The following is a 60,948-nucleotide window of genomic DNA, read 5'->3' on the forward strand; positions in this document are numbered from 1 at the left end:
CACCCAAAGGAAGTTGTTCCAACCATAAAAAATGAAGTGGCAGAGGAAGAGAATAATGATTAGTTACTGCATTTTGATCATATTTATTTTCACTTATAAATATGTATTTATCATGCATCTCATATGTTTTTTTTGCGAACATGCATCTCATATGTTGTGAGTTACTAATTGTGAGAATTAAGAACTAGCTAATGTTTGGGTTGTGTATGCTTGTTTAATTTTATGAATACTATGTTATTAATTTGTCACCATTCATGTGAGAACTATATATGTATTGAATTATTGTATAGCAGTTTTTTTTGTATATTGATTGCAACATGTTACATGTAGTACAAAAATACCTAATTCATATGGTAATGTCTAGTCATCGTCCAGACCACCTAGCTGGTCACTAGTGGGAGGATGACTGTTTAGCATCTAACAAAACAATGCTTGAAGCAAAGGCAAGATCTAGTAGCCATTAATTAATCCTATACTACAAACATATAATTTGTGTACATCCGAAAAACTCAGATATACATAGGAGCTCATTTGGCACAACTCTAGCTCTAAGATCTAAGTTGGATTTGTAGTTTGTATATTAAATTGAAGTGGTTTAAATATTTGTTATCTAAAATATATATATGAAATGAGTCTTGTAAGTGTACTTAACATGTCTAGAGCTCTAAATCCCGGTTTTTCTAAAGCCACATGTGATCAACTCTAGGAAATCCATATATTTTGTAAAGCTAGAGCTATGCCAAACAATGCTATAATAATCTTGGACAAATTTTAGAAAAAAACACAAATACATTATACTTGACAGATTACATACTTATTTAAATATCCATATATTACACTTGACTATATAACTGAGATACTCTGTGTATATCTATGCAGTGCATGGCCCAAGGGAACAAAAGTAATGGAATATTATAAGATAAGACATATCATTAACTAAGCATACCCCACGCATTGCTGCAAAATTATGGATGAGTTAAAATAAAATCAAACTAAATTACTTATATATATACATGAAAGAATAAACTTATACATTAATGGTAGTGGATGGTGTGGCATACTAAAGACAAACAATTAAATGCATGTGATAGTGGATTGATGAGGTGGACTGCTTGCATGGTGACATAGAATGGCTAGTGGTTTTTAGAATTATAGATATAGATATAGATATAGATATAGATATAGATATAGATATAGATATAGATATAGATATAGATATAAATTGGCTATTAGTGGCATTACAAGACTCATGACCGTCACCTATAACTTTGTAATATTTAGTTTCAAATGCACTAAGATGATATGCATAGATTAGTCTTAAAAGTACCAAATAAATTTATATACTCCGGTGGGTAGTGAGATATAGTATTTATTGTTTTTTATATGGTATATTATAAAAAATGTTTTAGAGAGACGTATCATTATCCAAAACGTCACCAATTGTGAAACTTGAAAGGGGGTAAGGTGTGTATGCAGCCTTGTGCGACTGAAGGCGATTCACGGGCGGATGGCCATTAGAATCTGTCCGCACTTCGTATCGTCCTTACAACTATTACAATGAATCGCCGACACTGTGACACACTGGTTTTGCACGACAACCTAACCCTAAGAGGAGCACGGCTGCCCGATGTATGTATGCATCTATTCATGCACCAGCGAACACTGCATGTGCCCAACGATGGTCAGTGAGCTGTGCCTCCAACTCCAACAATAGGTTTCGCTGTACAGAGTTTAACGCCTTCAGTGACTCACTGACTTCATCTACAGTCATCGATCATCACTGAAAAAGAAAGCCGAGAAAGTTTCTCCAACTTTCTGTGCTTATAAAAGCATTGAACCGTACAGTTTTATGGTTCCTGAACATCTGTCCTTGTTGCAGTTGACTGGCTTTCAAGTACTACGAACTAGACACATCACAATATCTAGTCTGTCAGCCAACTGAGAATTGACATCAGGATTAATTAGCCCAAATCCCAACGAGGTGGTCGATCAACTTCTTCCTCCCTGGCTCGCAGGCTCGGGGCTCCATCGGAGGAAAGCTAGCTGCAGCCATCAGCTGGACCAAACCCACCGGAATCGATCGACATCCAAGCCGATGCCATCTCTTATCGATTACAGCCCGGCCGCGCTGAGGTCGCTGCTCCGGCCGTCCAGCGATGAGCGTCGGGCGAAGCTGTCTGGGGCGGCGGCGGGGGCAGGGGCCGGGGCCGGGGCCGGCGGCGTCTTGGGGCTCTTCAAGATGTTCAAGCTCCTGCCCGTGCTCACCACGGGCTGCAAGATGGCGGCGATGCTGGGGCGGCACAACAACCACCGGGCCCTCCTGGCCGACCACGCGCCGACGGTGACGCTGTTCGGGCACCGGCGCGGGCGGCTGAGCCTGGCCATCCACGAGGACACGCGGTCCCCGCCGGCGTTCCTCATCGAGCTGCCCATGCTGGCGCCCGCGCTGCACCGCGAGATGGCCACGGGCACCGTGCGCCTGGCGCTCGAGAGCGACACCCGCGGCGTCGCCGTCGCATCAAGGCGGCGGCGCCCGCTGCTGGAGGAGTATGTGTGGGCGGTCTACTGCAACGGGCGCAGCGCCGGCTACGCCATCCGCCGGAAGGACGCGTCCGACGACGAGCGCCACGTCCTGCGCCTGCTCCGCGGCGTGTCCATGGGCGCCGGGGTGCTGCCGCCGCCGCCCGACGAGAGGAGGGCGGGAGCGGCAGCACGCGCCACGCCTGGCGCTTGCGGCGATGGCGAGCTCACCTACATGCGCGCCCGCGTCGAACGCGTCGTCGGGTCCAAGGACTCTGAGGCGTTCTACATGATCAACCCCGACGATGGCAGCGCCAACGCCGCCGCCCGTGGCGGCGACTGCGCGCCGGAGCTGAGCGTTTTCTTTGTGAGGAACAAGTGAGAATATGAATTCACGCTTGTACGTACGTATCCATAAACACACACTCTTTTTTGTTTTTGCGATTCACTCTTCTTTTCTTTGTGAATAATATAATGCGTGTACATGTACATATGCTGTGTTCAAACAGCCATGATGCCAATAAATTAATTTCGCATGTACATCGGTGGTTAATTGCATCGACTACCGCGCGAGTGATCAATATCCGGCAAAAGGTTCTTTTTTTTTTAAACTCCGGCAAAAGGTTCTTACGATAATGTAGCTGGCAGGCACGGTGAAACATCACTGTTTCTGAATTCTGATCAAACAGACCTTTCGTACGCAAGTTACTGTTGTGTGATGGCTTGCGCCTTGCTTAGTTCAACCAAAAACCAAAAACTTTTCAAAATTCCCTGTAACATCGAATCTTACGGCACATATATTGAGCATTAAATATAATAAAAAACAAAAACTAACTATACAGTTTATCTGTAAATCGCGAGGTGAATCTTTTGAGCCTAGTTAGTCCATAATTGGACAATATTTGTCACAAACAAACGAAAGTGCTACAGTGTTCGAAAACTTTTCATTTTGTCAACTAAACAAGGCCTTTAGTTCTCTCGAAAATCAAAAAACTTTTTAAGATTTCCTATCATATTGAATCTTTCGGCACATACATAGAGCATTAAATTAAATTAAATATAAATAATAACTAATCGTACAGTTTGTTTTAAATTTACGAGATAATTTTTTTGAGTCTAATTTATCTATAGTTGGACAATAATTACCATATACAAACGAAAGTGCTAGTGTTTCAAAAAAATTTCGAAATGGAACTAAACAAGGCCTTGGTCGGTCAGTTATTTAGCATCTTCCTGCACTGTTCCACATTGCAAGTATTGCATGACACAAAATCGTGATGTGATCTGTGCTTGCCCCTGATTATTTTCTCAGTAAAATGTCGAATGCACGTGCGCACTGCGCAACACTTACTTAGTATTTATTAGAGACTACAGTCTAATATCGTAAAACTTGTTAAAAAAATAAATCTCGACATACATCTAGCAAGCAAATAACCAGAATAAAATCATCGCTGAGTATAATAATAGACATTGGATCATACAAAATCGAAGCATTTAAGAGGGTTATAGTAACTCCAATAGAAGAGCTATTTACGTTATGTAATCTATATTTAGCTATTTTAAGAAAAAGGAGAGAATCCAACAATTATTATATCTTAATTCCTAAAATAGTAAGTCATGCATTTTGAAATTCTCGTATATTAAATATAGCTTGCATACCGCTAGCCATTTGCCTCACCCTATTGAAAAGGCTGTTGGAGTTTTGTGTTTTTATTTTGCTAAGATTTCTATTTTAAAGGTTGGCTAAATCATGAGTTTAGCCATTTATTTTTACCAACTCTGATGGAGTTGCTCTTATGAAGTCACACAATATTGTTTGATGCTAGTAGTTCCTTCAACCATCAGTCAACTATTTTTGAACATTATTTATGTCCTTGTATTCGAGCTTAAAGAACAATCCGAGCATGCCAACTTTGTTGGGTCCTATTTGGAGGACATTGTCTATGTCAAATTTTGGCTCCTTGTTGGATATGAATTTTAACTTCCAGCTTGAATATGTCTTATTTTGGAATTTTCTTTATGCTCCATATCATGATTGTGCTTAGTGTCTCATTGAGATGTCCAGTAGTCACTGACTTTGGTCATTTGAGTCATCAGGAGTCAAGTCACAGCCTTCAGCCATTTCGGACAAGCGTCAGTGTGTGTGTGTGTGTGTGTGTGTGTTCAGCGAGGCATGTAGTAGTGGCTATTCTAGGCAACGAAGACAATTTTTTGGCCTTCAATCTAAACAGCTTATTCCAAGGGAAAATATATACAATTGTATTCTTGTGCACTAGAAATTACACCTGTAAACCAATTACGTGTCAATAAAAATATCATTCTGCCAAACAGGACCTAAGTATAATAATAGACATTAGATCTAATTTACCTATAAATTATTCACCTCTACCGTTACGAAAAATAACCTAAAAGAATTTCCTAAATTTGCATTTAAAATATGCACCTGTACAATTAGAAAGATATTATAAGGTGCTAGTTAAATTTATATCTAACCTACCTCTACCACTCACAACCAAAAATTTCAACTTCTCTTAGTGATGTGGGCTTCTCCTAGTGTTTTAGCATTCAAAATTTAGTACAAACTTTTCCTAGTAAATATCTCTTAGTGAGGATTCCCTAGTGCTATAACTAATGATAGTATTTTACTACTAATTAAAAACACTAGGAGAACTTTACCAAACTGGTAGTGACTATGAAAGATAAGTACTAGTTACTCAGAATGGTGTAAGGATTTCTTCATTTTCACAACAAAAGTCACTTGTGGTCTATTTTTGGATTCTTCTGTACAAAATAGTGTCTCCAATTGACAAGCAAAGTTGTTTCCACACCAGGATAGATAACAACCACAAAAGAGCCGAGTATAAACTATGTACTCCCTCTATCCATAAATAAATAAATTCCTAAAATCTGTGCCGATCAAATTTTTCTAAATTTAACTAACTTTATAGAAAAAATAACAATATATATGATATAAAATGAGTATTTTATGAAAAATACATTTTTAGTAAATCTAATGATTCTAATTTGATACATAAATCTTAACATTTTTTCTAGATTAAAGTTAATTTTTTTGACTTAAGACAACTTGTTGGGTACCATAATAAGGGATACCCAAATCAGAGCAATAAAAAACGCAAAGAAACATACTAACCACAATCATCAGGGCCTCGGACGCAAGTTCCGACTCGCCCGACCCCTCAGGGCATCGGACGCAAGTTCCGACTCGCCCGACCCCTCAGGGCCTCGGACGCAAGTTCCGACCCGCCCGACCCCGTCCAGGCTCGGGCGCCGGACCCCACTCCGCCTGGGCAGCAAGACTTCCACCGCACGGCGCCCGTACCCACGACATGACAGACGCGACGGCTTCCATACCGCGGCAGGGCAAGGCGATAACTATTCCAACCACCCTGGTCACTGTGCCCTTACCTCTTTCACTGTAACGTACTGCCTCACAGTAGGAAGGGAATGGGGGAGGTTAATCAGCACCACTATTTGAGGTCACTTCCCACTATTGACAGCATGTGCAGCAATGCCGGCGACCCGACCCCCGCGACTCCTACAGGGCTCGGTAACACTCTACAGGAACAGCCATACTGCCGACCATCCCCCAAGGACGAGATGGACCAGCTTCAACAGGGTCGGGACTGAGGTTTCACCATTCAACAGAAGAAATCTACTCTTGTAAAAACCTGTCTTCCCCTTGAGACTATAAAAGAGGAGCCAGGGTTCACAACTAAGGATAGGTCCAGAAGAAACACACACACGCACAACACTCTTTCATAGAGCAGCAATCCGCACTCTGTCCATCACCAAGCCGAGACCTGGGACTCACCCCTCTCTCGCAATCTGCTTGTACCCCCTACTGCAAGCACCTTTGGGTGCAAGGTTATACAGGACCCCGATCGCACTGGACGTAGGGCATTCTTGGCCCGAACCAGTATAAACCCCCTGTGTCTCACCTGCATCACCATCCAAGCTTGGTCAGTCACGTAGACTCATACTTGTTAGTGCCTAGACCACGAATCTAGACGCCGACACAACTCTAGGAATATACCGGGACAAAGGGGGTATGATGAGTGAAAAGGGGACAAAAAGATTAGTACACCAATTGCATATTTTAATATTGGTCCAATAACAAGCCATTCTGATCGGGTATATTTTTCTTGCTGAAAAGAAGGCTTTCAATGGGTACACTATTGTTGCTCAAAATAAAGCGTTCAATGGATCGGCTACTCCAAATTCGTAGCACCAATTGCTTCAAGGAAGAGTATTCACGGTCTATCATCCCAACAACATTAGCAACTTTCTGGGTGATGCCATCAGAGTCGCATCAACCAAAAATAACTGTTCAGGGGAAAGTTGGCTGGGCTTGCTTAGAATTGAAAGAAGCGAGCTGCTCAAGAAGGGGATTCATATGCTTTTTAGTAGTACAGTTTTAAAATCACCTTAGACCTTGCTTAATCGGTGAAAATAAAGAGCTCTTTCATAGTTGTTTTAAGGGAGATAGAGAGATGCGGTAAGTTTTATACTTATTTTAACTAAAAGTTCCATAATTTTTTCAAAGCAGAATTTTCATAGCTGATAGTTCACAACAGCTTTTCGAAGAGATAGATATAAAAACCCACAGGCCAGCTCAACTATTAGAAAACACACTATTAATATATGTATTCGATGGAGATTTTAGTAACATTATTTAGTAACACAACTATTGGTTTTTTTATAAATTTAATTTAATTAAATTTATGATATTTTGGCTTGTTATACCGTACTAAAATTGTTTTCTTGTTTTGACAGAGAGTATCACATTACATGGCCGCAGCAATATTAGCAAGAGAGAATTTTGTGTGTGCCATCGAATGATTCAACAATGCCGGAGAAGCCCTTGAAAAAAAAATAGTTTGGACACATGAGTGCCATCAAATTTATTTTTACGTTCTATGAGTGCCACTACATTCAACATTAGAAACCACATGATTGTCCCCCTCATCACTGCCAGTATGATTGTTGCGGTTCAAAAAATATAAGAATTTCTTAGATTTTTCGGATGCATTGACAGATTAACTACAAACAGAATACGTTTTTCTGGGGCACAAACATTCCTTATATTTGTGGGTAAAATTTGAATGCTTAACAGTGGTACAAACATTTTTTTGAGAGATCTAACAGTGGTACAAAACATTTACGTGCAAGTGTTTTTTTTTTGCAAGTACTAACCAACGTGTGGACAAAGAACATGAATAAGGAATGAATTATATATATAGGGACCATGCATGCTCACATATGCAATATGCATGCTATCATGTAATAATCTATATCCTACACAAATATTTGACACAAAAAGAGTATCCTAGCCCATCCATTTTACACCAGTACTGTGCTGTTGCCCTTCTTCTGAAGCCTCGCACGTCGCTCATCTACCAGCATCTGAGCGAAATGGACGAGCTCCTCCTCATTGGTGCCCCTATGTCCATCCGGCTCGTTCCTGCCAGTCTCAATGTTCACCTTGCACGCCGGCTTCTTCAGCAGCGCCTTGCCGACGCCGACGAGGCGGTTCAGGTTCTCCCTGGTGGACACGTCGACGGACGCCGTCTCGCCCTTGAGCTCGTCGTCCTGGATCCGGAGGTAGCTCTTGCTGCTGCAGTGCAGCGCCTGGAAGAGCACGGAGGCGTGGATGTCGACGAGGTCGGAGCTGGCCTGGCTGAAGCTGTCGATGATCGGCGTGGCTCCCTTGTTGTAGAGCCACCCCAGGATTCCCCACCTGCTGCTCTCCACGGCGTCGAACTTCTCCTCCACCTTGGCGGAGCCCGTGCCCAGCGACAGCACCAAGAACTTGCCGTAGTCCGCTGGCTTGATCGGGAAGAAGTCCTGGTTTCCCAGCAGGATCTGCTTGCTCACGTGCGTCATCGCCAGCAGCGTCTGCAAAATTTGTCAAGTTTCGTCAGCGTCACGTACGATTATTCATAGAAGTCAACAAGTATACACGTAGTACTAGCATATATGGATGTTCGGTAGATCACACACCGGATTGTTTGCGGCGACGCCACCGTCGATGAGGTTGAAGGCCCGGGGCTTGCCGTCCTTGTCTGTCGTCTGGAACTGGTGGCCTGGAAGGTAGGTCGGCGCGGCGGACGTGCTGATGCAGACGTCGGAGAGCAGAGCGTCCTTGGAGACATCGCTCATGGCCTGCATGAATAATCACCGGAGCATTAGCACGGTGAAATTAACATGATGCATGCATCGACGATCGTGCATGCATGCACCTATCTTATCACAGATGTACTTTGTGCATATATGGACGCGTACATCGTATCTGGAGAAGACAGTGGGCTGGAGGAGTTTGATGTCGAAGGTGGGGATGACGATGTTCTGGAGCGCCTGGCTGACCCTCGTCTCGCCGAGGAGCTCCCGGACGATGGAGTGGAGGTACTTGCCGTCGTACTTGGGCCCTGCCATGCTCTTGAACAACCCCAGAGGACCGCCGCTGCACAACACACAAGACGATTGATCCAGTCAAACATTTGCACCACGTACGCCTTCCTCATGAAGGCTAGTGAGTAGTATGACTCGTTGACTCGTGTAGGTTCGTCGTGCGTGCATGCAAAGTTTTGGATATATGGATCATCCTCACCTGCCGGATGGGAAGATCTTGGGGCAGTGCTCGAGGTAGAAGTCGTTGATGTCCTTGGCAGCAAAGAGCGGACGGCCGTCCTTGTTCGGCGCCGTGAGCATGGCCGTCACCAGCCCGCCGGTGCTGGTCCCGGCGATCACGTCGAAGTAGTCCGCCAGCCTCGCGTCCGGCCCGTCGAGCTCCTGCAGTCACGAAATCCATGCATGGTCAGAGCTGGCCGGTACGGTGCATCGGAGAGAGAACAGAGTTGTGTATGAATCATCATGAACCTGCAGCTTTTCCTCGAGGAAGCCGAGGATGGTGCCCGGGATGATCCCGCGCACGCCACCGCCGTCGATGCTCAGCACGGTGACGATGCTCCCGTAGGCCGGCGGAGGCGACTTGGGCGTGCCCAGCGTCGACGTCGACGCGCCGCGGCTGAGCGCCCGCCGCGCCACCGGGTTCAGCGTCAGGCCGGAGCCGGAGCCGCTGGTGCCGGCGAGCTCCCCAGCATACACCGGCGCCATGGAAGACACGTACGATCTACGACCTACGTACTTCGTTCACTCGATCACCGAGTAATCAACAATCAGACAGACCAGACCTCAGTCACCTCACTAGCTCGGAGAAAGGAGATGCTCGTTTGTGCTGTTGGCTATTGAGCGAGTGTATTCGTGCTATGTAGCAGTAGCTGGGTCGATGCAGGAGAATTTATAACCGATGGAGATCGAGCAGGGTTAAACGATAACGAACGGGGCAACACGGGGGGTTTACTGAATCAAAACTGGAGATTTCGTCAGCAGATACTAGCTAGGAGATCGAGGTCGAAGTTCGTGAGTCCCCAAAGGAAAATGGATGATGACGAGTCCGAAAGCTGCATATTTTGAACAAATCAAAGAGTGAACACAGGGGAGGCAGCCGATCAGCCGAGCACGTACTACGTACGCGGGGCCCTTTGAGAAGATCCAGTCCGGTCGCCGTCGCGGTGTTGGCCTGGCGTGACGACGATAGCTAGATCGCAGGAAGGAAGGATCGGGTCAAGGTCGCGCACGAGTGGAGTAGTGGAAACCGCGATATTTTTTTCTGGGCTTGCTCGGTGGAAAAGTCCAGTCCCGCTCCGCACTTCCGCTTCGGCGTGATGGGCAGCATGCATGGGCCGGAAAACCTACTGTTTTCCGCGGCAGGCAGCCCATCCATTCGATCGGTGCCACTTGCCAGGTTTGGCTGGCTTTTTCGCTTGCGCGAATTGCGATCGCGACTCCGACGTAGCTGATTGCCACCACGTCGCCGGCCGGTGTAGAAGGACGGACGTATGCGGGCGTGCGTACGTACGCGTATCGAGGAATTTCTACGCTGGGGAAGCGGCCGGATCGGAAGTCTCGCTCGTACGTGCCTTGTTTCGCAGCGCGTTGTTGGGACGACGAAATACTAGTTGATTGTTGGTTCAGATCGATGACGCATGACTCGTGTAAGTGTGTGACTGTTTGGCAGGAAGAGATTCAAGCTTGGCAGGCACCGCCCTACGTAACGTACTCCACACATTTGTGTTCTGACCGTTGATTTTTCACTTGTCACACATAGGTACTGGACCAAGGAACAGGAGACCAACTTAGGGAAGAAAGGACGACCGGGACAGAAATGACAAGTGTCAAGTGCGGTTTCTACACTCAATTGGCCGTGCACTATTCTATCTTATCTCTTTACTCTTTCTAATTGGGTAAAGGACCATTGGAAGAAAGCACCGTACGTGTTGATCTTTCCAATTTTCTAGTCCAAACACTCTCAAAAAAAAAAAATCTAGTTCAAACGAGAGAAACCTCAAAGTTTTATTTTTTCTAAATTCACTGCCTCTCTGTTATAATAAAAATAAATAATATCCTATGATTTAATTTCCCAATTTTTTTATTATGAAATACAATATATATCAACTCTCGACATTTGGTACTGTATTTTGACATTTTTAGATATACGTTTTTTACTATATATATATAATGTATAAATAAAGTATGTAGTACAATCTATATCTACAAAAGCTAAAACATTATATATATATATATATATATATATATATATATATATATATATATATATATATATATATATATATATATATATATATATATATATATATATATATATGTATATATATATAGTAGAAGTAATATATTTAAAAAACAAAACATCTTACCAGTATCAGTGGGGGTTTTATGTTGCTGTTTTCAAGTCTCTCATATGCTAGAAACAGTCTAGACAAGTTTCTTCCACATGAAACTTTCATCATATCTCTCTTCATCTATTACTATACCATATTATCTTATTTAATGTACTATTCTCACAAAACCTCCACTAAGACTGACTTTATAATTTGAATCGGAGAAATGCACTACGGTTTGAAGGCACCCAATTGTCAACGTCGTTAGCCCCCTTGTTTTGCTTTATTCAGCTGTGTCGTGCATGGTTCATGCATGCCTTGCCACTTGACTGCTTCATTTTTATATATATGGGGAGGCTTGTGATTAGCACTAGCTAGTCGCCTGCTCGCTTAGCCGAAAGTCTGTCCGTGAGCATTGCATTGTTTTATACAGAGAACCCGGCCCCTTTTGCTACTATAATTTATCTCAGCAGTTCGCAGAACATTCCATCGTGTTTTGCCAAGCCTAACATTCTACGCACGTCCCACATGTTTCTATTTTTCGAAACATAAAAAAAAAACTCGATCTACGCACATCGATCACATCCAGCTCCATCACGTGAAAGTTCAACGGGATGCTGCAGTGCAGCTGGTGCAGAGAGAAAATTAAAAAGGTAGCCATCATGTACAGCTAACGATGATGTTGAGTACGTAATTAAGTTTAGTACGTAGTATATATCAATCGATCGTGCCATCAGTAGGGTATCAAATTCAAAGACAAACATGGACCAGCACTATTAAACGTTGCATCGTTGTGACAAGTCAGATGTACGCAGCTAGCTTTGCTTTCTTAAACAAAAGGATATACGCATACAGGTTCAGAACAAGATATGATCATTGTAGAAATATAATCTCTCTTCAAATACTCTTCCTCCCGGTGCTTTTAATTAAATCCCTCCGTTTCTGAATAGGGTAGAACATTTGTGACTTCACTATACGCATTTCCTAGACCGGAAACTATGCGTGTGGGCGACTTGGATAATTGTCACGTTGTCGTTTTACATATACCACCACGTACACTTCAAGATAAGAATGGATATATATATAAATATTTTTCACAAATCAAACAGGACCAAGGTTTGCATAGTCCATAATCAATAGCGTGGACATGTGTTAAAAACGACTAGTAGTATATAAAAATTAAAGAGTACGCCACCTTTAATTTTCCAGCATATGACACGGTTATTATGCTAAGTTGATTCCGTGGACTACCTTTAGATTTGTGATGACTAATCGGTGGTTTGAAAGTTTCTGATGATATGCATCACTGTCGTTCGGCAAGTAACATTTTACTCTGCAGCAATTTTAATATGGTACCGAGACTTTATTTTTAGGACCTAGTCACTAAAATACCAAATACCTCCCTCTAAAAGAGTCACTAAAGTTTAGTGGCTTTAGTAGATAAGGGGCTACTAAAAGTGACTAAAGTGCAAACATGGCCTGTTTGGTTTACCCCCACTAAAGTTTAGTGCTTGCATTAATTAAGGGTAATATGGTCTTTGTTTAGTGCTTTAGTGGTCTTTAGTGAATAGAACCAAACAGGGTGCTATTAAACTTTAGTGGGGTCACTAAACTTTAGTTTGATCACTTTAGTTATACGATGTTTGGCAAACTATGCTGATAGACACCGCACAAATATCTAATATGTTGATGGACATCACTAACTCTAAAATATACTTAGTACCATTATAAAATTATAATTCTTTGCTATTAGACACCGCACCTATTAAAATATTTATTTTTGTCATTCCCAAGATAGCAAGGACAATTAATAGACCAAATTTCCCCTTGATTCATCGTCCACCTCTGTCCGTTATCCAATAATGGCTGAGGGCTGTCCGTGTGGAGGGTTTGGGGTAAAGTTGAGCATGCAGCCCGCGGACCAAAGGCACGGCCTAAAGCACGGTGATTTGGCCCGGCCCGAGCATTGCACGGCCTGATCCTAACTAGGCTCGGGCCGACCCGAAACACGTAGCGGGCTATGCTTAGGCCGACCCCTCGGCCCGCTGGGCGGCACGACACGGCCCGCTTATAACAATAGGCACGGAAATGGCCCGGTATCAGGGAATTTGTGAAACTTGAAGTATCAGGTTCTGTGACTTATGAAACTTGTGACTTTTGGTAAGTGAAATATGATCTGAGAGTATATTGTGTTATGTGAATTGTGAAGTATTAATATATGTGACTTGAATGCAATGTACTTATGCTTTGTTAAATTCTGTATTAAATTTGGTGTTTTCATATAGCATGGCTCATGGGCCGACCCGAAGGACTATTGGGCCTCGTGCTTTTCGGCCCGGTCCGATCGGCCCATAGGCCGTGCCTGGGCCGTCAGGCAGGCAAGGTGGCCTGTGGAGGCACGCGGGCCTTACGGGGCCGGGCTGGGCCGGCCCGTTGCTCATATTTAGTTTGGGCGGCTCCGATTAGGCTGAGCCGGCAACACGATAGCGTCGGGTGCTCGCTAGCCTACAGAGCTACCAGTCGTCGTGCACAACCGCTTCCTCCATTTCTGTTGCGTTGCCTGACATGTAGTCGTAAATGCTTCAAACAATGTACACGACAAGAGTGGATGCAACAATAGTGGTAGCAATAGGAGCAAATGCGAGGCAAAGCACTGATGCGAGGTAAAGTACACAGTGTACTATGTGGCTCGTTGCGCAGGAGCCAATGCTCGATGGGTTGGTGAAGCTCACCAGAAATGGTGGAATTTTTCTAGTATTTTTAAGTAGTAATAAAATACTATCATTAGTCATTAGTCATAGCACATGAGAATCCTTATTAGAAGGCATTTGGTAGTGAATATTTGTACTAAACGTTGAATGCTAAAACATTAGGACAACCCTAAATCCCTAAAAGAAGTGGAGATTTTTGTTTGTGCTAGTGTGATATGATGAGTCAATGTGTGTGTGATGTGTTAGGTATCGACATGTCATACGTTGAGACTCTGTATACAACTGTTGCAGTATATATATATCAGAACAGCTAGCGCCCGGATGTCCGACGCCCGCAACGCGTCTGGACGCTGAGCCCCCAACCTGCGCCACACGGAGAAAAAAAAGAAAAGTAAACCCCATCCATCTGTAATCAACTCGTCCCTGCCCCACTTGCCCCACACGGAAGACTATCCTTTGTCCGCTCCATCCTAACCAACTTGCCTCTGCCCACTCACCCTGCACAGAGGACCGCCCTACGTCTGTTCCCCGCGCAAGGAACCCGCCCCCACCCCCATGAGCATGGGATCCGCCCTGCCCCTCGCCTTGTGAAAGGTCCTAATATGGCTAGAGGGGGGAGGTGAATAGCCTATTTAAAAATTCTACAAACTCACTAGATTAAGAGGTTAGTAAATAACAAAGTGAAGCTTTTTGCTCTAGCTCTAATGGGGTGTTTGCAAGCCACCTATCTAACAATTCTAGTTGATATAAATACTAGGCACACAAGAGCTATGTCACCACAAGCTACACTAGTGAACTATGCTACACAAGGCAAGACTAGCAACTAGACTAGTTACACTACTTTGCGGTAAGTAAATGGAAAGGAAGAGATATTTATACCGCCTTGTAGGGAATGAACCAATCACCAATATATGAACAATCAAGCACTGTGAGAATACCAATCAAACACAATTGAGACACCGATTTTTTCTCCCGAGGTTCACGTGCTTGCCGGCACGCTACGTCCCTGTTGTGTCGACCAACACTTGGTGGTTCGGCGGCTAAGAGGTGTAGCATGAACCTCATCCTTACTAGGACACCACAAGAACCTACCCACAAGTGAGGTAGCTCAATGACATGAGCAATCCTATAATGTTGCCTTTGGCTCTCCGCCGGGGTAGGCACAAAACCCCTCAGAATCACCGGGACATGGCCACGAACAATCACCAACTCGTGCCAATGCTCCTCCGCTACTCCAAGCCATCTAGGTGGCGGCAACCACCAAGAGTAACAAGAAAACCGCAGTCAAATCGATCCCCAAGTGCCACTAGATGCAATCACTCAAGCAAATGCACTTGAAATCACTCCCAATCTCACAAAGATGTTTGATCTATGAAGGAGATGAGTGGAAGGTGTTTGCTTAGGCTCAAAAGGATGTCAAGTATGCTAGAATGCCAAGAGAGTGAGCCCCAAGCCGACCAACAACTATTTATAAGCTCCTCAAACAAATAGAGTCATTGGCTCTTTTACTAGGCTGAAAACAGGACCACCAGACTCGCTGCAAGTGAGGCACCAGACTCTAGAACAGAGCATCCGGTGCTCCAGAAATAGCCACGTGTTAGCTCTTTGAATCTCACGTGTCGAACTCTAACGGTCACCTGCAAACCACCGGACGCGGTCAAGTGAGCACCGGACGCGTCCGATGCGCACCGGTCACGTATGCAGAGAGGTTTGCAAAAATGCAGGAGCACTGGACTCACTCCTGAGCGTCTGGTCCCTTACTCAGAGAGCGCTGCAAACGCGCAAGGACACCAGATTCTCACCACCGGACTCACTCCGAGCGTCCGGTGCTCTCAGTCAATCTCACTGCTGAAGTCAAGCTACACCGGACGCATATACAGGGTCTAGCCCACGTTCGGTGCTTGGCGTCCGGTGCACAACCCTAACAACGCCAGAGAAAGTCAACATATTCGCTTGCCGCTAACTCGTTCGGTGCCTGCGGTCAGAGCGTCCGGTGAGTGCTTTTCGGTGAGGAACACTCCGACGACTTTCTCCAAACTTTCCACCGGCGCAATAGAAAATATGCATTTTATTTTCTCAAAAGCGTCGCATCCCAAGAGGAACCCAAACCCCTCTCTACCCTTCAACTTCCACCTCCTTCTTAAGTGTGCTAACACCACCATGTGTGTACCAACATGTGCAACTATGTTAGCATTTTTACAAACATTTTCTTCGAAGGAGTTAAATTAGCTCACTAGGTTCGAAATGCATGTACATGAACAATGACAACTAGTGGCACTTGATAACCGCTTAGCCAAAGAATTCCCCTCTTTAGTACGACTATCTATCCTAAACGTGATGACACAATCTATGGTATCTTGATCACCAAAACCAAAAACCTAATTAAGCAATACTTTTGCTTTGATCTCCATAGGGTTTTGTTTTTCTCTTTCTTCTTTTCCAAGTTGAGCACTTGATCATCTTGTGGTCATCACGATTATCAACATGATCATCTCTTGCTCCATCACTTGGCATGTACCAACCTCACTAAGTCTACACACACTTAGTATAGAGGTTAGTACTAGGGTTTCATCAATTATCCAAAACCAAACTAGGGCTTTCACCTTGCCGGCCCCTAGCAGATTCGCTTGCCGCTAACTCGTCCCCACAGCCCGTCCCCATATACTTGACGCTGCAACACAATACGTATGATAGTGCAACAACACCAAATATAATGCTGCAACAATAGGTTGAAGTAGCTGAAACACCATAAATATAGTATTACAACAAACAATGAACAACTGCTGCAACAGCATACAAACAACTACTACAACATACAAATTGAAGTATTAGATGTAACAGCTGAAAACACCATGAACATAGTATTACAACGATAACGAACGACTATTGTAACAACATGTATCAACTAATACAACAACATAGATTGAAGCATTAGATGGAGCAACCAAAACACCATAGATATAGTATTACAATAACACCAAACAACTGTTGCAACAACTAATACAACATTGCAAATTGAAGCATTAGATAGAGCAACTGAAACACCATGGATATAGTACTACAACAACACTGAAACAACATCTCAAAACACAGTACTGCAACAACGGCTAAAACCTACTGCAACGTCTAGAGAGAACCATTGCAACAATAACGAGATTTGAACCTGAGAGCTCACTGAAACCCTATCCTACTGCAACATAACCTGAAAAGATACCACAAACCACCATTGCAACACGCGTGAGCACTGAACCCCAAGAGTTCACTGGAACCCTAGCCACCACAACATCCTGTAGATCTAGACCCAGAGGAAGAGGAGAAGGACGAGGAGGAGCAAAAGCTGGAAGAGGTGGAGGAGGAGTAGAGGAGGCCTCAGATCCAGATCCACAAGAGGAGGGAGGGGAAATGGAGAGAGAGGCCTCAGATCCAAATTCCTCCACACCTACTTCGTTAGAGACGCGCTGTCGTCTGCATCTTGAGATGCATGGAGGTCGTGAGAGCGAGGGAGAGAGAGAGAGCAGGGAGGAAGGGAGGCACGCCGCTCACTGGAAGTTGCCGCCATCGCGCTCCACTCCGGTGGCATAGAGGGCGCGTGGGTTGCAGCGGGGAGGGAGGGAGGAAAGGAGGGAGGAGCGGCTTGCTGGTGGCGCGGCATAAAGTGCAGGCGCATGTGCGAGCGGCAGGAGCGGCAGCAAGATGAGAGGGAAGAGTGGAGATGAAAATGAGGAGTGGATAAGAAGGCATGGAGGAGCAGTGAAATGAGTGGATAGGAGCGTTCGGACGGATGGATGTCTGGTGTATATCATTACTGTATATATATGGGCTATATAGAAAAAAATTCAGTAGGTGGAGGGTCAAGGTTGTTCCTTGTGAACAGGAACAATTACTTTTTACTCTTAACTAAATAAAATCAAATTACTTCATTATTACTCTAACTAAATAAAGTTAACAAGCAAAATATTTTACACACATCAGACGACCAGAATTAATCAGAGGCTTAGCTGCTTATAGGTACTCAAGTCAAAAGTACATGATAGTACCCATCAACCAATACAAAAGAACTCATATAAATAAGATAGTCCGTGTTGGAGGCAGATTTGGTGGAGTAGCGTGTAAATAGACAAATTATGCAAGCTGTACATTGTGCATCATGATAGGATAGACACTTTAGAAGAACTAACTGAAGAGGATACACAGAACGAATGAAATGCAGAACACATGCGGCTTATTAGGGAGCTATCATGTAGTACACTTTTTGAACACATATTTGACACAAGTATCATCCGGGCGGCCTCTATATCTCCAGGTTTAATTAGATTGTGTTGTCACCCTTTCTCTGGATCCTAGCCCGGCGCTCGCGTACCAGCATCTTGGCGAAACGGATGAGTTCATCCTCATTGGTGCCCCTTTTGACGTCGGGCTCGTTCTTGCCTGTCTCGATGTTCACCTTGCACGCCGGCTTCTTCAGCAGCCCCTTGCCGACGTCGACGAGGCGGTTCAGGTTCTCCATGGTGGACACGTCGACGGACGACGTTTCTCCGGTGAGCTCGTCGTCCTGGATCCGGAGGTACTGCCTCTCCGAGTGCAGCGCCTGGAAGAGCACGGAGGCGTGGATGTCGACGAGGTCGGCGCTGGCCTGGCTGAAGCTGTCGATGATCGGCGTGGTGTCCTTGTTGCTGAGCCACCCCAGAAGACCCCACTTGCTGGACTGCACGGCGTCGAACTTCTCCTCCGCCTTGGCGGTGCCGGTGCCCAGCGACAGCACCATGAACTTGCCGTAGTCCGCTGGCTTGATCGGGAAGAAGTCCTGGTTGCCCAGCAGGATCTGCTTGCTCACGTCCGTCATCGCCAGCAGCGTCTGCAAAATTTGTCAAGTTTGGTGCACGTTTCGTCAGCTTATACTAGCCTCGATTGGTAACAGTTCATAGAGAAGTCAACTCAACATTAAACGGTTGGTAATCCACTTGTTTTTATTTACTACATGCCGTTGACAGTACTCTACTGCAAATTAAATTAATTTGTCAAGTTTGGTGCACATTTTCTTATCTAGCTAGCTAGTACTAGCTATAGCTAAGTGTTAATTTACTCGTCACCTAGTGTTTGTACGTTGCCGTTAGCACGTCAGTTGTGTGTGGTCAATAATCACAATTAATCAGTCACTCACAGGATTGTTTGCAGCGACGCCTCCGTCGATGAGGTTGAAGGCCCGGGGCTTGCCATCCTTGTCCTTGGTCTCGAACTGGTGTCCTGGGAGGTACGTCGGCGCGGCGGACGTGCTGATGCACACGTCCGAGAGCAGAGCGTCCTTGGAGACATCGTTAATGGCCTGCGTGCGTAAGTCACCGGAGCGTTATTAGCACGGTGAAATTAAGGTTCAAACCATCGTTATCAAGTGTAGTTAACTTCTGCAATGGACTTATGGACGTCGTCGTACATCGTATTTGGAGAACACGGTGGGCTGCATGAGCTTGATGTCGAAGGTCGGGATGACGATGTTCTGGAGCGCCTGGCTGACCTTCGTCTCGCCGAGGAGCTCCCGGACGAGGGAGTGGAGGTACTTGCCGTCGTACTTGGGCCCCGACAACTTCTTGAACAACCCTAGAGGACCGCCGCTGCTGTTTGGTGGGAAGATCTTGGGGCAGTTCTTGAGGTAGAAGTCGTTGATGTCCTTGGCGGCAAAGAGCGGCCGGCCCTCCTTGTTCGGCGCCGTGAGCATGGCGGTCACCAGCCCGCCGGTGCTCGTCCCGGCGATCACGTCGAAGTAGTCCGCCAGCCTCGCCTCCGGTCGCTCATCAAACTCCTGCGTACAGACACACACACACACACAGGGGCGCCAAATTAACAAACCCGTCAGAACTGGTATTTTGACATTTTGTGATCAGCAGAGAATGATAACTGGCATATGTATATGCATGCAAAAACAAACCTGCAGCTTCTCCTCGAGGAAGCCGAGGATGGTGCCGGGAATGATCCCGCGCACGCCGCCGCCATCGATGCTCAGCACGGTGACGATGTTCCCGTAGGCCGGCGGCGTGGACGACGACAACGGCGTGGACGCGCCGCCGAGGCTGAGCGCCCGCTGCGCCACCACGGCCGGGTTCAGGGTCAGGCCGGAGCCGCCGTTGGTGCCGTGGACCGCTCCAGTATACACGGGCGCCATTGTTACCTCGACCTCTCGTCAAAGGCACGTACACGCGCGGACAGCAACTACAAAAGTTTCGAGGGTTTCTTCTCGGAGATCGATGCTCTAGCTAGATCAATTCAGATCGTAATAAGGGCTTGAAGCTTGATTGGCTTGTTTAATTTGCTTGTGTCTTGCTGTTGTGTTGCGCTAGCTTTGTGATTGGGTGTGGCGAGGTCGATGCACGAGTGTGAGTATTTATAGGCCAGCGCGCTGGGATGAAGAACGGAACAACACGGAGTACGTCGTACCTTAACACTCCTACTGGATCATCAAAAAAAAAAAAAAAAATTGAACGGGTCAGCGCGGAAGCTGCAGCCAAGAGCTGAGCACGCGGGAGCGTGGAACATTGGATTCATGGATGGATATTGTGCGGTGCAGTATGCATGATGATGTTGGTGGGGATCAGGTCAAGGTGGCGCACGAGCGGAAACCTAGCTAGTATATTCTACGGATCGAGTACGTGTATAATAGCTTGGGATGGGCCAGAAACCTTGTTTTTTTACTTGGTTGATTGCTGGCTGCTGCTTGCCGCTTTCGCTTGCGATCGAGTTGTGAGTGCGATGAGGCACGCGGGGACGCGCTGGCCGCTGCCGATTGGCCGCCGGCCGGGCGCCATGCCCGCCGGCGGCTACGCATAGTGGTCCGTAGCCGTCGGCGGATAGAGATGGACGTCGTCGTATACAGCATGTGCAGCGTAGCGGTACGCCGAGCGGCGGCCGACGAGGAATTGTATACACAGGGCAGGAAAGCGGCTGGAAGTGTCGTCTTCGCGGCGAATGGGACGAGATGGGTAGTGGCCTGGCCTTAGTGCAAGCGTGTTTTCCAACCTTTTGTGAAGACTGAAGACAGGATCAAAGCGGCTTGACTGTACCGGAGGAAAACTTCGTCGTCTGTGTGTTGGGTTTTTCCCAATTTGGGGATAGGGCATTACAGTTTCGAGTTCTGACCGTTGATTTTGCACTGGTCATAGCTAGCTAGCTGCTAATTTGCGGTCGTCTTTTCTCAGATACAATGAGTAGAAGCCAATTCAAAGAACAAACGAGAACAGGAATATTAATGGGCTAAAACACGAGAGTTAATTACTACTGAGACATCTTTGTATAATTGTGTATTTGCGACAGCAAAATGGTTGGAGCCGCGCGCACCAAAGGAGTCTCCTAAGATAAGCGCTTCTAGCGCTATATGCACCTAGTCGGGGACATTTTGAGATGCAGAGAACAGAGATGGAGCGGCAAAATATCAGTTCCGTCGGAAGGTCTCTGAAGACCACCAACGGGAGCCACAACAAACGAGTATAATTTAATTAAAATGTTCCTCAAATTTACGTCTTAACCACCAATATAATCAATGATGAAAAAAACAATGACCATCAAGTATATTATATATGATTCCAAATTACCTAGTTCTACGTACAATTTTAAATTGGAATTAAACATAAATGCTATGTGTCACTAGTATAACAAGAATACATGCATATATATATATAGTTTATCGATCATGAAAAAAAGGTATTCCCTTAACAAACATATACTATGACCCTAAGACTATTATAAATTATATAAAAACTCTATTGCAGTAATTTTTGTAAGTTGTTAATATTTTCTAAAATAGTTTAACATACCAATTTGGGTAGTTTAATTATAAACACTCTAGTTTTTCATAGATAATACTACCATACATATAGTTTTTGTGATAGAAAAAATTCAGCATCTTGATTGTCTTAGTGCAAGTTGCAGTGACTACTTATGTCATTCTAGTAACTAAGATATAATCTAGGATTTGGAACATATTTTTGAATAAAGTATAAGTGGAAACTTGAGAATAAATGATAAAATAAGCACCATTTGAATTTAACACATGAGTAAAAGAATACAACAGTTAAGGGCACTCACAATGCAAGACTCTATCATAGAGTCCAAGACAATTAATTACATATTATTTATGGTATTTTGCTGATGTGGCAGCATATTTATTGAAGAAAGAGGTGGAAAAAATAAGACTCCAAGTCTTATTTAGACTCTAAGTCCACATTATTCGAGGTAATAAATAACCTTAGACTCTATGATAGAGTCTGCATTGTGAGTGCCCTAATAAGATCAAAATTTGGAAGCCATATTATCGATTCATGATGTCACAAAAGGAATACAACAATAGCAGGTATAATTCAAGCTAGGTTTCAAGCAAATACATTTTTTTGCAACGATGAAAACACATACATACTAATTGATAAATTTATTATAATCTAGTTATTATAGAATATTTAAATATATATTGTGTTAGCAAATGAATACAAACCAAACTAATTATTTGTATGTACCATATTTATCCACACTGAACTTTTAGTATTTATATAAGTATAATATTCTAGATGTGGAGGAGCACGGGTTCATGAGTTAGTTCCAGAAAAAAAGAGAAAAAAGTCTAAAAAGGCAATCCAAGAAATTTCTTAAAAAAATCAAACTATCACACCATCTAACTCTGTGTAGATTGAAAATGGTAGTCATAGGATATAATTTGTTTCTATATTGTCCACCTCACAACCATTGTGTAAATTGAACTAAAATAACCTTGAAAATGGATACAAACTAGTTAGCGGAGTCATCATGTAAAGCAAGGAAGTAATTCACTAAATGTGTAAAAATTATCCCCTTAAGTCTAGATCCAGCTTATGCATCAAGTAATTATTAAAGACAACCTAAAATAATTATTAATTTTGAATTTATACCCATTTTTAATTTGTTGTTATATTGTAAAAGTATCATAAAGTAATCTTTAAACAAGACTATAGACTACCCACCAGGTGTTGCTTCTGCAGAATGGTATGAGGACATCTTGAGTTAGGTTTTTATAATTAACCTAGTTTCCAACACATCTATAGTTTAGAAATAGTGTCGAAGAGTTTAATCCATGTAAAACTCTCTCTACTTCCATAAAACTCTTATCATCTCTCTCTTTATTAATATTCACATCAGTATATTTAATATCCATAAAACTCTAATGAAACTCCGTTAAAACTTACCTTATAGTGGGTTTGAGGGGTTAAGTTGTTGCGTTGCTCGAGGGCTCATATGGAGTTGGGGGAAAAAGTGTCTGATTCTCTGAAATATGGACAAATAAAGGATATTTAGGGTTTTATTTTCTCCTCTAGGTTTGGGCTACATGTGTAAAACCTAATTTAAAACCAAAAAAATTGCTTCAGTTGGGTTCTCCGGGTTTGGGTAATTGCATCTAGATCAAGGCCTTGTTTAGATCTAAAAAGTTTTTGGATTTTGACACTATAGCATTTTTATTTGTATTTGACAATTATTGTCCAACCATGGATCAAGGGTCAAAAGATTCATCTCGCAAATTATAGATAAACTGTGTAATTAATCATTTTTTATCTATATTTAATGCTTCATGCATGTGCCACAAGATTTGATGTGACGGGAAAATCTTGAAAAGTTTTTGGATTTTAGGATGAACTAAACAAGGCCCAAATTGGAATCAAGCTCATGTGTACCTCAGATAGTTTTCGTTTTCACTGTTTGTTTTTATTTTCTTTGAGGACTGTAGTAAGATGCTTCCTGCTGGATTAATCCTGGTTGTATGCTTAGTATGATTCGGATTAGATGGGCTCCTGAAAAAAAAAAGGTATTGTCGTTCTTGGGAGTCAACCCTTGTTTTCTGTAGTTTGGCTGTCGCATGTGGCTGTTGTCTGCTCGGTTAAAAAAAACAGAGATAAGTGTAGATTAGCAGCCCTGGCTCGCCGCCGGCTAGGGTACAGTGTGTCCGTTCGCCGCCTCTTGTTTATGCAAAGTGCTTGTGTCCTTTGGCTCTAGTTTATCTACGCGCAGCCCCAGTTAGCTGAAGGTCCACGGTCCATCACATTTTTGCGATGCCGAACATTCTAGTACATATTTATTTTTTGATTCAAACATTCTACATTTCGCCAACTCGTTGATTGGTATCCATATAAATCTTTTTCGTCACAAGATTGCCAAGTGATCAGCATGGATTATGCTGAGCGAACCTTGTTAATTATCAAAGTATATCAATTAATCGAGTGTGCCATCGATCTATCGTCAGTAAGGAATTAAATTTATAGACAACAAGGACGCCGCAGTTTTAATAGACATCAGTAGTTGGTTCTGGCATCAGTCGTTGGGATCGATCTATCGTCAGTAGTTGGTTCTGACAGACAGATAAGGATCTAGCGTTCCTTTCTTAACAAAAGGACAGAAGTGCCGAATAAGAAGAAGGTATGCAACTATGCATGCATCATCTCGTAGAATCTACTAGCAGCTCGCAAAGTACTACGTACTCATTTGTAGTACCAGCTAGATTCGTGTCAACCAACGCCTTGTTTATTTTACCCCCAAAAAATCCAAAACTTTTCAAGATTCTCCGTCACATCGAATCTTGTGGAACATGCATGAAGCATTAAATATAAATGAAAATAAAAACTAATTACACAGTTTGTCTGTAAATCGTGAGACGAATCTTTTAAGCCTAGTTGCTCCATGATTGGACAATATTTGTCAAATAAAAACGAAAGTGCTACAGTGTCGTTTTCCAAAACATTTTTGGAACTAAACAAGGTCCAAATTTTCTTAGTTGTAAAAAATTTACAAAATGGACACTGTAGCACTTTCGCTTGTATTTGGCAAATATTATCCAATCATAGACTAATTAAGCTCAAAAATTTTATCTCGTAAATTACATGTAAATTGTATAATTAGTTATTTTTTATCTATATTTAATGTTTCATGTATGTGCCGCAATATTCAATGTGACGGAAAATCTTGAAAAATTTTGCAAATTTTTTTAGAAACTAAACAAGGCCTTAGCTTTGATCAAATTTATAAAAAAATTATCGACATTTATATCTAGAAATAAACATATTCAATGATTCATCTAATGATGTTAATTATGTATCATAAATATAATATTAATATTGTTAACATATATTTGGTCAAGTTCAAATTGCTTAATTTTCTCGGAAAACAAGAATGACATTATTTGTGGAGAGAATCATGTATTTAACACTGAAACAAAATCAGTCTTTCATATTTAGCACTAGAAAATTTAAACTCTCTTCTCAAACACCAAGCTGAAATTTTCTTTCAGAAATATGGCACTACCGTCCATTTGGGGGCATCTAAGATGAAAACGGAACGGAAATATTCCGAACCGAACCGAACCGCTTTCTATATTAGATCCGATCGAATTCGTATTTTCTTGTCCGACTTTACCGTTTTCGTTTTCGTATTTTAGATGTTTCGTATTTCAAATGTAAAAGTAGAAAACGGTTTAGACATTTTTCGACCGTTTTCTACTTTTCTACTTTTAATTTGAAATATTTCGAATTCAAAATTTGGTTTAAACCGAATTTAGTCAACTGCACGGTCACACAGCCCAATTACAGAGTACTCACCATGCATCTTTGTTCTTTCTACTAGTGGCTAGCTATGTTCCTGCTAGTTATTAATTACTTGTTCTTATTTATGTGTGTGCTATTGTATTAAATACCTAAGACCAAGAATCATGCACTTTTTAATTATTATATGCACTTAAACTTGATCGTGTATATACTTAGTTATGCACTTAGTACTACACATCGGTATTTCGTATTGAGTTTTCGTATATCGACCGTGTTCGACATAAATCCGCTCGAATTGGTTCGTTTTCGAAATTCTTGATATTTCGTAAGTTCGCGTTCGTTTTCGTGTCCGACTTTACCGTTTTCGTTTTCGTATTTCAAATGTAAAAATAGAAAATAATTTAGGAGTTTTTCGACCGGTTCCGACCGTTTTCATCCTCTACGTTGACCATGTCGGATTTCTTTTAAAAGTACCAAAATACCCCTCTAGCTCGCGGCTCGTCTCCTGGAGTCGCGAAGGCCTCTCGGGCCTAGTAGTCAAGCAGGCCGCGACGGCCTTACGCGCCGCCGCCGGACTCGGCAGATCGAGGCGCGGGGGACGCGGTGGGAGTTCCTCGCCAGCCGACGCTAGTGCCAGGCCGCGGCGGGGCGAGCTCGTCGCAAACAGGCCGCGGGGCGGCGTCGCCTGCCGGCGCCCGAAACACGGCCGCACGGCTCCTCGGCGGAGAAGGGAGCGCGCGATCCAGAAGTTCCTGCAAAGTCGTCACTTGCAAGATCGGCGCCAAGCCTGCATGCCCCACGACCGTTCATGCGCAGCGCAGCGTGCGTCTCGACGGCGCGAGGAGGAGGAAGTCGTCGAGCAGCTGCTCTGTCCAGAGATGACGCGATGGCGCTGGAGGTAGACGCGACGCCGGTCATGTGGCTCCGGGCATGGGACGAGCGGCGTGGGACAAGCGGCGGCTGTGCTGCGCAAAACACGGCCTCTCCGGCACCGGTGTGGAGCAGGATAGTGAGATGGCGCGACACGACTCACGCGTGCTCGCGGCCGCGCGGCCCAGTGCAGTGGCGGAGCGATTTAAAACTTGGGTATTTTTATCATATAAAAAAATTAAATTTTTAGGTTTAAAATATAGCCAGTAATAACACTATAAATCAACAACTATTAATTAATATTTGCTTTCTAGATTAAAGACTTCTAACTAAACGACTAGTATTTTTTTACCTATTTTGAGTTAAATATGCTAAAATACTATAAATGATAGCAGGCCCCGTGCTGAATCGCTCGGCGTCCAACACCGGCCGAGTCATGCACGGTGTGCTCTGCTCTTGAGCCATGATGTTATGATGACGCCATATAATCTCTTTATATTATATCTATTAGAAAACTAAAAAACTAAATATTTTGGAAATACAAGTTACATATTTTCTCTGTCCGTGAAAGTTTCAACTCTTAGAATCCATACTAATTACTTTTTTTAAGTTTGATCAACTTTATATAAAAGAGCATAAATATCTATGACATAGAATGATTATTTTATAAAAATATATTTTATGATAAATCTAATGATATTAGTTTGGTACTATAAATTTTAGTGTTTTTTTTTAAATTCAGTCAAAAAATTTAACTTAGAATAAGTCTAAAAGTTGAATCTTTCGGAATGAGAGAGTCCTTAAACCAGCAGCCATCCTGAGCCGTGCATCCTTGATTTGTGGCCGAGGTGAAAGGAAGAGGGAGGGGCATAATGTGTAGAATTTGAAATTTATTGGTTATTTATTTGCAGTTTTCAATTATAAAAAAACCATATTTAAGTTCACAAGTATATTTGGGATATTTATGATTTTCTTATTTAACAACCTGTCCATTTATTTTTTTCTATATTTGGCACCATGGACTTCTACTACAAATAAACAAGGACATTTAAGTTATTTTGCCAGACACTTGACATATACTAACCTAAATGGACAGCAGTGCCTCAACTCGGTGGCAGATAAGGAAGTTCAAAATTTCTAGTGCCAATTAAATATGAATGACCGATTTATTTCAATGCCAAATACGTAATTCTCTCTTATTTTTGGGAAGGAGAGAGTATTCTCAAGTAGTCGAGTGGAAGCTTCTCGGTGACTTGGCAATTTCCACAACACCGCTTCAAAATTAAATAAGAATGGATGGTACGTCAGTAGATGTAGCTGTGATTTGCTCCATAGATCAACTGTGCTAAGCTTTGCGTAATCCATATATAATCAATAGCGTGAAGGTGTTTACTAGTATAAATCAATGGTGCATGACGCCATCTTTTTGAGAGTATGATAGCCACACTTAGTTTCTTTATATTAAAAAAACGGTACAATAAATTGATAAACGGGATTCTGTGGACTATATTTAGTCTTTAGATATATAAATATAGATCAACTACAAGTAGTAGTAATTAGTTATACTCAGTCATATGGCTTCATCGGATATGCATCACTGCCATTGGACACGGTGGCGGACCCAGGCCTAGGGCCAGTTAGTCCTAGCCGTGGCCTAAATTATTTAGGAACAAATTTTTAATTTTGGCCTAACACAACGCATAGCCCAGTGGAGAGAAGAGCAGGACAAGCTAAGTCTCTCGGTCCCTCGCGCCGCAACTCACCTGCACAACTCACTATCGTGGCTTTCCCCTCACACCGTCATTCGCGCCACCGCCTGCTCCGCCTCCCGCTTGCTCTCGCACTCGCCGGCGCCGACATGGCGGCACCCAGCCTGCTCTATAAACAAACTTAACACAATATGGTCAGGCAGCGTATGATATGTAGGCCTTGTTTAGTTCACTCTGAAAACTAAAAAATTTTCAAGATTTCCCGTCACATCAAATCTTATGGCACTTGTATGAAACATTAAATGTAGACGAAAACAAAAACTAATTACACAGTTTAGCTGTAAATCACAAAACGAATCTTTTGATCCTAGTTAGTCTATGATTGGATAATATTTATCACAAACAAACGAAAGTGCTACAGTACCGAAAAGTTTTCACTTTTCGGAACTAAACAAGGCCGTAAACTGGCTACCTATACAAATTATGCAAACTGTAATCAGGACTATAAGACTCTAATCCAATGGTTAGAGAGAAATTACGGTAGGTTAATTTAACACTTAAACCCCCCACTCATCCCTGTCCCAGGTCGCGGTCGTACGTCGGTACTTCCTCGCGGTGCCGTTTGGTTCCCGTCCATCATTTCGTTCCTGCGCGAGGCTAGCGCCGTGACCCGTGATCCAGCGCCGCTGACAAGGTGCTAGAGGGCTCCGACGACCAGTCAGACCAGTCGTTCCTCGACGAGACGCAAGTCGGTGCTAGGTATGCGCTCACCTGCGTCGCGTACCCGACGTCTGACTGCGTCATCCAGACAGGCGCACATGGAGGCAGACCTGTAGTAGACTACTAGGTAGTCCGGTTAGCTCCATTCTATGATTCGCAATTTCGCATGCACTTGTGCTCTTGTCCTTGCAGCTAGCTAGAACTAGTAGATTGTTAATCAAACTACTTAACATAATAAGCCGTCGCCGTCGCTCGCAGTGTGGATCCTGTCCCGCATGATGACCAGCGGAGCGTGAGCAGGAACCCAACGGGCCCGTGGACACCGTGATGTGCCTGACGTACCTCCTGCGTCATGGCAGCAAGCTCCAATTCAGGGACATGTCGTTGGCGTGCTGCCTCATAGGCCACATCGGAACCAACAGTGCAGATATTACCATGGCAAATAGGTTGTTTGGCAAGCTGACAGTAATTTGTTATGAGAGAAAAATATTATTTTATATCTAATTAATTTGGCCGATAAGCTTATGCTCAAATGAACAAAGTCGTCTCAGCTCAGGTGAACAAGTCTGCCCCATAAGTCTGGCAAGTGGCAAGGCAACAGCCGGAGAATCATTGATTTATGAGAAAGTGAGAACAGGGCTGCCTAAAGAAGCAGCCCCCTCCGACATCAAAAGGATAGAAGTAGCATGCACAGGACGAAGAATCATTGATTTACGAGACCAGCTATTGCAGCCTGCGTTGAGAAGCTAATTGCCTTGAATCATCTCAAGTCTACATGCATGGAATAGGACTTTTAGGTGAGGCTAAATATTCCACTGCCCACATTAGGCTTGCCCTCAGGAACTCCTTCGCTAGCTGCGTGAATGGCGGTTAGGTTAGTCTCAATGCATATTTCATGAGAGTGTCATGCACATTAAATAGGGTGTCATATAAGCAAAATTGCTAACTTGACAGAGTTATTAAATGAAGAAGTTTCATCAGATGAGAGAGGAGTTTCATCCCCATGAAACTCATGTGGCTCGGTTACCTAATTAGTAGTCTTGGTAACTGTGTCATGAAACTATGTATTGAGACTGACCTTACGATCGAACTGATCGAGCTCTCGGTGACAAGCCAAGCGTGAAGCGTGTGTACGTGGGGTGCGTCAATGGTCATCGTCTTTCACGCGCCTACGCCGCACGGGACCTGTCCGAGCAGGAAGAGCTGGTGCTCCGATGTGCGCTCACCCTCCAGCCGTCGAGGTCGAGCACGGCCTCGCCGCAGCACGACTGCCTCAGCCCTCAACATGCTCCTGATGAGAGCGCACGTCCATCCACCCTTTCGGCGCGGACCATCAGGTCCACCGTGCAGCCATTGGGCGCGACATTCGACCAGTTCCTCGACGAAGGTGGCGGCAACGTCACCTTCTCCGCCGACCGCCCCAACATCCGCGACGCCGACAATCACGCACTGGGACTCAGCGTGTGTTTGACTAGGGCAAGCAGCTGCTCCAAAAGGTCATGCTCTCGCCGACTTCATCGGCGTCACATGTTGCGTGCAGTTCCAGTTCGACGCCAATGGGAATGGCGCTGGAAGGCGGTGGCCGGCGACGGCGTGCCACAGTGGAAGAGGAGGGTGGAAGGCTGGAAGAGCAGCAGTGGCAGCAACAGCGGTGGAGGTGTGTAGCCATGGCGATTTACAGCGAACGCCCTGATCTAGTCCCTTTGCACGTGAAGAATAATCCTGTGAAAGCAAAATAAATATTAGGAATTTTCTACAATTATAAACATAAAACAAAGGGGTATGGACTCTTTATACACCCCTGATTAAGATTTTGGACAAAAAATACACTCTCAAACCTGATGGACCAAATCGACATACCCTCAGAAGCTAATGGACTATCCATGAATTTTACTCTTATTTATAAGCCAATGCACAATACTACAGTTAGCTACTTAGAGCATCTCCAACAATATTTCTTAAACCTAGTTTCTAAATTGTCATGAGAGAGTTAGTTAATAGAGGATGAAAATATTTAGAGATCAAGTTGGAAAAAAAGGTCACGGTTTTTCTATTGTTGGTGGTGATGTTTTTTTTTTCTTGTAGGTAGTTTCCAGGGCTGCTTGCTTGTATTTTCTGCTATATAAATAGAAGCAAGCATTATGAGTGCCGGTTCATTGAAAATGATGTTGAAAACTATTAAAGAGATTTTATACTACCAAAATCTCTATTCCTATCAATACTTAAGGATAATTTAGAGTTACTATTTGCCGAGATTTCTTCTAGGTAAAGAGTACAGCTATGAAAAAACTTATCAATTTTAGTTTCCAATGCAACAAACCTCACATTATTTAGACTTTCCAATAATGAGTTATGTTTAGACTGGTGGACACTGCTTAGAAGGCTACCAGACACCATGTGGGACCTCCTCAGGAATTCATCATGGAGACTTTTCACTGTACCTATAGCCTATCTTCAAAAACTTCAATTTCTTTTCATACCAAGTAGAAGAGTTTTGCCTAGTATAAATACCATTTCTATCTAAGCAGTTAATTTTTTTTGATGAATTGATAAACCTGTATGGTTTTTCAGCCAAAAGCCAATGAGTGACTTACACCAAACCTCTTGCGAGTTCTCTGTTGGTTTGTGAGAGACTATTTCACTGATATATGCAAATGTTTTTCTAGCACTCCCTAGTTCATGCTCTAGGCTCGTGGGCCTTCCACGTGGATTAGTTCCGCATCAAGGTATCGCATGGATTATTTCAATCAGTCATATTAATCATTCACAGTAAGTTATTATCTTCGGTTTTTCAACCTACTATCACAAAGATGAGGCCACCCCTAAGGAGACTCCTTACATCATGAAACATATCATGGATACTTTAGAACAGCTGGTATATATGAAAATAAAAAGGAAAATGATTATGATAAAATAAATAAAATTGAAGTAAAAATTAAAAAAAAAAACTACAAAGAAAACAAAGAAATCACGTTATATAGGAAATTACAAAAAAAAAAAAAAACTGGAGTTCGCGTAATGGGCCTAGCCTAAACATACACCACGAATGAGCCTTCTTAGCTAGTACATGCTAGTTGGAGGAGGCAAAAGACAGAGTAACGTTTACAGCATAGCAGATGGGTGTCAGGTTCCAATGTGGAATCCTGACTGTATTCGAACAGAGTTGGAGTTTAGACAGGGAAGAGCAAGACCAGAGGTATGAGATGAGATGGAATTCAGTTACAGAATGGTTCTCAGGTTCGATGCCTTCCCGGTGACTCCACCCTGCGCTTATAACCCCGCGCCTACAACCGACATTACAAGGCCAACGGCCCAACCCAACAGCCGAAGCCGACTCTCAAGCCCACATCCACACATACACGGTCAGACGCGGTCAGCCACCAATAGATGTGGCCCGGGTAGCCTTCTGGTTGCTGACATTCCTTCCCCCTTGAAACGCAGCTTGACCCCAAGCTGCACATGCTGGGAACCTGCGACGAAGATCATGAAGCTCCTCCCAGGTCGCCAGCGAAGACGGTAGAGATGTCCAGTGAACCTTGACCTGAGTAATTGAAGAAGCACCCTTCTGAATCATCCTGGAGGAGAGCAACTGAATGGGGAACACTGCTTCCTCTGGGTCCGCCGGCAACGCACTCAAATCCGATTCCACCACCGTCGTTGGTGGAACAAACCGCTTGAGCTGAGACACATGAACCACTGGATGAATACGACATTCATCAGGTAGATTCAGTTTATATGCCACTGCACCAACCCTGGCTACAATCTGGAAGGGTCCAAAGAATCTGAAACTAAGCTTCTGATTCGATCTTGGAGCAACGGACGACTGAATGTATGGCTGTAAGCGCAGATACACCATGTCACCGACTGCGAACTCCCGCTCACTCCTGTGCTTGTCAGCCTGATGTTTCATTCGTTGCTGGGCACGATGAAGATGATGTTGTAACAGATCATTCAACAGATTCCGTTCTGTCAACCACTGCTCTAGGTCCTCTGAATGAAGCTGCTGGTCACTGGAGATACCAAAATGCTTAGGTGAATGGCCATACAAGGCCTCAAAGGGAGATCTGCCCAGAGCTGAATGATAACTTGTGTTATACCAGAATTCTGCCAAAGACAACCATTTACTCCATTGCCTCGGACAAGCATGCACACTACACCGCAGAAATGTCTCAACACACTGATTGACACACTCAGTTTGACCATCTGTTTGCGGATGATAAGAGGAACTCATCAACAACTGGGTGTCAGTCATCCTAAAAAGCTCTTTCCAAAACTGGCTTGTGAAGATCTTGTCCCTATCCGAAATGATAGCAGTGGGTAGGCCATGCAATTTATAAATGTGGTCAACATAAACCTCAGCCACCTTGGAAGCAGTAAATGGATGGGACAAGGGTACAAAATGTGCATACTTTGTGAACTTATCAACAACCACCAAAATCACATCATACCTCTGAGACTTAGGCAACCCTTCAATGAAGTCCATGGTAATGATTTGCCAGGCTTGCGTGGGAATAGGCAAAGGCTGTAACTTACCAGGCAAGCTGACATGCTCCACTTTGGCCTGCTGACAAACAGAACAGCCCTTGATGAATTTCATGATGTCTTCCTTCATCTTGGGCCAAGAAAACAGCTGCCGAAGCCTGTAATAAGTAGCATGAAATCCCGAGTGACCACCCACTCCACTATCATGAAAAGCCTGAATCACATGATTATGTGCCAAGCTATTGGAGCCCAACCAAACTCTGCCTTTGAACCTAATCAGCCCATCCTTTATCGAATAAGCAGGTGGCAACTGTCCAGCCTCATTCCATAATTTGAATAATCTCTGAGCTTCAGCATCTTCAGTGTAACCTTGTTTAACTCTATCAATCCATTCCGGATGACAAGAGGACACTGCTAAAATGGCATGCGGGGAAGGACAGCGAGACAGAGCATCTGCAGCCAGATTAGTACTGCCTGACCTATACACAATCTGGAACTGCAAGTCCATTAGTTTGAATAGAGCCTTTTCCTGCAGCTTAGTGGTAATCCTTTGATCAGAAAGGTGCAGTAAGCTTCTATGGTCAGTTTTGATCACAAACAGCTTGTGTTGTAGATAGGGCCTCCACTTCTCAACAGCCATGATGATAGCCATACACTCCTTTTCATAAGTGGACAAGGACCTATTCTTGGCACACACCGCCTTGCTTAAATAAGCTACAGGATGCCCTTCCTGCATCAGGACTGCGCCAAAACCCACATCACTTGCATCGGTCTCCAACACAAACTGTTTGGAAAAGTCTGGTATAGCAAGAACAGGAGCTTGCACCAATGCTGACTTGAGTTGCTGAAAGGCTATCTCAGCCTGCTCTGTCCAGACAAAAGGAACATTCTTTTTCAACAAGTCAGATAGGGGTCTGCTGATGATGCCATAATGCCTAATGAATTTCCTGTAATATCCAGTTAGCCCCAAGAATCCTCTCAATTCCTTAAGATTGTCTGGTATTGGCCATTGTTCTACTGCCTTTACCTTTGTTGCTTCAGTGGCCACCCCATCTGCAGATATGATATGACCCAAGTACTCCACCTCCTGCTGTGCAAAAGCACACTTTGACAGCTTGATATAAAACCTCTGATCTCTCAAAATCTGAAACACCTGCTGCAACAAGTTGAGGTGTTCAGATAGAGTCTTGGTATAGATGAGTATATCATCCATAAAAACCAGCAAACCCTTTCTCAGTAAGGCAGCAAAAATGATATTCATAATACTCTGGAACGTTGCTGGAGCATTGGTGAGCCCAAACGGCATAACCAAGAACTCAAACAACCCATGATGAGTCTTAAATGCTGTTTTATGAGTATCTGCTGGCTCAATGCAAATCTGGTGATACCCTGCTCTAAAGTCCAACTTGGTAAACCACTTAGCTCCAGCCAATTCATCAATCAACTCCTCCACCACTGGCATGGGATGTTTGTTTTTCACTGTTTGAGCATTAAGATGTCTGTAATCAACACAGAACCTCCATGAGCCATCCTTCTTCCTTACCAACAACACAGGAGAAGCATAAGGACTAGTGCTGTGCTGAATGATTCCACTACTTAACATTTCCTTTAATTGTTTCTCAATCTCATCCTTTTGAACTGGAGGGTATCTGTAAGGCCTAATGTTAACAGGTTGAGCCCCCGGCATGAGTTGTATTTTGTGATCAAAAGGCCTGGATGGTGGAAGTGCAGTAGGCGTCTGGAAAATGTCAGAAAATTCTGTTATCAGCTGTTGCACTTCCGGTGGAATCTGACTCTCTTGCACCGCTGCTATGACTTCACTGTTACCCACTGCAGTCACACTGTCTTGATAAGAAAGCTGAACCAAGTGAGTACAGGCTTGCCTATTCAGTAAGCCTTGCAACTTATTGCTCTTTATTGGAGGGCACTGAACCACATCAGACAATAAACCCTGCAATGTTATCCTCTTCCCTTGATAAGTGAATCTCATCAACTTCTTGGACCAATGCACCCACATTGGACTACATGACTCCAGCCAATCCTGTCCCAGAATCATATCAAAACATTTTAGAGGTAGAATTCCCACTGAAGACTGAAAAGTATGACCCTGAGCCTGCCACTGTAGTTTGTCAATCCTCTCCTGACAGAGCATAGGACTCCCATCTGCAGCAACATACTTGGTCACAGGGCAAGATGTTCTGGCATCCCCAACTTTAGAAGCAAGTTGATCACTGATAAAAGTTCCAATGCTACCAGAATCAATCAGTATGAGCACATCATTTTTACCAATTCTTCCACAGATTTTCATTGTTCTCCTCTTGACAGGGTTAGTTTCCAACTCCTGTCCAACTGCCAGAACCACCTCTTCAACCTCCTCCACATCCTGCGACCCTTGCTCGTCCACCTCAAATTCCAGAGCATCCAGCAACTCTTCAATGACATGCAAGGATACTTGAGTAGGACATTTGTGACCCGGGCCCCACTTTTCACCACATTTGAAACACAGCCCGTTCTTCCTTCGATAATCCTTCAGAGTTGCCAACTTGTCGTCCCCTTTCTGTCTCAGGGTTTCTGACTCTGTTGATCTCGGTCTTTCTCCCAAACTCCTAACCCCACCTTTGTGAAAATCCTTTCCTGAGTTCCGACCTCGGCTTTTACTCAACTCCTCTTCCTGGAGCAATGCCAAAGCACTAGCAGTATCCACATCCTTTGGACGATGCAGAGAGATCACCGAACGAATGTCCTCCTTCAACCCTGCCACAAACCGAGTCACAAAGTACGTTTCATCATACCCATTGTTGTACAGCAGGATTCCATGCGCCAACTTCTCGAATTCAGCCTGATAATCCTCCACTGACCCATTCTGTTTCAGAGCTTCCAACTTCTTGAGCAGCAACTGATACTGGTTTCTGTCAAAGCGACTCATCACCAGATCACACAACTTGTCCCACTCCAGAATACGGCCTGATCGTTGCACAGTCTGCAACCAAGTTTTTGCCACCCCTTGGAAGTTCAGAGCCGCCATCCTCGTCTTCAGCGACGGATGTACCGCATACACCTCAAAGAACATTTCACATTCATCCCGCCATGCACGAGGAAATTCGCCGTCAAATTTCGGAAACTCCAATTTGGGAAAAGGAGGGGAACGAAAACCAGAATGAACAACATCGTCCATAGGTGAAATCATCGGACTAGCATGTTGCTTACCCTTATTGTCGTACTGCGGCCGGTGTCCGAGGACTCCGCCGCAGTCATCGCCGTGGCCCTTGGCCCGCTCCCCGTCCCTCGAAGATGAGCCCGAGGACGTCCTGGGAGCCGTGTTGAGGTCGAGGGTCCCCAACACCGGATTCGGATGAATCGGAGGTGGATCCGCAGGTGCCGCAACTCTTGCCTCCAACGCCTCCACTCGAGTCGCCGCGAGCTCCACCCGCTTGGTCACCTCTTCCAGCGCCGTCGACGAACTCTGCGCCTTCTCACGCAAATCGTCGAACGCTTGATCCGCGGTCGACTGCCAAGTCCCGATGGCCTCCAACGAATCCATCGTGCTCTTCAACATCTGCTGAAAGCCCGCAAACTGCTTCAGCATCTCACCCAACTGCCCCGACACCCCCTCCACCGACTGCGCCATGTCCTTCTGGAACTTCGAGGGTCCTCTCTTCGGCGCCAGCCTGACCCCCGCAGCCTCGACGTTCACCGACCCGTTCAACCTCGGCTCGGACTTAAAGCGTTGGCAACTCAATCCGCCGAAGCGAAGAGCCGCCCTGCCAGCCGACGGGGATTACGAACGCGATTCCGATGACACGATCTTCGGCTCTGATACCAATTGTCAGGTTCCAATGTGGAATCCTGACTGTATTCGAACAGAGTTGGAGTTTAGACAGGGAAGAGCAAGACCAGAGGTATGAGATGAGATGGAATTCAGTTACAGAATGGTTCTCAGGTTCGATGCCTTCCCGGTGACTCCACCCTGCGCTTATAACCCCGCGCCTACAACCGACATTACAAGGCCAACGGCCCAACCCAACAGCCGAAGCCGACTCTCAAGCCCACATCCACACATACACGGTCAGACGCGGTCAGCCACCAATAGATGTGGCCCGGGTAGCCTTCTGGTTGCTGACAATGGGTATACCATCTGAACCGTGGGCCTGTTTGGTTTGAAGCGGTAAAGTTTACCGAGCGAAGAGATCATCAGACTGAACAACTTTAACATTAACATAGAGTAACTATCATCAGACTATCCACCGAGCGAAGCAGCAGCACCCAGGGACTCACTCCATCAGACGTCCTGCAGATGCAAACCGAAGCCAGCTGCTTCTCCCCAGCTGTTCCACATGTTTCCGAAGACGACGGCTTCTAGCTCTGAAGCCGCCACATCACTTGAGCAGCAGCCTCCATGCGCCATGCAACTTTCGTATGTAGCAACGACTCCCTCTTCTCCTCCTCCGGGCACAAGATCCCCCACCTCTACTGTACTAGGAGAGTCACCGTACCAAGCTTGATGTTGGACATGGAATTCTACTTCGGGTTCGGAACTAGTAAGCTCGTCCTGGAGCCGGCGGCGTCGCTCGTCAGAAAGCTGCTTGGCGAACTTGGCGAGCTGCTCGGCGTTGGTCCCTGCACCGGGCACCTCCACGATCCGGCCAGTCTCCAGGTCCACCCGGGAGACGTTCATGTCCAGGAGCTTGTTCCCGATTCTCACCAGCCTATCCATGTTCTCCTTGGAGGTGTCGTCTATGGAGCCCGCGCTGCCCGTCAGCTGATCATACTGGATGCGCAGGTAGTTCTGGCTGGAGCGCAGGGCCCTGAAGAGGACGCAGAGGTTGATGTCGACCATGTCGGCGCTGGCGGAGTTGAACATGTCGATGATGGGAGCGTTGCCGTCCTTGAAGAGCCAGCTGAAGACGCCCCACTTGGCGGCGGCCTTGGCGCAGTACCTGCGGTTCCGGTTCGACCCGCAGCCGAGGGAGATCACCATGAACTTGCCGTAGTCCGCCGGCATCACCGGGAACAAGTCGTCGTCGCCGAGGATGATGTCCTGAGACACCTGGTTCATCGCGCACAGAGTCTGCAGCACGCAGAGCTGAATGTGTGAGGCTGTAAGCTGTATGAACTAGCCTATAGGGTGCATGCTGCGTGGCGCTAGCTACCTAGCTGCCTAGCTTACAGGGTTATTCGCAGCGATCCCACCATCGACGAGGTTGAAGCCCCTCCTCCTGCCATTCTCGTCCTTGGTCTCGAAGTAGTGCGGCGGGAAGAAGGTGGGCGCTGCCGAGGTGCTCATCGATATGTCTGACAGAAGCGCATTTTTCCACGGCCGGTGCTTCAACTGATCATCACAGGAAACAACGAGGCAGCTAAGAAAAACACGATACATTCTCCAATTAGGCCTTGTTTAGATCAAAAACCTTTTGGATTTTGACACTGTAGCACTTTCGTTTTTATTTGACAAATATTGGACTGGATTTTGACACTGTAGCACTTTCGTTTTTATTTGACAAATATTGTCCAATCATGGAGTAACTAGGCTTAAAAGATTCATATCGTGATTTACAGCTAAACTGTGCAATTAGTTATCTTTTTTATCTATATCTAATGTTCCATGCAAGTACCGTAAGATTCGATGTGATGGAAAATCTTGTAAAGTTTTGGGTTTTTGGGTGCATAGCATCTTCAACGGTTTACCATTCTAGTTTGGCATTTGTGTTATTTGGCAAAAAAGGTAAAAATCACTCCTCCAACGGTTTTGCAAACGGGTTTGCCATTTTAGTAAACTTGGCATTTGAGAGGCTCCCCTTGGCATATTTGGGAGTTGGCTTTTGGATTGGCAAACGCTTGCGGCCGGTTTTCCTGCATCAATTCCGTGCGTGGCCTGGTCTCTTTGGCGTCGTTTCCTTCGTCGGTGGGAGTCCTCGCGCCAAATAGAGTCTGCGCCGCCATTGGTTGCCGCGACTCAAAGACACAGATCAAGTCTGCTACGTCGTCCCTCCCTGAACGCGACTGCGAACATGGGCAGCAGCTGTGGATGAGGTCCAGGTAGCGGCTACTTCCACCAGGAACGGTATGCATCACGAGGAAGATGAAGGCGACGACGGACACGAACCTACAACTGCGAGCGGCGGTGCCTCCCTTCGCGCGAAGGGAAACACGCGCGAAGAAACACGCCCGTGCGACAGAAAGACGCGCGCAAAGATTTGGCTGGGTCCACTAGGTAATTGCCAAGTCCAAAATGCCAAACCATTGGGGATGATCATATTTTTTCCTTTGCATTTGTAATTGAGAGTTGACAAACAATAACAAATGTCAAACCAAAATTGCCAAACCATTGTAGGTGCTCTAAACAAGTCCTTAATCAAAGTACATGCTTAGGCGCACATCATTCACGAAAACTAAGGAAATATACACAGAAATCTCCTTTTGAGAGACAGAGCTTGACCGAGTTCATCCAACATCAGCATTAAACAACGACGAACAGTACCAAATTTACTGTTTATTAGTCCCTCCGCCACAGTATATAAGACATAACTACCTTTGGTTCAAAGTCTAAGAACACATAATTCTCTCTCTCAGCACTAGTACTACTACAATAATGTTTGTGAGAGAGTACGCCTTATATTATAGTACATGAACAAAAAATGGTTACGCCTTATATAGAAGAACTTGAAAATTGCATTGGACAGGGAAGGAGCTATAGACCACCTTAGAGCATGTCCAACACTCTAACCCACAAAATTAAATATGAAGGCTAAAGCTTAAAAAATCAACTCAAACGAGGCCAGGACTCAAAATTTTAGGGTCCATAAATTTCCACCCACGTCCTGTTCCCATAAACCCTACTCGAAGCCCTCAAATTTCTATTTCAGCAATTTTAGTTGTGTTTTGATACGAGGGTCTTTGTCTTTCTCCTAGTCCTAGTCATCTGTGGCCGTCCACTCCCGCCTACAACGTTTTTCTAGCACAACCACTCCCTCCTCCCATGACTCTCCCTTTTCCTCACTAGTGGCGTCCTCTCCGGGAGCAGCACCAGCGACGTCCTTTTCATTCTCGGCGCAGATCTCCCCTATGGCAGGACCCTCGGTGGCACTCCCTCTCGCGACATACATCCCTTTCGACTGCACCTCACCCGGCAATGTCCCCTCTCTCGTCGGCCTAGATCCCGCTCGACAACAACACTCTGCCAGTCTATGTCTGCAACCCCCGGTAGCACCACTACCCGTAGCTCCAACTCTCCTCTTCATCTCCTTCCTAGCTGTTTCTCTTTCCTCTCTATCTTTCTGCATCCAGTTGTCGAAGATGGTCATGTTCATCAAGGAGAATAAGATAAGAAAGAGGATGACAAATGGGCCCCATATGTCATGTCCTATTATTAGAATAAATTTGAGGACTTTGTCTTGAGAGCTATTGCTGGAGTGTAGCGTAGAATAAAACATGATCCACAAAACGCTGAGAAGCCCTCAAATAAGAAATAGAGACCGTGATTAGCTTATGAGGCACTACTTTTCAGCCACGGATATACATGGCCATGCAGCCCGCGGCCCGATGGCTCGGCGATTTGGCCCAGCCCGAGCACGGCCCAAGGGACTAGACTGTGCCTAGGCCGCCACCTAGGCACGTGACACGACATGGGCATAGCCCGTTCCAACGGTTGGCCCGATGAAAATAAACTGTTGGTGTAGTTGTGACTTGTATATATATATTGTTAATTGTTATACTGGTGAAAATGATAAACAATTAATGAAAATAATAAAATATTCCAGGATTTGGTGAAAATGTTAATAAAAATGAGCTATTGTCGGCTTGATGGGCCGTGGGCCAGCACGACACGGCGTGGTTGACAGGCCGACATGGCAAGAAAACTGGCCCACGGACCGTGCCTTGGACCGAAGGCCAGACATGAAGCCCATAGAGGCACGGCTTGCTAGGCACGACAGCCCGTAATGGCTCGACGACCTGCGACACAGCACGACACGACGCCGCACGGCCTGTTGGACATATATGGCCATTGAATAATATTTTTCTCTCAGAATAAATCAGCATCATCGGCTGACGTTGATGCTAATTTGTTTTGAGAGAAAAATATTGTTTCGTGGCTGAAAAATAGTGTCTGGTTAGCTAAAGTCTATCCTTTTGACTAGCAATTATTAGCTACTCCCTCCATCCCAAATTATAAGGCACTCCAAAATTCTTGGAGAGTCAAAACATCTTAAGTTTGACCAAAATTATAAAGATTTATGACATCAAATAGATATACTATGAAAATATAATTAATAAAGAATCTAATGATATTTAGTTAATATTATAAATGTTATTATTTTGTCATATAAATTTGGTCAAACTTAAAATGTTTTGACTCTTCCAGATTCTTGGAATGACTTATAATTTGGGATGGAGGGAGTACTGCCTACCAATGATGGACCAAACTAATTAAAGTAACGATGATGGCCTTATTATCATATAGGAGTGTGTATATAAACTATAAGTTGTCGGTCGTGATCAGACTAAAGTAAAACTAGCAGTTAGCTGTGGAAGGTATATATAGACCATCAGTACCTGTCTTCGGTTCTTCCTCCAAGCTTTAGGTACATAGACTAGAGGGACAGAACAACAACCCAAATGCACACACTGAAGTAGCAGTGATGATACTGATAACAATGCCTACTAATTATTAATTAGTCAAGTAAGTAGGACCATATTCAGGAATATATGCCTGTGTGGCTGTGTGCCAAAACACAGCCAAACAAACGGCAAAAGAAACTATTCATGAAAGTATCCGATAATGAAATTTACTGGTATCGAAGTTTGTCACCCTTACCCTGCCTGATTCCTGAGCATTACGTATCCAACAAAAAAAATGAGCGATTTACCAACAACAAGAAAAATGCACACTAAAGTTCAGGTTTATTGTTTAACACCGACATGCACTGCCATGTGACATGTTCTTGAAATAGTGGAACAGACTTCATACGAAGTATTCTCAATTCACTCATATTCCTGTTTTATCTGAAAATAACGTATTTAGGGGCCTTCTTACCGGCTACAGTACTTACTAGATATTTAAAACCTTCTCGTTCTTTCTTGTTGAACAGTAAAATGATGTATTATGTATCTCTTTACTTCTGAAGCTGCTTGCTAGCTATAGCTTGTGTGAAACTCTGAACAGCAAGTGTACTACTACTGCTAAGAGGAACCCAGCATTGGTTCGAACTGAACCTCGCTAGTGTGTCCACTAAAAACGATTTTCTCATCAAGATTTGAATTTGATACCCCAAGCGAAGTAAAGGATAATGCAAAAGCCAGCAGACATCAGTCCTACCGATCGAGTACCGTTCTCTAACCTCCAGACACTCGATCGGACCTGTTCAGGAGTTGAGTTACCTCAAAGCTGGAGAAAATCGTCGGTTGCAGGTACGCAATGTCGAAGGTCGGAATGACAACATTGGTCAGCGTCCTGTCCAGCCTCGTATTACCAAGGTACCGTCGGAGCAGCCCATGGAGGTACTTGCCGTCGTACTTGGGCCCACACGCCATCCTCAGCGTGCTAGCGAGCTTGGACCTCATACCACTCCTGCAAAACTCATGTCATGGAGATCACCGATCAATGCATATCCTTGTGTTGTAATAGTACAACAATACTAACTACTGGACAAATGGTCGTTCTGAACTGTAAGCTAAGAAACCTAGCAGTCGTTACTTGTGTCGGAAGATTTTGGGTGAGTGCTGAATGTAGAACCGCGCCAGGTCCTTGGCAGCGAACAGTGGTCGTTCGTTAGCGTCCGGGGCTGTGAGCATCGCCGTCAAGAGACCGCCGGTGCTAGTGCCAGCGACGACGTCGAAGTAGTCTGCAATACGAGCATCTGGTCCATCCAGTTCCTACACACAGACACAAGCTAGCATAATGTGAGGACTCAAAATTAGGGACATCATCACCATGCATGAAGCACTAGATGAACTCATCTCTTGGTTACTTGGAGCTTCGCTTCTAGGAAGGCGAGGATGGTGGCCGGGATGATCCCTCTGATGCCGCCACCATCGATGCTCAGTACGGTGACCAACTTGAGATTGTCAGGGAGCGTCCTCACTGCACCTTCTGCAACACTAGTATTTGCCATCTCTGATTTGATCTTCTGGTGGCACAAAGATTTGACCTTTTAATTTGGTGGCACAAAGCAAGCTATGCACTTATGAGTTATGAGAAGAGACAGGGGGGAAAGGTATCGTGAAGATAGTGCTAGGAAACAGCCATTAAGGTTTTTATAGTTATATTAATACACCCCAGAGTTAAATGATCTAATCTTTTCAATTGCTTTTAGTTAGGTAGTAAAACGGTAGTCACATCAGACGTGTAGAACCACCAATTGGATAGCAATCCAACATGCAACCACCATTTCGGCACCATAGGGGACACCAATTGATTGCACCAGTACTCCAGTACAATATGCAACCACTAGTTGATTGCACATCAATCCAAGATGAAACCATCAAGACCACTCCATTTGATGTGTAAATAGCTATTCTAAACACTAATTGCATGAGGGATGAGGATGGCCTGACGAGATTGATGCTGGATATAGCAAACCACCACAAACAAGATAGTGTAATGTGAACCAATCAGAAAGTTGATCACATACATTGGACCTAGACGAAAAATAACAATTAGCGCGCATTGTTAGGTACAACATTTAATTTGTGTTAATATATATGATGCTTGGGCTTTGCTGTGGTACACTTAAATGATTGTGAGCCGTTCATTTGATTAGATCGGAAGGCTAGAATCATCTATTACTTCTAGAAGGTAATAGATGAAATAATTAAGTAAAGTTTTAGATATGAAGATCTATTAGACATGATATTTTTTTTGCAACTTTAAAATTTAAGAATAAACTAATTCTTTTTGATGCACTTGTTACTTATGCGTGTGTATATATATATATATATGCCCAACTTACATATAAATATACATATATGAAACTTTACTAGAGTTACATATCTTATTAGGAGATCCTCTCAATTATATATGTAATATGACAAGTTTTTAGTTTTAACATAAAACATCATCAAGCTTTCTACACAATGAACCCGTTAAAAATTTATTTCTAGTACCCTATTGTTATTGGTGTACAATTTTAACCTTATAATGTGATAGATTTATACACATCAGGACATGAGAGTGATGATAGTTTTCATTTTAGTTTAACTATGGGAATAAAATAAAAAAGAAGGTCATGACACAATCGTGCAAAAGAAAAGATACAGCCATGCATAAGAACAAGGAAGGAACAATGAAGGGACTACCCACCTATATCCTCGCATGATTAGAGGGATTTGAGAGTATTTTCCTTTTTAAATTAATTAGTTGATTTAAAAATATCTAAAAAATTAATGGCTCAGATTTATTTGAAATATTGCCTCCTAGAAAATAAGAAGTGTATTGTAGCATTGCTCATGATGCTTGCGATGATTGATCAATGCAATCAGCAATACGATGTTTGGTATCATTGGAGTTTAATATTCAAGGCTGTTCCACAAAACGTTTTATCATATGTGGGAGGTATACCCGGACACACGTTGCTCGTATCATTAGTTTCGCATGCACCTATAACTTCTAAACCGGTTGCAGCAGCTCATGCATGAAGGAAACTATATAATTGTGTTAGTGTCAACAAGCAGTCATATGTACAATCATAACATAAAAGTATATATGTGGTTGCTACTTTCTAGAATAAATATTTGGTTTACCCTTCTTTCTTTCACATGTTGTTTTATCAAAAAAATTCATAAGCTAGTCCACACACATAGGCATCTATACTCCAGATATGGCACGACGACCACGGGCACACTCTAGGAAGACGTGGCAAAACCACGCCATGTTTTCTAGTGGGCATCTATAGAAAAACAAGTTGTGGGGGTGTGGAGGGGGGGGGGTCCCGAGAGGGCGCACCTCAGATAGACATTAGGGTGTGTGGTTCGAATATTGACGGTGATGTTAGGAGCAAGCGGGCGCTCCCACTCATTGGACACACTGGCCATCACATTCACCAGAGTGGTATTGGCACGTGGTGCACAAGATAGTTGTCGGCGTCTAGACTCGTGGTCTAGGCACTAACGAGTATAAGTCTGCGTGATTACCCGAGCTTGGATGGTGATGCAAGTGAGACACAGGAGATTTATACTGGTTCGGGCCAAGAATGCCCTACGTCCAGTGTGATCGGGGGTTCTGTATAACCTTGCACCCAAAGGTGCTTACAGTAGGGGGTACAAGCAGGTTGCGAGAGAGGGCTAAGAACCAGGTCTCGGCTTAGTGGTGGACAGAGTGCTAGTCGCTGCTCTGTGGAAGAGTGTGTTGGGCGTGTCTCCCTTTAGCTATGAGCCCTGGCTCCCCTTTTATAGCCTCAAGGGGAGACAGAGATTTACATGGGTAGATGGGTAGATTTCCCTGAGTGGAAGAGTTACAGCCCCGACCCTGTTGAAGCCTGTCCATCTTGTCCTTGAGGGATGGCCACTTCTGTGGAGGTTTACCGAGCCCTGTAGAAGTCATGGGGGTCGGATCGCCGGTACTGCTGATCATCCCGTCAATAGTGGGAAAAGACCTCAAATAGTGGTGCTGATCAACCTCCCCCATTCCCTTTCTACTGTGAGGCAGTACGCCACAGTGAAAGAGGTAAGGGCACACAGTGAAAAAAGGTGAAGCTGCAGTGCCCAGGGCGGTTGGAACAGTCGCCACCCTGCCCTGCTGCGGTATGGGAGTCATCGCGCTTGTCACGTCGCGGGTACGGGCGCCGTGTGGTCGAAGTCTTACTGTCCTGGTGGATCGGGATCCGGCGCCCGAGCCCAGAAGGGGTCAGGCGAGGCGGTGTCTGCGTCCGAGGCCCTGAGGGGTCGGGCGAGTCGGAACTTGCGTCCGAGGCCCTGAGGGGTCGGGCGAGTCGGAATTGGCGTCCGAGGCCCTGAGGGGTCGGGCGAGTCGGAACTGGCGTCCGAGGCCCTGAGGGTCAGATGAGCTGGGGCCCGTGCCCCGGTCCTTGTGGTTAACTTGCTTTGTCCTTTGCGTTTTTTATTGCTCTGATTTGGGTATCCCTTTTTATGGTACCCAACAGTAGCCCCCGAGCCTTTAAAGGGGTGAGGTCACCTCTTCAGAGGTTCTTTCTCATGGGACTTTTTGTTGACTGGGAGCTTTTTACTTTTCTCCGGAGGGTGCACGCGAGCGCACCCGCCGGGTGTAGCCCCCGAGTGAAGGGTCGAGATGGCGGACTAGAGGGGGGTGAATAGTCCTTTCTAAAAATTATCGCACCGGCTAACCAAAACAAATGCGGAATTAAATCTATCGGCCTAGCCAAGACTACACCCCTCTATCTAAGTTCTCTAGCACCTTGTAAAAGATCCTAAACAAGAAAACAAGATGCTTCCTTAGCAAGAGCTCACCTAACCAATTCTAAAAGCAAGGTCACACAAACCTATGCAACTAGTACTTTGCAAACCGGGGGAGCTCCTACACAAACTAGTGAGGCAAAGCGCACGAAGCCTAAGCTCACTAGCAAGCTCAATAACAAGGCAACTAATGCCAAATTAGAGAGCGCAACTTACTTAGCTACACAAACTAAGCAATGTGACTAACAAGGTTACACAAACCGAATTAGCCACACAAGGGAACTACTTCTAGCTACACAAGCAAGAAGGTAACTAGCAAGCTACACAAGCTTAACTAATTACAAAAGCAACTACACAAGCACAAGTATATAAAGAATGTAAATACAAGCTTGTGTAAGGCGAATGCAAACCACCGAGAAGAGTAGACAATGTTGACACGGTGATTTTTACCGAGGTTCACTTGGTTGCCACCAAGCTACGTCCTCGTTGTGGCGATACACCCACTTGATGGATCACGAGCTAATTGGCAATCCAAAGCCAAACCCTCAGCGGGTGCCGCACATCCACTCTCAAGATGGGGATCCTCCAAGCCACAAGCAATCCACTAGAGTTGCTCTTCGCGATCCCCGCGGGGTGAGCACCGTACCCCTCACAAATCCTCCTCCGGAGCACCGCACAATCTTCTTGCGTGCTTCAAACGGAGTCACAAACCACCAAACCATCTAGGTGATGGCAATCACCAAGAGTAACAAGAAATCCCCAATCATAAAGATTTCCTAGTGCCACCAAATGCAAATCCCGAATGCACACACTAGGCTCTCACTCCCTTACTCAAAATAGCACCAAGCATGAGAGGGAGAGGAGGGGGAAAGGGTGGATCTTCAACCTCTCATCCACACCCACAAAGGGCTCTCAATCTCTCCAAGAGATTTCAACTCTAATCCATGGGAGAGAAAGAGGAGAGGAGGAACCCTAACTTCCTTGCGCTCCAAAAGGGGAGAGAAATGAGTAGGAAGAAGAGAATGGCTCCCTCATCTACTCAGCTCGCGCTCCAAACGGTATTTATAGAGTACCACCGGAAGTTCCGGTGCCTGGGACCGGAACTTCCGGTCTGACCAGATCTGACCGTTGGAGCCTCGGTCCAAGCAGATCTGACCGTTGTGGCCTAGCAGATCTGACCGTTGTGAGAGACTCGGACCCATCGGAAGTCCCCCCGGAACTTCCGGTCAGACACTGGAAGTGAATCCTGACACGCGAGGCCATGCGCAAAGGCTCCTATGCGGACTTCCATTCAAGGACCGGAACTTTCGGTTGTGGACCGGAACTTCTGGTCAAGGACCGGAACTTCCGGTCAGACACCGGAAGTGTTTTCTCAAACGCGAGCGCACCTCTTACAGCCCAACCGGAACTTCCTGTCAGGCTGACCGGAACTTCAGGTCAGGCACCGGAAGTACCACCGGAAGTCCCACCGGAACTTCCGGTCCTGCATTCTCAGCAGCACCTCAAAACTTGTTAGGATGCTAACTTTTAGCTCCGAACTCCGAATTCGATGATCTTGGACATTTTGGAAAGCTTACTCAGAGGGCTATACAATCCATATGGATACTCAATCCAAATCATAATGGATCAAAGCAGTATTTCAATCTAAAAGCCATCCTAATGTCCGGAGAACACCGAAAAGCCTCTCTCTCTTCTCCAAGTTGATCAAAATCAACTCCAACACCTTCTCCTTTGCAAATGTGCCAACACCACCAAGTGTACACCACCATGTGCATGTGTGTTAGTATTTCACAAACATTTTTATAGGCTTTCTCATGCAACTCACCACGTCACTAAGCGCTAGGTATATGCAAATGAGACTCACACTTAGTGGCACTAGATAACCATTGCAATTAAAGATTTCCCCTCTTTATAGTACGGTTATCTATCCTAAATCTGGTCAAGCACTTCTCTACACCCCTATGACCGGTGAAATGAAAATGCCCTAGGTTATACCTTTGCCTTGCGCTTTCCATTCCAACTCCTTCGATGTTGATGCAACACATGCACCAACCAATCACAAATGATATGATCCACTTCATATCATCATGTGACCATATTGGTTCATCGATCTTGACCTCACTTGCTCTTCACCGTTGTCTCAGTCCATCGACGCCAAGTCTTGCTCAAGCTTCACCGTCACACGCGGTCCCTCGCTTCAAAGCCTCCGACTTGCCCTTCACTCTTGCAACCGGTCCGTCGAGCCAAGCCTCATCTTGATCTTCTCCACCTTGGTCACATGACTCCATGTCATGTCTCATATGCAATGAGATCCTTCATCATCACATAATCACCTGTGGACTAATCTCCTGTGTATCTCACATAAACACTATTAGTCCATCTAAGTTGTCACTCAATTACCAAAACCAAACAAGGACCTTTCACCGAGCCTTTTGGAGGAATGGTATTATTCCTTTAAAGGCTTTTACCCCTAACAACTATAGTCTGGAGTATTTTGAGGGATAGGTTGCGCGTTCTTTACACGTAGTGCCTGTTCCCATGGTGCGAGGAAGCCCCCGAGCCCTTTCCCCGCAAGGGTCGATCAGGTTCTTTCTCGTCTTGTAATTACGTCTCTCATTCTTCCTTTCGCTCGGAGGAGGGGTGGGTCGTGCCGTACTACCCTCGATGGGCGAGTGACGACGCTTCCCGGGAGCTGCAGGCGGGTAGATCCAAGCGGATGTCCGAGTCCCATTCGATAGGGGTCGGCTAGTGGCCCTATGGGCACATCTCAAAAAGTACCCGAGGGCGGTCACGGTGGATGTCGGAACCGTTCGTTAGGTTCCAAGGGCTCGATGCCTCCCTCGATGGGATTCCACTCACGCGACACCCGCATGGGTCTCGGATATGACTTGTAAAGATGCGCCGACTCCCTATAGGGCTCGGACCTTGGCCTCTATTGTGCTCATCTTCAGTCATCCCTCGCTCAGTCATCCTGAGGCGACTGTTCGAACCTGTGTCGCAGGACAGTCTCGCAACCTCTGGAACGTAGGTGGCCATGGCCTGGGGATTTTGGGCCTCGAAAGGCTTTTTTCAGACTTGTTCTGTAGTGTTGGGGTCGGGCGAGACGGAATCTGCGCCCGACGGGAAACCGCTTTGCAATTTTGCTTGGGGTCTTGATGGGGTCGGGCGAGACGGAAAACTGCGCCCGACGGAGGCCTTCCTGCGACGCTTGGTCAGCGGGGGGTCGGGCGCCGCGTCCCCTGGAAGGAACCACCCTGACATAACTTTTCAGGGCGCTTCTTTTGAGGCGCGGCACGTGGGGACTCGAAATGGCCGTGCCGTCTCGCCCTGGCTGGATGGGACGTTTTGCCTGCGAAATAAATGCGCGCGTGCGGCGGGCGTGAGAGTCGGAGGGAGTTGGCGCTTCGAATTTTTCACCTGGTGGGGAGTGGACGACGGTTGTTTTCCTTCCCCCTTGGCCTTCTGCATAGGCGGCGTGGCCGTGGCGTGCCTCTTCTATAAAAGCGGCCGCAGGGGACTTGGCTCCTTTTCTACTGCTCCTGCATAAGAAAACTCCTGCTCCCTGCCTTCTCTTCTGCCGCCATCTTCTCTACTTCCGCCGCGCAGACGCCCTTCTCCATCCAAAGCCATGGCCGGCGTTGAGGCGTGGCCACCTTGCAGCGTCACCAAATCCGTGCTGGAGGCCTGCGTGAGGGCCGGGATTCTCCGTCCTCTCAAGGACGTTGAGTTCCCGGAGTGGATCGTTCCTTCGGCGAACGACAGGGAACCAAACCCGCCGCCGGGCTATGTGGTTTGTTTCCTGTCGTTCCTAGACCGGGGGTTTGGAACTCCGGCCGGTCGTCTGATCAGGGCGATCCTCCACTACTACGAGGTGGAACTGCACAACCTGAACCCCAACTCGGTGATGCAGGCCACCGTCTTCGCCACGGTCTGTGAGGGGTTTCTGGGGGTTCGCGTCCACTGGAACCTCTGGCTTCACCTTTTCAAGGCGGAGATGTCGGCGCGCTACGAGGGAGGAGAGAAGATCCCCCTGTGAGTGGGCGGTTGCACGCTGCAGCTTCATCAGCAGCGGGCTAGGCAGTACATCTGGAGTACGAGGGGTGGCAGAACGGATGGTTCTACCTCCGGAATGACGGCGGTCTGCTCCCGCCGTACACCAGGAAGATGGTGACGGAGGCCCCCCAGAAGTGGGTGTGGGGTGCTCCGACTGAGGAGCAGAAGAGGCTCGCCCCGCTTCTCGCGGGGCTCCAGAAGCTGCGGGATGCCGAAGCCACCGCGGCCACGGTGGCGATTGCCTTCCACAAGAGGAGTATGCTCCCGCTGGCGCAGCAGCGAGCGTTTATGTTTGAGATGACTCGGGACGTCCCCTGGGCTGGGACAAAGATGCTGGCCGAGCCGATATCGGCATCGGACATCACTGCCCGGGTGGAGAAGACGACGCACCCGGACATGAAGAATTCCCGGGTGGTGCCGATGCACCCTGAAAAGGGCTACATTTCTCTGGTAAAGTGTGGGTTTTTGCGCCTTCTTCCTTTTTCCTTCCTGCCTTTTTCTTGACCCCTGGTTGTTTGCAGAGGATGGGCGTCGTCAAGGATTCCCTGCCCCCTGTCCCAGAGGACAAGGAGATCCGGGCCAAGAATCGGGCCCGGAACAAAGAACAAAAGAAGGCCAAGGAGGACAAGAAGGCCAAATCGGCGTGGAGGGCGCAAAGGCGGGAGATCTCCGCCAAGAACCGCCGCGAAGCCGAGAAGGCGGGGGTCGCCCCGCTCCCTTCTCCCAAGACTTCAGTCTCGGAGATAGAGGGCGGGGGAGGCAACGCCGACTGGCTCGACGAGCTAGCGGAGGAGGACGACGTGATTCCCCCTGCCGGTGGGGGGATCGAGATCCCAGAGGGGCCGAAGGCCCAAGAGGGGTCTGAGGCCCCCAAGGGGTCTCAGGAGCCGGGGGGGGCGGGCAGACCGTCCCCCACATTATTGTTGTCGATGAAGACAGCGCCCCCCGGGAGGGTCCAGTCCCCGTGGGTCCCCAGGAGGGGGAGAAGGCGTCGGGGGACGAATCCGAGATGCCCCCTCAACCGGTAGTGCCAGAGGGTCTGGCCGAACCCAGCCCAGTGCCTGGGGCGGGGGCCGGCGCCTCGGGGGAGGCGACGCAGGCTGAGACTACCGTCGAGGCCCCTGCGCTATCCTCAGGCGAGACGGGGCCCGGCCAACGGCCCCTGGCGCTTTGGGAGGCCCCCAAGGAGCCCCGAGCTCCCAGAAAAAGTCTGCACCCGAGCAAGGTTCGTATAAGATTTCTAATCCTTCCGCTGATTTATTGTTTTTCTCTTTCTTCTGATTTGTGTTGCTTCTTCAGCCGGAAGCAAAAGGCGGCATCGGTGGCGCTGGCCCCCCTGAAGGCCGTGAAGAGGGGGGCGCAGTCGACTCCTGGGTCCGCTAGGCCCGTGTCGCCACCCCCTCTGAGCCGTGAGGTGGGGGAGCGCCGTCAGGGGCAGGATACGGGGGCACCGAGGCCCCAAGGGCAGAAGGAGACGGCCCTTGCCCCCAGGGCTACGCCTCCTCCGGAGGACGCTGATTTGGGAGGTGCGGTTCGGACCGCGCAGGTCGAGGAAGGTCGAGCTATCGTGGCATCCAGCGTGGCGCCCGAGGCCTCCACGGCGAGAGGGGAGGGAGATGCCCGATGGGGCAAGAGCCCCGTAATCTGGCCCAACCTCGACGATGCCGAGGGAGGGGCCAGATTCGTTTTGGACGACCCGTCGGAGGATTACCTCTGGCAGGGTCTGGACGCGTGTGGGCATGCCAGCGTCGAGGCCATCAACCGAGCCTCTCAGCTCGTGAACCGAGACATGTATAACTTGGCCCAGGTAAGGCTTCTTCTCGTGTTGTGAGATATTTTTGCTCTTATTTTGCAATACTGACTCCCTGTGTGATTTCTGATTCTGTAGGCGCTCAAGGCCACATCCCTGGAGAAGTCAGTTTTTCTCCGCCGGGAAAGGGATGCCTGGGCGACCTATGAGAACGAGAGGGCTGCTAGGGAGGCGGCAGAGGGGGAGCTCGTGAAGGAGTGTGAGATCTCTGCCGAGCTTTGGCAGAAGTGCTCGGCTCTGGTATCCGAGGCTCAGGAGGCCCGGGAAAAGGTCACCCCCCCTAGAGAAGAGGGTCGGGGACCTTACCCAGGAATCCGAGGAGCAGAAGGCAGCAGCTGAGGGGTATAAGGGTGAGGTCGCTCGGCTTGAGGCTTTGCTCGCCGAAAAAGACCTTGCCCTGAACCAAACTCAGGCTGACCTCACTGCGGCTCTGAGCCAGGTGGCCCGCTGGCACCAGAGCTCGGCGGAGCAGGAGAAGCGAGCCGAAGGTAAGATTTGCATTTTTTACCTCGGTCCCCTTTGTTCTTTCGGTTAATTTTCCTAACTTCTCATTTTTTGTTCTGCTTTTCAACAGACTTAGAGAGGAAGGTGGTCGAGGCGACCTCTACTGCTGGGGCTTTGCAGGAGTCCCTTAACGCTGAGGTTTCGGACCGTTCGGCTCTTGAAGCCGTGGTTACCTCGGCGTGTGAGGGGCTCGGGGTGCCGGCGTCGGGGTCGTCACTGCGGAGTCGGGTCGAAGCCCTTTACTCTCGGGCCGGGGAGAGGATGAGGGAGGCGCTCCACGCCGGGGTGAAGAAAGCCCCGGCAGTGGTGAGTTCTCACTACGCCGGTATTGACTTGCTGGCGGTCTGTGAGGGCTACGTCCTCCTTGACGATGAGACGGAGGCCCAGGAGGAGGTGCAGAAGCTTGAAGACGCCGTGGCTGCCCCCGGGGATGCCTTGGCCGCCTTCTTCGATGACGAGGTGGAGCTTCCCCCCCCCCTCGGGGCTCAAGGGTCTGCATAGGCAGGGCAATAAGGCCCTTTAGATTTCTTTTTCTTTTTTTTGAAGATGTTAAGGCCAGTGGGCCTTGTATTGTATATACAATGTTAATGTTCAGTATGGATTTTTATATGACTGTTCCTTTTATGTCTTGTTTTCTTTTTTCTTATGCCGATCCGACCTCGGTAGCGTGGGGTCGGGTGAGCTGCTCGCTAGCCAAAGTCCCCGAGCTTAAGTCTTTTTCCTTTTTCCTTAGTAGCTTTTTAGAAGTCCGGATCCGCCCCCCCCCCCCGAATCTAAGGTGAGTAGAGGCCGTCTTTTACTCGTGAGCGCAGATCTTTCCTCGGGCTCATGCCTTAAGATTCAGGGGATGGATTTTCGGTTTCTTAAATCTTTCTAGGAGAGAGGAGGAAGACCTTGAGTCGGGGTTCCTTTGACTTGAGCGAAAAAAGGAAAAAAGACTTGGAGTCGCCACAGGGGGTTCCCCCCATGTAGCCCCCGAGGGAGGCTCGGACTGTAACAGAACCGCCCAATTTACAAGAGATCAACTACGAAAAACTCCCGCCAAAGCAGTTGCTTTAACGTAATCGAACTCTCATAAACCCGGTAGTCCGTGAAATCATGAGGGATTTCAAACCAACCATCTTACAAGCCAAGATCGTAGTGATTCAACATAAGAAGTCACATGTTACATCCATTTCACAAGTAGTTTGATATACATCAGAGTTCAAGATAGTTATTACAACTTGAGTTGAAAAGTAGCGGAAGCAAAGTAATTTGAAACTAATATTGCCCTTATTTCAAATACATGCCAGTATCCAGGTCAACTCCAACAAAAGCAACATAGATGAGGTAACTAAGAAGGATCATGCCCATGATCTTACTCCTCCACTATGATAGGAGTCATCCAACTCTTGCAGTAGCCATGATACATCACAACCTGCAACAAGTGGGAATAAACCCTGAGTACGAGAAGGTACTCAGCTAGACTTACCCGTCATAAACCAGAAATAATATGACACCAAGGAGTATGCAAGGCTTTATTGGTGGAGCTAGCTTGACAACACTTTTTGCATAAAAAGCTTAAGTTGCAACTAAGTAATCCTTTCAGGTATTTAGCTCAAGTTAATAATCATTAACCTATCATCTAGATTAGCACCTGTACTAAAGCAATCACTTGATTAAGATACAACAGTAGTACCCATGTTTGATGTGGCATTTCCCACATCATCATCATACCATAACCATCCAAGTGTTCCATAAACATTACTACGAGGACGGGGCTCAAGTCAAGTGCTCACTATCCAGGAGCGATGGCGATTCGAATCGATTTCTGACCAGCTGGCGAGTTATTCCCCACACAAACCACACTCACTGATCAAGTGAGCTACAGGTCACCGTATTACACTATCCAGGACCAATTCGCGGGTTCGGCAGGCACCGCCAGTACCCGAGGACCGTTCCGGCGACCGAGGTATCCAAGGTATACCAAGGTTGCGCGCCGCGCCCTCGTCGTTCTCCTCAACCATCACCAATACAGCGCATGGCGGCTCGACTCCCGGCCCGGATAGTGTTCAGGCTTCGCGGTCGGAACGACTTATCCTTCCAGCTAAGTGTGGGGCATGCGTTCAACATGACAAGAGGGCCGTCAACGATCGGTCCTTAATCGACACAGGCGGGGATAGGTAGGCACCCAAGACCTCCATGCCTTGTTGCTTCTCTATCATCGTCCCGCCCGGTCTCCAATTATTCATCCTCATCACTTGGTTATTTCCATGATAGCATATATAGCCAATCTTTTCAGGTGTGCACCTATCTCGCTCAGGTGACGTGACATCACCTGGCTTCTACCGGTCTAAGCATAGCTAAGCATTTAGATTCGATCCTGAATCTACATAGGGTTATAGGTATATTTGTTGGACAAGGAGTGTTATATGCAGCAAGGGTTTCACCCAACTCCTATACTTAATGCAACAATACATATATAACATATATTCTCAACTGCATTCAAAAGTAGTGGGAGACTTATAATGCTCCGGGGCTTGCCTGGGATCAACACTGAGTCAGTTCAGTTAGTGGCTCCATCTTGGTGACATAGTCAGTTCTTTTTAACTAGCACGGGGTTGGCTAACCACTCGGGATGGAATACCTCCTTGATGAATTCGGCCGTCAGCAACTTGTGGATCTCCTCCCCGATGGCCCGACGCTTCTCCTCGTCGAATCGGCGCAGGCGTTGCTTCACGGGTTTGGAGCCGGCTCGAATGTCCAAGGAGTGCTCGGTGACTTCCCTCGGTATTCCAGGCATGTCCGAGGGACTCCACGCAAATATGTCGGCGTTTGCGCGGAGAAAGTCGACGAGCACCACTTCCTATTTGGGGTCGAGGCTAGAGCTAATCCTCAACGCCCTGCCTTCAGAGGTCCCGAGGTTGAGAAAGACTAGCTTGGTCTCCTCCGCCGGCTCGAAGCTCCCGGCATGACGCTTGGGGTCGGGGACGTCCTGGTCGCAGTCGCCGAGGCCGGTGAGGATGGCCAGAGACTCAGCCAGAGCCTCGGCCTGCTCAATGCACTCGACGTCGCACTGGTAGGCGTGCTGACTGGTCGTGCTGACGGTGATGATGCCCTTTGGCCCTGGTATCTTGAGCTTGAGGTAGGTATAGTTGGGGACGGCCATGAACTTGGCGTAGCATGGTCGTCCCAGAATCGCGTGGTAGGTTCCTGGGAACCCGACCACGTCGAAGGTGAGGACCTCCCGTCTGAAGTTGTCAGGGGTCCCGAAGCAGACAGGCAGATCGATCTGTCCGAGGGGGTGGGCGCGATGTCCCGGCACCACTCCGTGGAATGGCGCTGTGCCGTTCCTCAGCCGGGACTTGCTAATCCCCATGAGGGCCAGAGTCTCGGCATAGAGGATGTTGAGGCCGCTGCCTCCGTCCATCAGCACCTTGGTGAGACGGGTCTCAGCGATGATGGGGTCGACGATCAGAGGATAGCTCCCGGGATTGGGGATCCGATCCGGGTGATCCTGTCGGTCGAACATTATTACGCTCTCGGACCATTTGAGGTACGAGGGCGCGGCTGTGCTGACTGCGCAAACTTCTCGGAGCTCACGCTTCCTCTGACTCGCTGTGAGGCGAGCCGCACGTCCCCCAAAGATCAAGAGGCAGTTTTTGATCTTGGGGAAGCCTTCCCCTTGAGGGTCGTCATCCTTGGGGTGCTCTTCAGCGCCCTCCTTGGCGATGATGTCGGTATAGTACCGACGCAGGACAGTGCACTCCTCAAGGGTGTGCTTGGTCGGTCCCCTGTGATAGGGGCATGGCTTCTTCAACATCTCGTTGAAGAGTCCAGGGCCAACAGGAGCCCGTTTTGGGGTTCTTGCGATCTGCCGCGGCGACCAAGTTGTCGTCTGACTGATCCTGTTTCCCCTTGCGACCCTTGTTCTTCCTCTTAGGGTCGCGTGAGCCCGAGGCCTCGGTGGCCTCGGCCTTCTGTTTCCCCTTGGCAGCGCCGTCGGAGAAGATGGCGCCAACTGCCTCTTTGCCTGAGGCAAAGTTGGTGGCGATGTCGAGCAGCTGGCTAGTGCTTGTGGGGGTCTTGCGTCCGAGCTCGTGTACGAGCTATTTGCAAGTGGTGCCGGAAATGAAGGCTCCGATGACGTCGGAGTCCGTGATGTTGGGGAGCTCAGTGCACTGTTTGGAGAATCGCCTGATGAAGTCTCGGAGAGACTCATCAGGCTTCTGCCGGCAACTCCTAAGGTCCCAGGAGTTCCCAGGGCGCACGTATGTGCCTTGGAAGTTCCCAACAAAGATCCTGACCAGGTCAGCCCAGTCGTGGATCATGCGCTCAGGGAGGTGCTCGAGCCATGCCCTGGCTGCATCGGCCAAATGTAGCGGGAGGTTGCGGATGATGAGCAGGTCGTTGTCTGCTCCACCTAGCTGGCATGCTAGGCGGTAATCCGCTAGCCAGAGCTCAGGGTTGGTTCCCCTGAGTACTTGGTGAGGTTGGCGGGCTGTCGGAATCGCGCCGGGAACTTGGCCCTGCGTATGGCCTCGCTGAAGACGCGGGGACCTGGAGGCTCTGGTGACGTGCTGCGGTCGTGATCGGGGTCGTACCTTCCACCTCGGCGCGGTCGATAGCGTCGGGACTCGGCCTCGTCCCTGTCACGCCGTCTAGCCTCGAGGGTGGCCCGAACATCCGCGTCTGCCCCGACGCGCTCGTGGACAGATAGGGCCCTGTTGCCCCCTTGCGGGTTGGGAGGCGGTGGACCCTGCACCGTTGGTGCCTTGTTAGGAAGGGGTCGGTCTTCTCGACGCCTCGTGCCGTGGGATTGTGAGGCAGAACTCTTCGCGTTCTGCACCACAGCCTGCTCCAGGAGGCCACGCAGCCCCTGGCGCACTCTCCTTCCCTCAGGGGTCGATGGCTCGGGCATCGCCCTGAGGAGGAGTGCGGCGGCTATCACGTTCTGGCTGGCCGTGCTGAAGACCGGGGCGTCACCCCCCTGGTCCTCGACGATACGGCGGTTGACGTCACGGGCGCGGCGTCTAGCCTCACCCCCGTCTCCGCGGCCGGATGGGTCTCGGACCAGGGCTTCGCGGAGTTGGCGGAGGCGTGTTCTTTCTTCTTCGAGCCTGGCCTCCAGCTCATCGAGCTGCTCGAGGTCAGGGCGGTGTCCTCCAACGGGGGCTGATGCTACCCCACGGGCTCCAAGATCGGTTCCGGGAGTTGGGTTGGGAGGTAGGGTTGCATTCTCTTGCCTAGAGGGTCCTACGCCCCCTGGGCGTTATGCGGCGTGCCTCCGACTTCCAGGTTGAAGCATTCTCGTGACGGGTCGTAGCTCCCGTCGTCGGGGTCGGGGTAGCCGAGACAGTATTGCTGGCTTCCAAGAAGCGCATGAAGGTCTCCGGGTCGCCACACCCGGAAAAGTCAGCGCCGGTCCACTCGTCATCGCCCGAGGTGGGGTCCTCTGGGTATGGTGAGACGGGCGGTGTGGAGATGAGGTCCAGGGTAGACCTCAAGTGGTGCCCTGGAAGTTCCGCGTACGCACTTAACGAAGTGCTCACGGAAGAGGCGTAGGTAGCGGCAGCGTTCCTGAGCCCGAAAGGGAACTCGGGAGTTGCTCCTGTTTCTCCTTCATCCACAGGTGGAGGAGGAGGACGGGATGTTGATGCCCCTTTGTCCCCCTTGCGGGGGACGGGTGCAGGCCGTGCCTTCCCCTTCGACCAGGGCGGGACGGGGGGTCGCGATGATCCTCTGCTGGCCCGGGGAGCGGAGCTTGATGCCCCGCGAGCCCTTCCTCTAGCACCTGCCGGGCCAGAGGACCGGGCGATCTGATGAGGAATATGCGGGGGGAGGGCCAGACGGATCCTGGCCTCAGCGGTAGGGTCAGAGGTCCTGGACCTCAGACGCCCCCGCCGGGTGCCCTCTGCACGGTGTCCCGAACGGCTCCCACGCACTGTCTGTGGTAGGATCGGCTCGGGGCGAGGCTCGACATTGCCACGTGGCGGGAGGAGGACCATGTCGTAGCCGGAACCGAGGGACATGAACTCCAAACTCCTGAACTCCAAACTCCGTCTGCCATCCAAGCTTTCCCAGTAGGGACAGGTGAATGTCACGCAGAAGGCCCCTACCTGGCGCGCCAACTGTCGGCGTCTAGACTCATGGTCTAGGCACTAACGAGTATAAGTCTGCGTGATTACCCGAGTGTTGACGGTCCTTAATGCTCACAATTAACCATCAACTAATCATAGAAAAGGATCTAAATGCAAGCAACACCTAGACTTAGGGTTTTATCTGACAGAATTCCACGAGTTTTGGTGTTTGTCTATTTCCGCAGGGGGTTATCAGGAAATACGGAAGAAAGGCCCACACGTCGGGTTTACATAGAGATATTAACGTGCTGCGCAATTTTCTACCATCTAGAAGACTCCAGAAGCCACGGGAAGGAAGCGGAGGCCGAGAGGACTCAGGGACAGGGCGCCCGCCCACCTTTCCTGGGCGCCCGCCCTCAGCCAGAGTCCAATCAGGACTCTCTTTCGGGATATTGCTCCACCGACCTAAAGGATCAAGGAAAACCACACGATCAATGTCGGTTTGATCCAACGGCCGAGATTCACTTGAAGGGACTATAAAACCAGACCCCCTGGCCCCTGGAGATCATACCTCTTCTATAGAATCAAAGTTAGGGTTTCAATTCTTCATCCAAGTAGAGAGGATCCCTCTAGTTCTTCTAGTTCTACCTCTAGTTCATCTAGATCTAGTTCTAGTTCATCTAGTTCTAGTTCTAGTTCTAGTTAGTTCTAGTTGTAATCTAGAAAATAGGGAGAGAGAAGAGGAGAGCGGAGGAGGAGGAGCCGGATCTGTCGGATCTTCCTCAACATTGTACTTTTGCAGCATCTAGTTCGTTCTTCATCGTTCTCCAGGTTCTTCAATTCATAACTCCTGAGTTCTCTAATTACTTTTATTTACATTCAAGTTATTTATTGGATTCCCGCTTGCATCAAGTGCTCTAATCTTTGAAACATTAGAGTAGTAATTAATAGATTAGACATGGTGTTTAGTCTTGCAATTACCTGGAATTGCACCCAATCCTGCGGATTGTTGTGGTAGCCTTAGGGTAGTGACAGCCCTAACGGTCGACGTATTCCACCTCGTTCGGATCGGTGTTTGTAGGACCGTAGTCAGACCTTCCTAGCCCCCTTCTCATCTCTTTCTGTGGTTAGTGCTCTGATGTCCCGAAATAGATAATCTTGAAGTAAATCTTGATTCTTAGATCAACTAGAGAACTCTCAGGAAACTTCCTCTCTTCCCACCAAAAATATTCATATAGTTATCCTTGGGCGATCTTGGATCTTAATTAGTACACTCACGTTCTCTGTGGAAAATCGATACTCTGGAATACTCCCGGGTGAAAGCTACATCGGTATCCGTGCGCTTGCGGATTTTTCTATTTGCGTTTAAAATACCCAACAAGCTTTCTAGCGCCGTTGCCGGGGAACGGTAGCTGTGCTAGTTTCGAACCAAGTCGTCCGTGTATCCTTTTTCTTTTCCTTTTTACCACACTCACCTTATCATTTTCACCAAACCACATGGATTTCACACTAAGCATTAATGAGCATGGAAATTATTTCATAGCCACTTCATTTACTCCATGCTCATATGCAACATCTTCACAATCCATTGGTCTCTCCAACATCACCACATTCGAGATCTCCAACCCCCTCTTCCTTTCTATTTATAAAAACTTTAAAAGGGCGGTTGTCGATGCATATGTCTATATGAAATATTGCAGATCTCGTTGAGTTGATCTTGATATAGGTCAGCGTTGGAGGGGAAACCACTTCACTGACATAAATTGATGGTTTCCCAAGGACAAGCTTAGTGTCCTAAAATAAGCATTGATCAGATCGTAACATAAGCTCTTAATTATTTGCA

The 60,948-nt window shown here is 46.9% G+C and overlaps 5 protein-coding genes across 5 annotated transcripts; 1 reads left to right on the plus strand and 4 right to left on the minus strand.

The window, feature by feature from the left end:
• LOC8056900 (protein MIZU-KUSSEI 1) lies at positions 1,486-3,090 on the plus strand. Its single transcript, XM_002444480.2, has one exon. It carries the CDS (start codon positions 2,096-2,098, stop codon positions 2,900-2,902), a length of 807 nt encoding a protein of 268 aa, XP_002444525.1. The 5' UTR covers positions 1,486-2,095; the 3' UTR covers positions 2,903-3,090.
• LOC8083558 (patatin-like protein 2) lies at positions 7,755-9,975 on the minus strand. Its single transcript, XM_021464383.1, has 5 exons — positions 9,418-9,975; positions 9,149-9,330; positions 8,824-9,001; positions 8,542-8,703; positions 7,755-8,436 (listed from the first exon to the last, which is right to left on the minus strand). Exons 1-5 carry the CDS (start codon positions 9,652-9,654, stop codon positions 7,882-7,884), a joined length of 1,314 nt encoding a protein of 437 aa, XP_021320058.1. The 5' UTR covers positions 9,655-9,975; the 3' UTR covers positions 7,755-7,881.
• On the minus strand, positions 17,973-20,397 carry LOC8056901 (patatin-like protein 2). Its single transcript, XM_002445594.2, has 4 exons — positions 19,914-20,397; positions 19,422-19,787; positions 19,152-19,313; positions 17,973-18,845 (listed from the first exon to the last, which is right to left on the minus strand). Exons 1-4 carry the CDS (start codon positions 20,145-20,147, stop codon positions 18,300-18,302), a joined length of 1,308 nt encoding a protein of 435 aa, XP_002445639.1. The 5' UTR covers positions 20,148-20,397; the 3' UTR covers positions 17,973-18,299.
• Positions 32,206-36,942, minus strand: LOC110437311. The gene is made up of 2 exons (XM_021465712.1): positions 33,794-36,942; positions 32,206-32,842 (listed from the first exon to the last, which is right to left on the minus strand). Exons 1-2 carry the CDS (start codon positions 36,940-36,942, stop codon positions 32,206-32,208), a joined length of 3,786 nt encoding a protein of 1,261 aa, XP_021321387.1.
• Positions 37,217-43,558, minus strand: LOC8056902 (patatin-like protein 2). The gene is made up of 5 exons (XM_002445595.2): positions 43,280-43,558; positions 43,006-43,184; positions 42,690-42,879; positions 38,482-38,643; positions 37,217-38,382 (listed from the first exon to the last, which is right to left on the minus strand). The coding sequence occupies exons 1-5, from the start codon at positions 43,421-43,423 to the stop codon at positions 37,594-37,596; spliced, it is 1,464 nt and encodes a 487-aa protein (XP_002445640.1). The 5' UTR covers positions 43,424-43,558; the 3' UTR covers positions 37,217-37,593.

This window comes from Sorghum bicolor, chromosome 7 (assembly GCF_000003195.3).
Source record: "Sorghum bicolor cultivar BTx623 chromosome 7, Sorghum_bicolor_NCBIv3, whole genome shotgun sequence".
Lineage (NCBI taxonomy): Eukaryota > Viridiplantae > Streptophyta > Magnoliopsida > Poales > Poaceae > Sorghum > Sorghum bicolor.

Excerpts from the sequence above, each read along its gene's own strand:
- LOC8056901 (XM_002445594.2), bottom strand. The coding sequence starts at position 20,147 with ATGGCGCCCGTGTATACTGGAGCGGTCCACGGCACCAACGGCGGCTCC. Across the intron at positions 19,788-19,913 it reads TCCTCGAGGAGAAGCTGCAG|GAGTTTGATGAGCGACCGGA; the intron begins GTTTGTTTTTGC and ends GTCTGTACGCAG. Across the intron at positions 19,314-19,421 it reads CCGTGTTCTCCAAATACGAT|GCCATTAACGATGTCTCCAA; the intron begins GTACGACGACGT and ends TTACGCACGCAG.
- LOC8056900 (XM_002444480.2), top strand. The coding sequence starts at position 2,096 with ATGCCATCTCTTATCGATTACAGCCCGGCCGCGCTGAGGTCGCTGCTC.
- LOC8056902 (XM_002445595.2), bottom strand. The coding sequence starts at position 43,423 with ATGGCAAATACTAGTGTTGCAGAAGGTGCAGTGAGGACGCTCCCTGAC. Across the intron at positions 43,185-43,279 it reads TCCTAGAAGCGAAGCTCCAA|GAACTGGATGGACCAGATGC; the intron begins GTAACCAAGAGA and ends GTCTGTGTGTAG. Across the intron at positions 42,880-43,005 it reads CCCAAAATCTTCCGACACAA|GAGTGGTATGAGGTCCAAGC; the intron begins GTAACGACTGCT and ends TGAGTTTTGCAG.
- LOC8083558 (XM_021464383.1), bottom strand. The coding sequence starts at position 9,654 with ATGGCGCCGGTGTATGCTGGGGAGCTCGCCGGCACCAGCGGCTCCGGC. Across the intron at positions 9,002-9,148 it reads AAGATCTTCCCATCCGGCAG|CGGCGGTCCTCTGGGGTTGT; the intron begins GTGAGGATGATC and ends TGTGTTGTGCAG. Across the intron at positions 8,437-8,541 it reads GCGTCGCCGCAAACAATCCG|ACGCTGCTGGCGATGACGCA; the intron begins GTGTGTGATCTA and ends CAAATTTTGCAG.
- LOC110437311 (XM_021465712.1), bottom strand. The coding sequence starts at position 36,942 with ATGGCGCAGTCGGTGGAGGGGGTGTCGGGGCAGTTGGGTGAGATGCTG. Across the intron at positions 32,843-33,793 it reads CAGTTCCAGATTGTGTATAG|TGACCAGCAGCTTCATTCAG; the intron begins GTCAGGCAGTAC and ends TGGTATCTCCAG.